Below are 69,873 nucleotides of genomic sequence, written 5' to 3' on the forward strand. Positions count from 1 at the left end.
ACATACACATGCAATGCACATCCGAGCATACGTGCCTGTGCTCAAGCATACACACACACACACACACACACACACACACACACACACACACACACACACCTGGGCTTCCAGTGTTCTGGCACAGGCAATCTTATGTGTGTCCCCTATTCCCTGAACCTCTAGCCATATTCTGTGCATCCGCCATATCCTGTCTGGTCCTCTTCTTGTGCTGGTAGGGTTCTTGGGGAGCCCAGAACAGTTCCCCTCACCTCTGGGTCTCCAGTGCTTGCCTTAGGGCAAAGTCAAGCTCAGACAGGTTAGCAAGCCAATAAATAACACAATGGGATTGAACTGGCCACATTTTTAGATGAAGGAGGGTTGGGAAAGACCCATCTGAAGTTGACCCCTAGGTCAAGCACTGCTGGTTCATCCTGTCATGCCAGCTACTCAGGAGGCAGAGGACCTGAGGATCAAGGTTCAAAGCAGACCCAAGCCAGAAAGTAGGTGAGATTTATCTCCAATCAATCACCAATCCCAGCACTCGTTCTCTCTCTCTCTCTCTCTCTCTCTCTCTCTCTCTCTCTCTCTCTCTCTCTCACACACACACACACACACACACACACACACACACACACACACACACACACACACAAAGCTCTGACACCTGGACAGGTTCTCTGTGTATCTATTTCCTCACCTGAGCAAGAGGGCCAGGGCCAGGAGGACAGGAAAGGGGTTGAGGACAGGGGAAGGGGTAGGCCAGGAAGGAATTAGTGTGTATGGGTGGGGTGGGGTGGTAAGCTCAGGACTGAATTCCCAGCAGATCCAGCCTCTCTGAAGCACTTAGCAAAAAGAACTTTCCTTATTGTTACTTCTTTGGTTAGCTTGTTACTTTTATGAGCCAATTGTTTCTCTCCTGGCTTTTCTTTGCACCTGCCTAGGGCTCCTTTGACCCCTCACCCACAGAGGAGGGAGGCGGGATCTTTTGTACAGTCCCTGAAACTCCTGGCACTGAGCAGGTGCCAGGCCACCTACCAGAGGGCTGGAAACTCACAGAGGCGATGCAGTTGGCCTGGGGCACAGAGGACAGGTGCGCAGGGTGGGAGGGGCGGGGGGGGGGCATGACCCAGCTGGGCAGGGCCTGGGGATAGGTTTCCACATGGTTAAGCAATCACTGTGCCTGAGTCCCAGATTTGCTGCCATGGCGGTCAGGTCAATGGCACAGGGCTGGTAGCTTCCTACTGTAATCCTCCCCAAACTGAACCCCACCCAGACCTCATTCTAGCTACAGAGGAAGCAGGGCGTATCAGAAGTGATATTCCTGTCCCCACCTTCCTAGAGCCAGCAGAGGAGAGGTGTGTGGTGGGGGGCAGAGGAGGGGATGTAGAAACAAGTTACTTGATCTGGAAGAACCAGGTGGGATTTCATTAGTACAAGTAGCGGAGAGAGGAGCTTCAGGTTCAGGGAACCAGGTGTATGAGGGGCCCAGGACGTAGATACTTGGAGCTATGGAAGGGGTGAAGGTAGGGATGGGAAAGTGGGGTCCTCATTTGCTCTGGGGGTCAGCATGCAGGAAGTCAGGTTCAGGGAAGCCATGCAGAAGGAGCTCAGCCTCTTCTGGACCTCAGGACTCCTGCAAGTGAAGAGGAGCAGAGGTAGAAGAAAGTGGGAGGCTGGGCCAGCTGACAGGCGGCCCCTCCCTGGGGGCCCCCCTCTGCTCCCCCTTTGCCCTGGCTGCCCTCAGTCCCTGGGAGCCTGGAGACCTGTTTGTTTTCCATGTACAGAGGGAGCCATCTCCTTTGTGGGATTTCTGCTGGATGGGGTTGGGGGTGTGTGTGGGGGGGAGATGTCTACTTCTGCTTGCCGCCTGGATTTCCAGCTATTGACACAGACTCTGACAATGAAAGCAAAGACCAGGAGAGGCCAGACAAGAAGGCTGATTAAAACATTGGAGGGGGGGGGGGGGTTGTTCTTGCCAGCCCCAAAGACTGGCTAGAAAACCTGGACCGGAGGGTGATTCTCCAGGGCTCAGGGCTTACTTACAAAAGAAGCCTCTGAGTGTTTATCTAGCTTTCTTCCCAGTCTGTTTATTGGTTGAGAGGGGTGGGGGTCATGCAATTTTGTTTTGTTTTGGTTTTTTTCCCAGGCTGCTTCAAACTGATCTTCCTGATCTCTGCATCCCAAGTAGCTGGGATTACAGGCATTAGTCACCATGCCAGGCTGTGTTTTCTTTATCCGCTGCTTCCTTCTGCTGCTGAATAATACTTCAATAAACTGTGGCTGTGTGGCCAAACTCTTCTGCGATTCTGCTTTCAGCTCCTTGGGGAAAAGGTGTTGCCAGGCCACGAATCACGTGGCAATTCTATTTTTAATACTTTTGAGGACCTGCCCTGTTCTCTCACATCTCCACAGAGGCCACGGGTTCCATTTTCTCAGCATCCTCACCTACTAACCTTCTCAGTCTTTTGCCTCCATCCACCTCCATCCATCCATCCTGGGGCTTGAACACAGAGCCCAGGGACTGTCTCTGAGCGTTTATGCTCGATGCTAGTACTCTACCGCTTGGAGCTACAGCTCCACTTCCAGTTTTCTGGTTTTGTTGGAGATAAAAAAAAGAAAGAAAGAAAAAAGAGAAGAGTCTCATGGGGTCTTTTCTGCCTTGGCTCATCCTCAGATCTCAGGCTCCTGAGTAGCTAGGATTGCAGGCATGAGCTACCAGTGCCTGGCTTTTTTGCCTATGTTTACATGGAGTCAAAGCCTGGTTTCTGCAGCCCCAAACTGGTGACTCAGGCCTATAATCCTTAGCTACTCAGAAGGCTGAGATTTGAGGATCACAGCTTTCAAAGTCAGCCCAGGCAGAAAACTTAGTGGAGATTCTAATTTCCAATGTAACCACCAAAAATTCAAAACGGAGATGTGACTCAAGTAGCAGAGTGTCAGCCTTGAGTGGAAAAGCTACATGGAACGTGAGGACCTGAGTTTAAGCCCCATTCCTGGCCCCCAAATAAAATCACACACACACACACACACACACACACACACACACACACACACACACACACACGTTTCGTTGTTCCACCTTGCTCCTGTCTCCATACATTTTGTGGGTAGATTCGCTGTCAGTCTGGCCTTCAGGCTTCCCATATGAGTCTTTTTATTTATTTATTTTTTGCAATTTGCTCCAGTATCAAAATCTGCCACCATTTATTGGTCTTATGTCTCATACTCTAACAAAGTGGAAGCCCTCCGATGTCTTTTCTTCCTCCATCTCCGTGTCTCCTCATCCTCAGGGTTTATTATAGAAGCGAACCTTTCAGAGTCCACATCACTCTCTGGCTGGGTCCTGCAGTAGGGAGCCCCAGTCTCCTAATCTGAATCAGGGGAACAAAAAAAGAGCTGCCTATCAGGCCCACCAACCCCGCCCCCACTCCTCACCCCTCCCACCCCACCTTCTTCAGTGTCAACTCCCATGTGAGATCAGAATGAGGCCCTCTGGGGCTCCCTTGGGTGAGCGGGACCCTTTGTGGGCCCAGGCCTGTTTTTCCCACTTGTAGGAGCTGTGAGAGGACACAAGTTGTCTAGAGCTTGCCCTCTGCAGAGATTTTACTACCAAGTTGCTAACTTAGAGTAAAATGGCTGGAACTCTGGGTGTAGAAAGACTCCCTCCCTCCCTCCCCTGCCCTTGTCAGTTTGAGCTCCTTTTTTGTAGAAAGGCCACTGCAAACAGGAAAGAATGGACTTTGGAAGCCAAGCACTCCGAGGCCAGCATTCTTCTCCTCTCTACCTAGACTGCTTTTTGTATTTCAGTGGACTCATTGGTAACAAGACCTGGAGAATTACCCAGCTATGTTTGTTGTGGTTGTGGGGGGGGGGGGGAGCAAGTGCATGTCAGTTCTGGGGGGCCTTGAATTCAGGGCGTGGGTGCTGTCCCTTAGCATTTTCTCTCAAGGCTAGGGCTCTACTACTTGAACCACACTTCCATTTCTAGTATTTTGGTAGTCGATAAGAGATAAGAGTCACATGTACTTTTCTGCCGGGGCTGGCTTTGAACATTGATCCTCAGATCTCAGACTCCTGAATAGTCAGGGTTACCGGTGTGAACCACCGGGCACTGCATTCTGAAGTTGTTAAGGTTTGATGAGGTGACCAGACAGCGTCACAGTTCCCCAGTGTCTCAGCATTGTTTTGGGGGGCAGATGCATCTGTTGGAGGGCTCTTCTGGGCCTTGTAGGATGTTTAGAGGCACCCCTGGCTATATAACCTGCTGCAAACACCCGTAGTACCCCATTTCTAAGTTGTAACAACTAGAAATATCTCCAAATATTGCCAAATGCCCCTCAGGGAGTAGAATCAGCTGCAGCCGACACGCACTGATATGTTGAACATAACTGAAAAACAATCAAACTCTGGCTGTGTGTGTGTGTGTGTGTGTGTGTGTGTGTGTGTGTGAGAGAGAGAGAGAGAGAGAGAGAGAGAGAGAGAGAGAGAGAGAGAGAGAGAGAGAGACAGACAGACAGAGACAGAGACACACACACACACACACACACACAGAGGGGGGGCAGAGATAGAGAACCCCATCTAGAAATGTATTTAATAAGAAGGTAGGAAGAGAGCAGATTTGGGAGTGAGAAGCCCAGGTTATCTGGCAAATCCCTTCCTCTTCTCTTTTCTATCCTGACAACAACATCAAATACCTAGATGGGTGAGGTCAGCCCTGCCTATCCCATCACCACCAACAGCCTGGCCTGGCTAATTCTGGCTAATTCTGATGTGAAGTTGGATGCATTAATACCAGCAAACTATTTCTTAATCTCCTTAGCCTCCGCTTTGAATCCTTACAAAGGAAAGAAAGAATTGGGGGCAAATCTCTTAATTAGGACGCCCAATCACTTCGATAAATATTTACCGGATTCCAGCAGGAGGCGTGGAAACCCCGGCTGTTGTCAATACAGTTCAGCAAGGGGCACCTTGGACTCCAGCCTGCTATTCAGCCTGGCTTTGGAGGAGCTTCAAGAGAAGGCCTTCTGTCCTCAGTCTACTATTGGCAGGTAAACAAACACCTGCCCCTGCCCCCCAAAAGCCCGGGGGGCGGGGGATAGTGCCTGGTCACAAACCATTACAGATATTCTGGCTGCCAGTGTTTACCCCTACCAGTTGGGTCACCAGGCAAACTGAATGTCCCCAATCCTCTGGGGTGTCCTGGCTGGGTCTCTGGCTGCTAGGTGAAGCTCTCCCCCTCTCTTCCTAGCCTCATCCAGGGTGGCACTCTGCAGGGAGCTTCCCAGACTCTCACTCCCCACCCCCAGGTCTCCTAAGGACCATGGGAAGGGATGGGCACTACAGAGAGGGGTAGAGAGGAACAATAGTGACCTCAGAGACTTTGTCAAGCTGGGCATCCCCACCTGGCCTTAGATTGAGATAGAGAATAAGGATGGTGTTCAGCTGGTTTGTGGCTAGAAGGAGGCCTTGTGCCTATCCAAACACTCAACTGGCTGAATGACAACACCATCCATAACCACCACTACCACCATCATCATCATCATCATCATCATCATCGTCATCATCATCGTCATCATCATCATCTTGGCTGCCATAGCTGTGATAGCTGTTTTGATCACTTTAAAGGGGCCACTTTGTACTAAGCACACACTAAGCACTGTCTCCAGGGCCCTCAGAACAATCCTCTGAGGTGGGCCTGTGGCTTTCTCTGCAGCACAGACAAGGCCAAGTCAGAAGAAAGGTGAAGTTCACATTGCTGGAGCCAGGCAGAGAGCTGGAAGGGGTTGCGAGACACAGGGTAGTCTTTCCACCTCCAAGAGTCTGGCTCCTTCCAGCCAGCTCCAACGGGGCTCCCTCTGACCTCTGAGGGCCCCTCAGATTCTGGAGGTCTATCCTGCTGTAGCCTTGTCCACATTCAGGAAAGCCAGGCTGGCAGAGACAGCAGGGAGTGTTTGTTATGGGGACTGGGAGGGGGGCGGGGGACACTGAAGCTCAGTGACCTCTGCTTAATTCATCCCAAGCTGCGTTGGCCTTGAACAAGTCACTGGATAATGTGGGTCCTCTTTGGTAAAATGATGCCCACTTTAGTGTTCGATTTGTCCACCAAGTGGTCTGAACACTTGGGAAGTTTGTTAAACGAATACTAATTCCCCCTCCGGGTGATCCACGCCAAGGAGCTTGTGAAGGAAGGCCTGGGATGTGTGATGGATGGAAGATGGGGCAAAATTACACCAGTGATAAAGACAAAAGCCCCCAAGAATCAGAGCAACCTGACAGAATCAACTACAGGAAGGTGGTGAGGGAACTTTCTTCTTCCTCTTCAGGGTTTGGGCAGTTCCAGAACGAAGCTTAAAAAACAAAAAACACAAAACAAAAATCAAAGCCAGGCAAGAAGGAGGTTTAAGGTTTTATACCCCACCCAAGGCACTGTGGTCAGTTCCTCAAATAGCCACAGCCTGGTGGCTGACCAGACCTAGAGAGACCCTTTAATTCTCAAGAAAAAGGAGGAAAACATACACTCCCTCCCTCATTTATTTATTTATTTAAGAAGAATCCAAAGGGTTAGCTCTTGGCAGAAGCTGCTCACTCATCATACTGAACCCCCAAATGAGGGGTTTGGGGGGGAAACCTCCATTCTGGAAATCCATTCCGGACTTTCTGTCTCACCCGGGTGACTTTTTTTTTTTAAATGTGCCAGGAATTCCTTTCCCACGTGGGGTGGACTCCGAGGTACTCAATTAAGCAGCCAATGAAAAGTCAGCTCTCCGGTAGCAAATGACCCTGACACTTCTTGTAACATAAACAGTTGAAACGTTTCCAATTAGAACTGGAGACAGAGACGTTTGAACTCTCTCTCCTCTCCTCCCCCTCCCCTCCTCCTTTTAAAATAATTGTCAAGCGCTTTGTGGACAGGGTGTTGTGTACCATGGGGTTTTTTGTTGTTGTTGTTGTTGTTGTTGTTTTCTTTCCCCCCTCCCCCAATTTTTCTTTTCCTCTTTCTGGGGCATAAAAACAATGCATTCTTTTTTTTTCCCCCTCCCTCTCCTTGTTTTTTTTTTCTTAATTCGCAGGCTGGCACAGGGGTGGGGGTTGGCGCAGGAGAGCTTTGAGTTAAGGGGTTCCTCAGTGCGCCCCCTCGAAGAGCTGGGGGTGGGCAGATCTCCCACCCTAAGAGGGAGGGCTGGGGACGACTGAATGAGTGAGTGACTGAATGAATGCCACGTCCCGTGCGTGGGCCGCGGAGCCGGTTGCTCTGGATTCCAGTCCGGACCTCACTGCCCAGCTCGGAGCCCCGCGGCTGAGCTTCCCCACCAGGCCCCGTCCTAGGGGCGGGCGCCGAGGCTGGCCCCGGGCCGGAGCTCCAGGGCGCTGGTGGTGGGGTTGCATCCGCGAGGGATCTGGAGGTGGGGGGGTCGTCCGGATCGTGGGTTCCCCGGAGCCATCGGAGGGGAGGACGGGGGACCGGGTCAGAGGCATCCCGGAGAGCTGGGGACCCCGGGAGGGAGGGAGGGGAGAGGGGAGAAGGGGCAGGAACGGGGAGCCCGGGGCCTCCCCAGCATCTTGAAGGCATTGTGTTTAACAAATCTGGGCGAGCGCACACCCGCTCTCTCCCCTCGGCTCCCAAATCGAGACCTGCTGTGGGACCCCCCGTTTAAGGGGTCTGAACTCCCCCCTCCACCCCGCACTTTGATTAGCAGCTTCAAAGAGATCCCGTCGGAGGCCGGTCCTCACCCCACCCGCCCCTGCCCCGCCGCCGCCGGGCTTCCCCCAGAACGGGGTCCGGAGCAAGAACCCAGTTCAGACTTGCGAAGGAAAGCCGTGGAGTTGGGGCTTTCGTCGTTTCCTTTCTTTCCTTTTTCTCTTTTCCTTCCTTTTTTGTTTAAGTTTTTGGTCTTTCTCTCTTTTTTTTTTTTCTTTTTCTTTTTTCTTTCTTGTGCTCCCAGGTTTGTGTGTGTATGTATGTGTGTGCGTGTGTTTTTACCTTTTATTATTTAAATTGATACGTTTCATTACTAGGGAGAAAAATAAAATATTCCTTTGATACACAAAATCAAATTGATATTTAGCCTCTGCTTACTTTTTTATGCACGGCTCCTTTCTACCACATGGTAGTGACAGATTGTTTGAGCTGGAAGGAAAAGCCATTCAAAGCTAATTAAGCAGCCATTCCAAGCACTATTTGCAAGCGGGAGGCTCTGAAGCCGCGGCATTTGTCAGCGCTCCCCCACCCCGCGTGGTTTTGACTGACAGCTCCGGCCCGGGACTGACAGCTCCCGGCCGCTTCGCCAATCAGGAGCGCGGAGCTCCCCTGCTTGCTTGTGATTGGTCTTTTGGACTCCCTCATGGGCGTGGCCCGCGTTTCCCACGTGGGGACCGCCGGGAGAAGAGGGCGGGGCGTCTGGGACGCGGGTGCGCCCGCCCGTGACGTCAGGGGAGGGCGGTGAAAGGGGCGGGGACGAGGAAGCTCCGGAGAGGAGCCATTTTGTGTCTAATGAATGCCGCGGCCAGATGCTCGCATCTGTCGAGCTGGGCTTTTCCCTCTCCACGCCCCCCCTCCACTCCTTCCCCTTTACCGTGTGCGCCTCACACGATTTATGTTTTTTATTTCGGTGGAATAAACGAGAGGAGGAACACGGCCGGGGCCGGCGGCCCGAGCGGGGCCTCCCGCACCGCTCCCCACCCCCCGCGTCCGAGCCTCGGAGCTCGGGCTCCTCATTAAGATGCAAACGCGAACCTAGGGCTCCTGATGCGGGGGGGGGGGGGGGGAATGCAGATCGCGGGGCGCGCGGCCGCTCGCGCGTGCTGGCCGCCGCCCCGGGGCGCGCGCCGCCCGGGGAGGGGGCGGGAGAGGGCCGGGGACCCCAGCGCCCCGCCGTCCGTGTCCTGATCTGACCCCAATCGCCGGGGAGCCGCGCTGTCCGCTGTGGGCAAACGGGCCCCGGGGTCTGGGGTCGGTGCGCCCGTGGGGAGGCCCGGAGCGTCTGCGTCCCCGGGGCGCGGAGGCGGGCGCCCCGCGTGGGGCTGGTGCAGCCTGGGGCCGGCCCAGTAAACCCAGTCGGAGCTCCGAGCTCCGAGGTCGCGGTCGGCTAGGCCCTGACCCCGTTCTGGTCTACAGTCCCTCGGGCCAGGAGCGTAGCCAGGAGCCCTTCCGGCTGGGCTGCGGCTGGGACGTCGCGGTCACCAACGGGGAAGGAACCCCGAGTGGGAGCCGGCCGCGTTCGGAGCCTGGGCGAGCGGGCAGCCGGGCCTCCATCTGTGCTGCCCGCCCAGCCAGACCTCAGCTTCCCCTCTCAGGCAGCCGCTGTTTACTTGGCTTTCGGTGAAGAAAGGCAAATGAACAAAGGAGTAAAGCTGAGGGGTAGAAGGGGGGGGCATGGAAGGGGCCAAGAAAGGGACCCCTCCACACCCCCAGTTCGGAGCAAGGCCGGAGGCAACTTTTGGGAACCACCATTTTTATCGGTCCTAAAATCTTCTGAAGTGAAAACAAAGTGACAAAGTGATTCTGTGTGTTTTATAGTAACCTAATTGGGCCGCTTTGCGGACCTAATGAGATTAGAGGGAGAACGGTTCGCCTCCACGGCAGAACAAACTGATACGTTACTACCAGCCACAGGTTTTGAGGATTGTACAGCTTGTCTTTTTTTTTCTTTCCTCTTTTGTTGTTATTCCTCTGTCTGCTCTTTCTCCCTCCCGCCAAATAATTATTTGCTAGCAGATCGTGGGAAAAGAAGTGGAGGGGAGGAAACGCAAAAAAAAAAAAAAAGAACCACCAGAAAACCTCTAGCAGTCCAGGCTTATAATATATATCTATTTATTATATGTCTTTCGGTTAATTCCTGATCTGAGGAGCGCTGTTTTTCACTCCCCTGCTAAAGTCACCAGCGGGTAGGGCCCTGATTGCTACTTTTCATGCATAGTTTTAGACACAAGAGGGCATTGTGACGTCGCGCCCGGCGGCAGCCAATCCGCGGCCGCGCTTCGCGGCCCCACGTGGGCGCCTCGCGCTCCCATTGGTCGGCTCCGGGAGAAGCTGCCACATTATTTTGTTACTTTTTAGTCCCTATTTGGAACTGCTCTCGCGGCAGTTCGGACCTCGTGCTCGTCCCCCGCGCCTGTCTGTGTGTGGTATCCGCAAGTCCCGGCCACTTTTTTTTTTTTTTTTTGGTGTGTGTGCTGGGGGCTCGTCGGGCCGCGTAAGAAGAACGCTAGGCTGAAGGGAAAGGAACAAGGAAGGAGAAGGAAGAAGCCACCGAGCTCCGGGTCTCGGCCGCGTCTCCTCCGTCCGCCGTCTCCAGCCCTGCTCGCTCCGAGGCAGCCGCGGCGGTGGCTCCGGGCGTCCCTCGTCGGAGACCCGAGCCGGGAGCAGCGAAGATCTCCGTTGGCCGAGGCCTCCCGTGCCCGCTTTGGAGTTAGGATGCCCGGGTGGTGGATTTGCACCCGCTGAGCCCGGAGTTGTTCCCCGGCCCTGGGAAGAAGGGCTGGCGGCGGCCAGAATCGCAGGCGCTCGTCTCCGAGGGGAGGCGGGTGTCGGGGCGTCCGCGTCGGGCTCCGGGCCTCACCCCCGCTCCCCTGCGGCTCCGCGCCGCCGCCTCGGAGTCCGCCCCCGGCCCCGCCGCCTCCGGGGTCGGACCCGCGCGCCCCGGATGCCCGGGGCGGTTTTGGAGATCTCCGCGTCCTGAGCGGCCTGGGACCCCGTGCCGGACTCGCCGGAGGGCCCACGATGTCCTCGCAGCTCCGGGCCCTGACGCCGTCGACGCAGCCGGGGGAGGGCGGCCGGCCGCAGCCCGCCGAGCCCTAGGCGCACAAAGCCCGCGTCCGCTGCCGGCCTCGGCGCCAGCCGGCGACTTTGCCGCCCGTTCCGCGGCTCTTTGTCTGCACTTGGGGCGGCCGCCCGGCTGTGGGACTTCCCAGCGAGAGCGGGCTGGGGGGGACCGGGGCCGAGCTCCCGGTTCCCCGGCCGGCCCCTGCTCGGGCTCGGCTCCCCGCTCCCCCGCGCCTCCCCGGCTCGGGCTCCCGGCGCCTCCCCGCCCTCGGAACCGCGACCCCTCCCTGCCATGTATCCGCAAGGCCGACATCCGGTGAGCACCGCACCGCGGGGTGAGCCCGGCCGGGCCGTGCGCCGCGGCCCCGCTCCTCCGGCTGCTCGGTGCCTGTACGGCGCCGCGCGTTTATGTGTGCGTGTAGTTGTTGGTGTGCGTGTGCTAGTGTGTGCGTGTCCTTGTGTGCATGCGTGTGCGCGCGCATGTGCGCGTGTGTGTACGTGTGCGTGTGTGTACGTGTGCGCAGTGCGCGCGCACACACAAAGGGGCGCCTCGGGGGGCGCCGTGGGGCTGGGGCGGCCTTGGTGGGGTGTGTGTGGGGTGCACCCCCTCCGGCTCCCTCTTCCCGAGCCTCCCCGCTCCCTCGGGCTTGGGAACTGGAGCCTGGGCCGCGGCGGGGAGGGGAGTGGGGGGGGGGTCGGACGTTCACCGTGAGGGTAGGAGAAACTTGCCGGGAAGGGTCGGGGCTTCGGGGTGGCATTTCCGGGGTGGGGGAGTCTGGACCGGGCAGCACGACTCATGTCCCCGCCTTCTCTCTGTCTTCTCCCCGGGCTCCAGGCTCCCCATCAACCCGGGCAGCCCGGATTTAAATTCACGGTGGCCGAGTCTTGTGACCGGATCAAAGACGAGTTCCAGTTCCTGCAAGCTCAGTATCACAGGTGAGGGGTGGGATGGGGGGGTCCCCCAGTGTGTGTGTGGAACCCCCCCCCCCCGACTCAGGGAAGTTTAGCATGGTTTAAGTCACCCCTGGTGTTGGGATAACGGGGTCCCCCTGGAGAGGGGACCAGGCCTCAGCGCCACCTCTGCCCTCACAGCCTCAAAGTGGAGTACGACAAGCTGGCCAACGAGAAGACAGAGATGCAGCGCCATTACGTGATGGTGAGAAGGCTGGAGGGCAAGGCGGGCAGGGCGGGCAGGGTGCAGGTCCCCGGAATCCAGCCCCTGGGCACTTGGGTCAGTGGGGACACCCACAGTTGGCTTCCCCTCCCTTCTGCTCCCCCTGCACCCATATCCAGGCCCAAGTCTCTGCCCTACTTCCTGAGCCTGTGATTTGTGTTTTGAAGTGTTTTTTTTTGGGGGGGGGGTGAGGAGGCAGGGGGCCCTACATAGGTGGGGTGGGGTAGGACCCATTGGCAAGGGGTTAGGATCTCCCAGACATGGTGGGGGGGGGTTGGTGGCAGTGTTTTCTTAGGCCTGGGAGCTTGCCTGTGGGGACCTAAGTGTCCTACTTCCCCCAGGGTGTGACCCTTGCTAGGGCTTTCTGAAAGCCCCTCCCCTCCTCAGGACTTCTGGGCAGTTGACACACCATCTTCCTATTTGGAAAGGGCCTGGAGGCACTTAGCCTCTCTCCACAGTGCTAGAGGACTGGGGTTTAGAGGGCTCTCTTGTGTCTACCACCTGGTTAAATCAGTGTGAACAGGGTCCCTGGCCCTAGAAGAAGCGTCACTCAGCTCCACACAGGCTGCTTTCAGGGATTGACCTAAAACTTTTGTGTTGTAAAAGTAATAATGTGTCCCAAAACCTCTCCAGAAAGGGGGTGGGGGCGGGAACCCAACAGATTTTTTTTAAAAACCAGGTGGATTTCCATGTTTGCTTATGGCATTTGTCTTTTGCTTTTAGTATTATGAAATGTCCTATGGCTTGAACATTGAAATGCACAAACAGGTAAGTGCTTTTTCTCTTGAAGGAATGTATTTCCCAGGGGATGCTCTCTGTTTCCCTCTGATTTTTCGGTTCCTCTGGTTTCTTGAGGCATCAAATGGTTCCAGCCCAGGTGTTGAGGGTTTTGCTGGTTGCTAGGATTCTGTTGAGGTTTTGAGCTTATGCAGCCAAGTCTGGGTTTTGGATCTTGGTAATGGATAAAAGATCAAAGAGAAAGTTGTACCTTGGGATCTGCTTTACAAACTAGAATCTAGAGTGGCAGGCTGCTTTCATCTGTGTTAATATAAAATTCTCAAGAGGAAATACTGGAGGGGTCTCTTTGACTTGGTGTCTCCATCTCTGCCTCTCTGTCTCAGTGTCTGCCTGTCTGTGTCCCTCAGTTTCTCCCCCCCTTCCCTTCTTTCTCTCTTTTACAAAAATGTGATGCCCTGCCTTGATAAGATTAAATTCAGGAGGAACTAAAAGCCAGGCTGAGCTGTTGAAATGCTAAGGGAATGAAGTCACTAGCAGCTTAATAGCATAAAAAGCCAGAGTGAAGTGTAGCTAGCCAGTGTCTTGTTGTACACACTTAGGAGACAGCTTCCTCATCACTTCCTAATTGAAGGTCGTGGTGTCCCCATTTCACAGAAGGAAGCTGAAGCTCCCTGGCCTGGCTTGGCCTTGAGGACAGCTTAGCCAAGGAAGCCTTGGAGACTGACTGAGCTGGCTGAGTGTTGAGCTCAGCTTTGAAATCTTGAAGTCAAACCAGTTTAGCTAGCTAGTGTAGTGCTCTCTGATGGATATGTAAGCTCCCTCCCGTTGTCACTCTTGTAATAACAGTCTACCTCAAACCGAGCAAATACAAACACTCTTTATCTGGGTGCCTATCAGTAACCAGTTCAGTGCGGGGGCTGGGCTGTGGGAGAGGCCTGTTTGTGTATTTGTGTTCTGAGGAGAGGCTGCCTATAATTTGGCTTGGCCATGATTAGCGGTGACTTGGCAGGGATAAATGGCACAGGCTGGCTGTTCTTTTTAACAATTGGTGTTCTTGAAATCTCAGAAGGCTGTTGACTCATTCTAGCCTTTGGTGACCGTGACTTGAATGGATTTTCTACTCTACATTAACAAGTCATTTACAAGGTTTAAATTTTGCTTTTTAAAAGGAGGAGGGCAGGACCCAGGGCAGGTGAGACAGGCAGGTGACCCTCCCTGGCCCCCTCCCTACCCTTTTCCCCCCGCCCCAGGGAAGGAGAAGAGATTCCTGTTTGCTCCAGTGACTTTGGACAGAGCCTTTTGAATCTGTAGTTTTGTGTCCCTCCGGAGTGGGGGTGGGGGGAGCCCCAGCCGTTGACTCTTGGGCGAAGGACAGCCAGAAAGGGGCCTGAGTTTATTGGGAAGCCAGCTTGTGACTTTCCGGCCGATTAGTTCCCTCGGAAGACACAGGAAGGCGGCCACAGTTCCACTGTTCTGTTCCCAGGAATAATAAATAGATACTGCTTTTGATGTAAAGTTTCTCCTGGGAGAATATTATTAGATGGTAGTAGTTTCTGCCTCACGCTGGGCAGAACTGACCAGATCTGACTAGCCACAGGGAGAAATATAGATGAAAACTGAAAGGGGGAGGGGGAGGTGTCCCACATGTTTCAAGGACCTTGGGGTGTTACGCAAGGTCCCACTTCCTCCCTCCCCTCTCTCCCTTTCCTCTCCCCCGCCCCTGCTTAGTATATTGGGTGTGTTTAGAGAAGGTAATTGCACCCAGGTTTAAAATTTATAGCAGCAGTTATTCTAAGAGCTTTGTAATGAAGGTGTAATATGTCTTTGCATGTTGAGGTCTGTGTGGGCCAGGTCTCTCAAGTCTGGGGGTGTGGATAGCTCTTAGTCTCAGAAAGCCACCTTGGCTGGCCTGTGCTCTGGGCCCTTTGAAGGGTTAAATGTCCTGACTGGGTTGGCAGGACTGTCTGTGTACCCAGAGATGGAGCAGCTGTGTGAGTCTGGGATTTGTGGCCATTGTCCAAAACATCCTCTTAGGAGGAGCATGCCTGGGTTTGGCCACTTAAGAGTGGTTGTTGGGCGGGGCGGGGCGGGGCAGGGGGGGGGGATTCCAGTCCTTTTTATGGACAGGGGAAACTGAGGCACCAGGGAGGCAGATCCTGGACTCAGATCCCAATCTGGGCCTCCTGAAGCAGCCTTGCCTTTTTCTTCCAGCTGCCTTGAGTGATCTGGGGTGGGCGGGAAGAGCCTGCTGAAGGGACTGGAGAGGAGAGGAGAGAGGGGGTGGAGGAAACCTGACCTAATGACTCTGGCCACTCCTTAGGTGTGTGAGGAGGTTCTGCCTAGAGAAAACCCCACCACTAATTGTAGTGTGGGCCCTGAGTGCATCTGGAGGAGGGTGGTTAGGCCTGAGCAAACAAGTTTTATCAGCTGACCTGTTTAGCGGTTGACTTGGTGTTTTATCTGCAGGCACAATCAAGTGACTGGAGTGCTTGAATTATTCATGCAGTGTCCTGCCCTCTAGACTTGACTGTTCGTGTGGTGTGATTAGATCTGCCTGGAACAAACAGGCTGGATGCTTCATCTCTGAGCACAGGGTGGGGGCAGGGCACAGGACAGCCTGTACTTTTTTTTCTTCTTCTTTTAAATACTAGAGAAGTGTGGTAGTCCTGAGTTTCTTGGGGTTATAAAGAAATGCTGATTAGCTGGGAGGGGGCCTTGCTTTTCTACCCAATGAGCCCCAAGTATTGACTGAGGTGCCTTAGGCACTGGAGGAGGATGGATACTCAATGGTCTGTGTCTCTGTCTCCCTCCATCCTTTTTCCAAGCTGTTAAGCCCCAGAGGAGTAATAAATGGTTTCTCCTCCTACTCTTCTGCCTCCCTCCTTAATTATGGCACAGCAGAGATTACAGAATCATAGGCCTGGCCTGGAACTTGCAGAGGTCACTGTCTCTTTCAGGCTTCTCCTTCCAGGCCAAAGTGATTCAGTTAAAGCCAGGGGGGCCAGGGTAGGGGATGAAGAGATGACCTGTTGCTGTCATTTTCTGCCCTGCTTCTACCATGGCTCCCCAGATGACAGAACCAGTTCAGAAAAACAACCAGAGCTACTTAGGCAGTGCTTTGGCACTAGTACTGGAAGAGGCTGACCTCTTACCTTCTGCTGCAAGCACTGACGTGTGCAAAGCATGCTGAGATATAGGGATCTAGGGGCGGTGCTATACTCACATTTGCCTGCTTACCACTCAGCCCCACTTTGCATCTGGGTCTTGCTTGAAGCTTGATGAGCCCTTTGGCTTTTATCCGCACTTCCACACCTAAGTTACAGTTGAGGAAACTGAGGCATGGGAAAGGAGGAGAGAAGTTGCCTAATGGATAGAAGGCCTTTCAGCCCCAGGGCTCTTTTTAGCAAGACTACAGATGCCCTGTCCTAACTTACACTGAAGATCTTGGTTTGTGCAGACTTCAATCCCTGCCACTTCTCTCCAGCTCTGTTATCTGCAGGATTTTGACAAAAGTCAGATTGTTTAACCCTATGGCTGAACCCTCTGTGTTCTCAGCCATATCCCAAAGGAAGAAGGGGGTGCAGGGCCTCATACTGGCAGGACTGGGCCTGTTTGTGAGTCTCTCTGCCACCCTGGTTTGCCCTGACCTGCCTGCCTGCCTGTTTGCTCTTCCTATGATCTTTTGCTGAGCACCTGCTTTGGCCATCTCAAGACTACTGAGCCCAGGACTGGCTCTTGCCATCTGTTCTGTCCTGTCCACCTGCAGGAAGGCCACCACCCCCTCAAGACCACCTACCGCCCCTTTCAGCCACCAGTGGACCCTTTAGCTGAGGGTGGCCTCCCGCGGTGTGGTTTCTTAGTTTCCTGGACATTTGCCCCTCTGGATGATGCTGACAGTGGGGCAGATGACTCCTTCCAATTGACAGAGTGGGGAAAGGCTGCTGAGCACTGGATGCTTTTTCTTTTCTGTACTGGAACTGAGACTTGAACTTGAGCCTGACTTGAACTTGTTATGTCCTTACTGAGGCTTGAACTTAGGACCTCATGCTCTTGCTTTTTGGCTGTAGGCTGGTATTCTTCTCAGTTCCCTGGAGTTCTGGAAGGGGGGGCAATTTCCTGGGGCCTTTATTTTATTTTGGCCAGTCCTGGGGCATGAACAGTGGCCCTGGGCCCTGTCCTTGAACATTGGCTTAACGCTAGTGTTCTACCACTTGAACCACAGCACCACTTCTGGCTTTTTGGTGGTTAAATGGAGACAGGAGCCCCTCGGACTAGCTTTGAATCTCAAGCCTCTGACTTTGGCCTCTTGAGTAGCTTGGATTACAGGCAGGAGCCACCAGTGCCCAAGGCGCTCTCCCTTCCCCCACCTTATTGTGGAAGGAAGAAGACATCCGTGGGATGAATTCCTCTTTTAGTATGCAAGAATGTTTTCCTGTCTCCTTATGTAAAATCCCGGGTCACTAGGAGCTGAAATGGTCTCTGTATTCTTCCTCCTCCAGTTGGGGGGGGCAGGGGTAGAAGCTGGTGCTGTGGCAAGGGGACAGGGAGGGACTCAATAGACATTGGGTTCCTCACTCAGAGGTAGTGGCTGGCTGAGCCCCAGTTCTGTGTAGGAAGTGGGGTTTCAAGCAAGTGCAAACTGCTGGTCTGCAGTATCCTCATCAGTGAAATGTTGTGTGTGGGGGGCTTGGATTCAGTCCCCAAAATGGTTATTGGGAGGACAGAGGTGAATCACCCAAATAGGTAGAATAAGTCTCCTGGGATTTGGGGGCATTGGTGATGGAGAGAGGTGACCTTTGACCTGCCTTCTCCCTACTTGGAAAAGGAGGGAAATCAGGCTAGAGAAAGGAGGGACCAGGCCAGAGAAGGGATCCCCCCCTGGTGACATCCCCCACCCCCTCCAAAGCTGAGGAAGCCACCATGTTCTCTGAAGTGGCCTGAGGCAGGGATGGAGTGAGGTGGTGACATTTTGAAGCCCCAGCTGTCTCTGAGGCCTCTGTCCTCACTTCCACCTCTCACCACGTCACCCTGCCAGGGCCCCTTGTCTCTTTGTGGCTTTCCAGGGCTGGCCTCAGTCCATCTGCTGCGTGCTGGGACGGGCGGGAGGGGGGGGTACCCTGGCGGGTGTCTGTGTCCCCCCCCCCCCTTTCTGTAGTAATATGCCGGCTTGAACTTTATCCCACCAGAGTGGCCTGGTCTCCTGGTCTCATCCTGGTAATTCCCTAATGACTGGGTCTGGCTGGCCCTTCCCCCAGGTTTAATTCCCATCCGCCCGGGCTCTCCACTTCACTATTAATGATAGCAGCCAGTAAAATAGCTTTCAACACGCCATTGACAGTCGGGCTTAAGAGCTCACTTGAAGCGGTGCTAGACGGCTGGAAGCACCCATAATTGTGTGCAGAGCGAAGGCCTGCTCAAGGGCCTTGTTTTTATATGCTTAAAGGCACAATATCTTGTTTTCAACAAATGTTCTCCCAGACACTTGCAAGGGGCTTTCTTCCTTTCTCCCTTTCCTCTTCCTGCTTGGCTGCTTTTTTTTTTTTTTTTTTTTTTTTTTTTGTCTCTTTCTCTTGCCTTTCAAAGGTGATATTCCATTCCCCAGCGGTTGGGGCTTGGGGCTGCCCCCTGCCTCCATCTGTCTGATTTGTGTGCGTGTATGTGTGTTCATGTGCCAGTCCTGGCTTTTGAACTCAGGGCCTGGATGTTGATCTTAAGGTTTTGGGGCTCCAGGCTGGTGCTGTATCATTGGAGCTACAGTAAATTCTACTTCCAGCTTTCTGATAGAGAGAAGCATCTCATAAACTTCTTTGCCCCTAATTCCTCCTGGGGTTGGCTTTGAAACATCGTGACCCCCAGATCTCAGCCTCCTGAGCAGCTGGGATTATAGGTGTGAGCCCCTGGCGTCCGGTTGTAAGGTAGATGATACTCTGCGGGGTACAGCCTTTCCTGGCTGAGTGTCTGTGCTCTGTGATGGAGGAGTCTGTGTTCTCAGCAGCCCTGACTTTGAGTTCTTTGTCTGCAGAAGATGTTACTCATTGAGCCCAGAGGGCAGGGGTCTGGGCTGTGGGAATTGGGGTTGTGGGGCTGTGTGGTTAGGCAGGGGTGGCCATGATGGGATGTGGGGAGCAGGTCAGTATGTGTTATCACATGGGTGCTATCCTGGTCAGCTTCCAGGAAGAAGTGGACGCTGGGCCCAGTCTCCTTAGCTGGAAACCATGAGGGTAGGTGGCGCAGGACCTCAGTGAGGTCCTGCCAGGCAGGGCTTTGTCAGTCGTGTCTCTGCCAGGTTTGGAGAAGTCAGGGATCCTCTTTGCTTTACCAAAGCTGGCACCCCATTGAGGGTTCCCCTTGGCCAGTGGGAGCAGGGCTAACCTGTGGGAAGGGTAGGATGAAGCCCTGGAATCCCAAAAGCCAGCTGCTCTGGCAGGAGGTATGGTCCCTCCCCACACTCTCCCCTGCCAGGTGTGAGGGATCCACTTTGCACTTTCTGTAATCCAAGGGGGATTACAGGAAGTGGCTGACAAATGCGACCTTGCAAACAGTTCATGGTGTCCTCGAGACCTGGGAGTGGAATTGGTCTTCTCAGTTTGGGTGTGCAAGACGGGTAGAGGGGCCCGGCTGGCCTCCGTAGGCCGCTGGGGGCCCAGGTGCTTTTGTGTTTAGTTGCTGGCCCTTCCTGACAGAGTTTATAGACCCTCTATGGAAGGATTATTTATGCTGTGGAAGTTTTCTGACTGTGAGATGGCCTGCCCCTGGGCTGTTAGTTTCAAGTTGTGGATGGAAGGCTATACCCAGTGGTTTTGGGGGGTCTGAACTCTGTATATCACTTAGCATTCAATGTCTTTCCCCTGCTTGCATCTCTAGGGGACCACAGCCTGTCAGTACTGAGGGTCTATGGCTATTACTATCCAATCCCTGTAACAGCAGACCTTAGTTGATGCTCGCTATCTCAAATACGCCTGTGCCAAGGGGATTTATCCTATGACATGGCCCAACTTCTCGAGGAAAGAGGCATGCTGACATCCCACAAATCTCAAGGTTTCCTCTTTTGCTACGTGACCCCCGGCTGCTCCTGACCCTCAAGTTTCATCCATAAAATGAGAGGTTGGATTGAAGGTGTTCTCTGAGAGGAGGTGGGCCAGAAGAAAAGATAGCAGGAGACAGGTTTCTAAATAACCTGCCTTGATCTACATGGCTTCCGAAACGCAGCAACTTCTGCAGTCCTTATTTAGGGAAAGCATTCTCTGGTTCTGCACGTGTGTGTGGTGTGTGTGTGTGTGTACTGGGGCTTGAACTCGGGCCCAGGCATTGTTCCCGTCAAGACTGGTGCTCTATTTTGAACCACAACTCTACTCTCAGATTTTTTTTTTTTGTGGTTCATTGGTAATGAGTTGCAGGGACTTTTCCTGTTCTTGCTTGCCTTGAACCTCAGTCCTCAGCTAGGATTTACACGGATGTCTGGCGGCAAGCTCCCTTTTCTAACTGGAGAGAGAGAGAGAGATGTGTTCTGTGGTTGTGAGTTGAGGGTGGCTGGGTGGGTCAGTGTTTTCTCTGCTGGATTTCACCTAGTGTTCCCAAAGCACCCTGTCCTTAGATGTCCCCTCCCTCCTTTCATTTGTAGCCCTGACCTGACCCCCAGAATTTAACGAGCAACCTTCAAGAACTGCACTGTGACTCTCACAGCCTTTAGCGTGCTGGGGAGATTTGCATAATGCTCCAAGGGGGATTAGGTTGGGAGGGGGGAGTTGCCATGGCAACCCCTCAGGGATGAATTGAGGATTTTTTTTTCCCCCTCTTGGCAGGAGTTGGCCAGTGGAGTCTAGGAAGGTGGGGGAGAGAGGGAAGGGGTTTCTCTGAGGGGGTAGGGTGGGAGGGTTGGGGAGAGGGGGCTCCTGGAATGAATGGCCAGTGGGAGGGGAAGGTGTCCTATGAAAAGCTTGCCCTGTTCCCTTCCTGCAAGCAAGCTCTATGAGAACCCCCCCCCCAATACACATAAATTGAGGCGGGCGGGGTGGGGGGGAGCCAAGCTGAGTGTAATGTGTTTGGGAACCGAGAAATTAAAGTGAACAAATATTTAAAGATTATTGGATCTTGTTAACAGGGAGCCCGGTGGATGGGAGACTGAGAATGTGAGAAAGTCTTAAGAGTCTGAGAGAAGTGGCAGCGGCGGTGGCTGTGGTGGTGGTGGTGTCGTGGTTGGCAGCGGAGTGGTGGGTGGGTAGGGGAGCAAATGTGGGTATCAGCCAGGCTTGGTCCCCCCGCTCCTTCCTGGAGAATGGGGTGTGCCTCTGCCATCTTGCAGGGGGCCCCCAGAGCAGAGGGCTCTGTGTCCTCACCCCCTGGCTCCTCGCTGGGGCATATCTTTCTCCATGGTTGAAGCAGACCCCACCAAAAGGTACAAAGGTTGGCACACAAGGTGCCATCCAGGGCATCCCGAGTCCCAGGAGGGCTAAGGCATGAAGAATTCAGCAAGCCTTCCTCTGCAGGCATGCAACTTTAATAATGATGTGGCAGTTGTCTGCAATCTGATCAATAGGTCAATGCTGGAGGATGACCCCTCATCCAGCCCTGAAACCCACCCCCTCCATAGCTGGAGTTTTGTCTGCCCTGCCATGGTGGATGGGGCCTGAGAATCCCTCACCCTCACCCTAGCTCATCATACTTGATCACTGACAGGCTGTTTAGAATTGCCCAGGAAAGAACACTGGAATCACTTTGAGTTAAAATGACCCCAGACAACATTTTTCTGGAATCTTCCAGGCATTTGGTGCCTGGTTGGCGGTAGTGTCTGGGAACATGGCAGGAAGGGAGCTCATTATAAAACCCCTGAACCCCAACCCCTCCCGCATCTCTGGTTTTAGTTCACAATGAAGCAGATTCTCTAGCTGCCAGTGGTCACACCTGTAATCCTAGCTACCCAGGAGGCTACCAAGATCTGGACGATTGCAGTTCAAAGCCAGCCATGGGCAAAAAACCTTGGTCATTCCACCTCCACAATATCCAGCAAAAAGCAGAGCTGGAGGCTTGGCTCAAGTAGTAGAGTGCCAATGGAGCAGGCCCTGAGTTTAAATCCCAGTGACCCCCCCCTGCCCCCCAAATGCAGCAGACATACTTCCTCTACACACACTGGAGTTGTCAGGGAACCAGGTAAAAATCCAAATTCTAAGACAACCACCCCAGACAACACAGGATTCCAGAGGTGTATCTTGAGTCACAGAGCCCCGAGCCTATTTTCCTGGCATGTTAGACCTAGCTGGGATGGGAACCATCTGTGCCCTGTGGCTTCTTCCTCTTTCATCCTTCCTTAGAGGCAGGAGCCCTTAGCAAGGGGCGTGGCTTGCCCCCAGCCTGACATGGAAGTGCTTCTAGCTAAGAGAAGATGGGCTTCCGTGAGTGTGGGGGTGACAAACATGGCATTACTACTCTTGCCTGGAGAGGTGGGAAGTTAGGTGCAACTTGGTTGCTGGACAGACAGGCATGATCTATGCTGAGAATGTAGGACCTTAGCCCTGGCTCAAGACTGGGGCTCTCCTGCTCAAGCTGTTACTTCCATTGCTAACTTTTTTGCTGGTACTTGAGTGACAATCACATGGACTTTTCTGCCCCAGACTGGCTTTGAACTGGGATCTTCAGATCTCAGCCTTCCTGTGTAGCTGTGATGTCAGGCATGAGTCACTGGTGTCTGTCCCTGTGGTTCTTTTCAATTCATGCCATGGCCTGTTTTATGGAGCTGAATGGAGGGAGTTGGTAGCGAAGTTGAAATGTTTCTCAGCACAAGTCAACAAGCAATCCAGGAATGGGGCAGTCTGTTCTAGAGCAGGGGTGTGAACTGAATACATTACTGGCCTCTTGCCTTTTGCATGCATTTTGAAGCCCACAGGAGGTAAGTGATTTGCCTATGGCTGTCCTTGCCACCCATCCAGATAGTGGCTGAGCTGGGAGCAGAAACCAGGTCTTGTGTGTGGCTTTAGACTATAAGGCTTTTTTTTTTTTTTTTTTGCCCTTCCTTCCTGTTTGGAGCTGATGCTCAGAGGCTGTTTGAGTTGGATCAAATGCTATTTGGACAACTGGTCTAATCAGAAGTGCTGTCAATCGTTAACCTCAGCGATCATTTGTCTTTCAAAAAATATTTCTCTGAGCTCTCCCTCAAAACCCTCAAGTTGGCTGGGAATCATCGGATGAAGTTGCTTAATGAGTTGCTGAGCCTCAGTTTCCCCACCTGAGACATGGAGATTGTAATGGGTGTTTTCTCTGAGTGGGGGAGTAGGAGTTTTTAGGCTGTTATGAGTCTTAAGGATTGGCGGTCCTCAGATCCCAGGCTTTGGATGGAGTAGCTGGGATTACAGGCATGCGTTACCAATCTTGTTCAAGAGTAGCTCTCTTTGGCCATCTTCTAGGTACACAAGTATGTTTTGTCTGCCACCTCCTTCCTTTTTGGGCTTTCAGAGTGATTAGAGCCCCACTTCTGGGGCTCAGTACCAATGGGTAAGGGTCAGTTCCTGTGTTTTGTGGGAGATCAAGAAAGAAATGTTGAACATCACAGAATTACAGGTGGAGTGAGCATGCTTTTGCTATATCCATCCCTCTCTCTGCTCAGGACCTCAGGCCAGGAAGCTCTGGTTATTATAAGGATGAAGTGTAACCCTGGTTCCCCTACCTGAGCCATCTTGAGCATCAGGCACCCCCACCTGTGTTCAGCCCAGGAGAGGTGGCGCTCAGGCCACCTCCCAGCTATCTGGTGGTTCCTGTCTGTGGTGTTCTTCTATAGGCCATTGGCAGGGTCTGAGTCAGGACCTGCTCTTGGCTGAGCAGGAATCTAAGAGCTTCTGAGCCATTGAGCTGTGGCCTGGGTACCCATCCTTGCACTGGGTGTGCCTGGGCAAATCCCCTTTCCTCCTTCTCACTGCCTTGCCAGACACCCCTGTAGGGCAGGGGGTAGTCAGCTCCCCCTTGTTTCCTTCTATGAGTTGATACCTTGACCTGTTGACTAAAGGAAACAGACACCCTGACCTTTGATCTTTCGCCTAGAGGAAGTAGACCTGAGCATGCCGGGATAGACCTAGAGCTTGCCTCCTCTCCCTTAGGCCCAGTAGCCCCCTGGAGAGGTGACTGCAGGTAGTCTGGCCCAGATGCACCCCCTCACTGTTAATGAGCACCCCCTCATCTCAGTTGTAGTCAGCTAGGTCCCCCCACCCGTCCCCATGGAAGTTGTCTACCTAGAGGATCTGATCACCTGTTTAAAAACAAATAAACAACAACAAAAAAAGACAGGCATTTCCTGAGCGGGCCCCTCCAGGTTGGAGAGCCTGGTCACCGTGGGCCACAGCCATGGGACACAGGGTGATGAGAAAAGCCCTTCAGGTTCTTCAGTTCAAGGCCTGCTCCCTCGCTGTCTGTCTCTTGTTTCTCTCCTTGTGCTGGTCCTGGGGCTTGAACTTAGTCAGGGTTTGGACACTATCCCTAAGCTATTATTATTTATTTATTTATTTTTGCCGGTCCTGGGCTTGAGCTCAGGGCCTGAGCACTGTCCTTGGTTGGACTTTCTCAAGGCTCTACCACTTGAGCTTCAGCATCACTTCCAGCTTTTTCCTATGTATGTGGTACCGAGGAATCGAACCCAGGTCTTCATGCATGCTAGGCAAGCTCTACCACTAGGCCAAACTCCCCGTCCCCTTGAGCTCTTTTTTGTACGAGGCTGGCACTCTACTACTTGAGCCACAGCACCACTTGTGGCTTTTTCTGAGTAGTTTATTGGAGATAAAAGTCTCTCTGGTTTTCCTACATGAGCTGGCTTCGAGCAGATCCTCAGATCTCATCCTCCTGAGTAGATAGGATTACAGGTGTAATTTACCAGTGCCCAGCCTGCTCTCATCCTCTCTCCTACCCTCCCTCTCTATCTCTCTCTTCCTATTTCCTTCTACCTTCCCTCCCTTCCTTCTTTTCTGCTCTCCAATGCAGAAGTGTCATCTTTCCTGGAGGGGGGAGAGGGGGAAGCTGGCCATGAGAATTTTCCCCAGAGGCCCAGGCCAATTTGATGACAGTGTCTCACGGCTGGATTTCCCATCCGGGATCATTTGGGTGTACACTCACCACAGATTGCTTCAGGACCTTCTGTCCATTGTCATGGTTTTGTCTGGGAAAGATAGCTGTGTGCTGAGGGCAGCTTTGATGTCAGCTCTGGGACACTGCCCGGGTGCTCAGGACTCCAGTGAGATTGGAAGACTGATTTCCAGAGAGCTCTGAGAAACAATGAAGTTTTCCCCCAAAGCAGTTTATTCTGGACATCTAGGAGGGCTCCCTATGTGTGCTGGGTGAGTGGGGGGGGGCTTCAAGACCCCATGTTGCCCCTTGCAGGCCAGATGGCACATGTATGGGAGGGATGAGTGAACACGAGAGGCTGAGAGGGAGGCCTGAATTACTCCAGTGAGGCTTGTTCCAGGCGACTCTGCTGTCTCTATCCAATGGAGCCCTGTCGCTTTACCAAACTGTCTTTCTGTCTTGCTTTTCTGGGGTACGGGGTAGCCCGGATTTAATGGGGTGCTGGGGGAAGGGGATCCCATCCATGGATGATCTGAATTGAAAGGGGAAGTGTTGGAGAGCCACACTGGAGAAGGGCGGGGCTTCTAGGCCCCTCAGCTTACCCTTGAACTTGTGACTGGGCGTGTTATCTATTAACTATACCAGCCTCACATGGTCTTTTTTTTTTCTGTTTTCTTTCCCCTCTGCAGACAGAGATTGCAAAGAGACTGAACACCATTTTAGCCCAGATCATGCCTTTCCTATCACAGGAGGTAAGGAGCCTTTTCTTCATGGTCTTTTCCCCCCTCCCCCCTGCCCCCGCCCTTGCCCCGCCCCGCCCCCACCCTGCCCTGTGGCTGTGTCTGACATGGCCCTGTTTCCCCCAGCATCAGCAGCAGGTGGCTCAGGCAGTGGAACGCGCCAAGCAGGTCACCATGACGGAGCTGAATGCCATCATTGGGGTACGTGGAATCCCCAGTCTGCCATTCACCGTGTGTATAGCCCTTGAATTCCTCTCACGGGCCCGAAGCAGAGATAGACCTTGACTTTGGCTGGCCTCAAAGAATGGCACCCCTCACTTGCCCATCGCCCTAAGCATCCTGGGGCCCTGTATCTATTTGGTGGGTCTCCCAGATGCCAGGCATGAGTGGAGTCCATCTCTTAACCCTCATTTATTGTCCCTGTCCTGGGCCATTGAAGTGTGGGGGTGCTGGGTCGCCCCAACCCAGGCTGGCTGGCCCTCCTCTGGCCTCCTGACCTCTCTGGGCCTCCTGTTCCCTCCCTCTAGTGGTCTGCCCTTCTTTGGCTGCCCAGATCAGAGCTGTCTCTGTTTCACCATGTGTGTGTGCTGTGCTGCGGAGTTGTGGGTTGCAGCTTTCTTACCTATTCCTATGAATTCAAGGGTGTGTTGGGGGGGGCCCTAGACATCACCCAGATTTCTGAAAGTCTCATCCCAGCCATGTACAGAACACACGGCGCCCTGCAGGGCCCATGGCTGCCTCACCAGCTGACTCATCCCTGCCCCTCTGTGTTTGTTTGGCTGTGACAGGGTCTCACTGTGTAGCTCAGGCTGTCCTTGAACTTGTGACTCACAGCCTTCCCAGTGCAGGGCTTATAGAAGTGCTACCGTACCTGGCCAACTTTGGGATTTAGGTAGGCCTGTTGTATTCCTGCGAAGCAAAGAGTATTGGTTGTTTATATAACATTTTTTTTTCTGTGATGTTGGCCTATATAGTCTGTCCATCTTTCATCCCTAAACTGAGTGAAGTAGGAAGGACCCATTTTACGACTGCCCAAAGGAGCCTGTGGACACACTCAGAGCTCTGTTCCATGGGCTGGGCATGGGGCTCCAGATCTTTTTCTGTGGGCTGGATAGTAAGGTCAAGGTCTGCTCCATGGAAGGAGGACCTGAAGTCTGCCTCCTGCTCATAAACCAGGGCTCAGATGTGAGTCCTAGCCATGGGACTTCATCTCCAGACCTCACTCTGCAGAAAGGGTCTAAGGACACTGGGATTCCTCCCTCTGTCCCACTGGGAGGACCCAGTGGTCACAGGTGTTTCCTGGGGGCGCTGTTGGGGCTGCCATGAGGGGCAGAACCAAGCCATCCTGAGTCCTGGTGGGGTGGGGATAGGGGACCTTGCCTACCCTGTGGGGTGGGAGCATAAGAAAGTTGAGTTCTTTTTTTTTTTGGCCAGTCCTGGGCCTTGAACTCAGGGCCTGGGCACTGTCCTTGGGCTTTCTCAAGGCTAGAGCTCTACCACTTGAGCCACAGCACCATTTCTCTGTATGTGGTACCGAGGAATCAAACCTGGGTCTTTGTGTATGCTAGGCAAGCACTCTACCACTAGGCCAAACTCCCAGTCCAAGAAAGTTGAGTTTTATTTGTTCATTTTTTGTGCTGGTCCTAAGGCTTGAACCCAGGGTTTCCGTGCTTGCCCCAAGCCTTTTTGTTTGCTCAAAGCTTGCACTCCACCTCTTGTACCACAGCTCCACTTCTGTAATGGTTGCTGACCTATTGTAACTAAGAGTCTCATGGGCTTTCCTGCCTGGGCCAGCTTTGAGTGGTGATCGTCAGATCTCACCTCCCGTAGAGCCTGAGCCACTGGTGCTGGGCTACGAGGAGAGGTTTGGTGCTGGAGAGGGGAGACCATTCTACTGTGATGCTGAGTATCTCCAGACCTCGTCTAGTCACGGTTCTTCACCTGTGACACTCTAGGTTTGGGGCCAGCTCTTTTCTGTCCTGTGCATTTCAGGATATAGTAGCATGCCTTGCCTGGCCCCACTAGCTGCCAGCACCCGCATGTAGACACATGGCACCCCCTTACTGCACCAGAAGAGCCTGATTAGGGTTTGGGATTATTGAGGTGGTGGAAGGCCATTGGATTGGTCTTTTTCTGTGGGGTGGGAAGAAAGAGAGGAAGAGGAGAATGATGACGTATCACTGAGTACAGATAGATGGTGCTGAGGTCTGGTTCTGGCACTGGTTCCGGCTCCCTTCTTCCAGCCCTGGGAACCCGTTCTCCATCTCTGCATGGAGATAACACGGGTGGTTGTGAGCTTCAAAAGCTATTATTAAGCCCGGAAAAAGTTTAGTTGTGTGTGGAGCCCTGGGGACCGCTGAGCTGTGTGAAAGAGAATAATTGGAGCCCTGGGCTGGCTCCATCCCTGAGGGAGGATATGTTTGTCCTGAATTCTGTGTCTTTGCTGCTGCTTTTGGGAGCTCGGGGCCAGGGGTTCGTGGTTATCCTGAATAAACCATCTGGAGCTTCAAGAACGAAGCGTACTCTCTGCCGCCTCTTGTGAGTGGATGCGTCATCTCTGGGGCCCTGGCGTGGAGGACAAAGGACCACGTGCACCCCAGGGGACCCATCGGGGATGTGTTTATGTTCTGACATGAAGAGCTCAGGAAGAAGCAGCCAAAGGGCACCCTGCATCCTCCCCGCCACCCCCACCAGTTTTGGGGGTGAGGGAGCCTGGTTGACATCTTTTGGGATATGGATGGAGAAGGGCCCGTCCTGGGAGAAATCCGGGGAAGCTGGAGACAGCTGGCTTCAGATTGTTTGATGGTGGTGCCACAGAAACCTGTCACCTTCCCATTGGGTTCAAGTCCCTCATGCCTTCAAAACAGCTGGATGTGTGGCGGGCAGAAAAACAGTGGGAACATGGCTGTACCGGGTCTGTCTGCCTGCCTCCCTCCCAGACCTGGAGCAGTGATGATCACCAGTCATTTCAGCGTGACCCGGCAGAGCAAGGCAGGAGAGAGACACTTCATTTGGTGATGGAAGATCCACATGTTTGCGATGCTAACGCAAAGGTCTTGGGAGCCATTGTTTGTTGAGCAGCTACTGTAGCTGCTTCTACCTGGATTCTACTGCTGGCTCGTGTCTGGGTGGGGGCAGAGCCAGGCTCCCTCCTTCACTGATGCGTCCTGTCTACCCTCCTCTGCTCCAGCCTCAGAGACCAGCAATCACCAGGCACCTTTGCACAGAGCTCTCTGGATTTATTTTCTATACTCTCCATTTATACCTTTTGCTTGTTCATCCAGAAAACAGATTCAGGAAACATGCCAGGATCGTGAGAGCCACTGGCACGGATAAGATCAGGGCCCCCATCTTTCTGGAATTCACAAGTTGTCAAGCCTGCCTGAATGGTTTTATGGAGCATTCGTGGCTCGCCATGTGACCCTGGGATGGCCGGATGACAGGAGCGCCAGTCTCCTGGAGAGGTCCGCTGACCTCTCGGGGACTCATGGTGGATAAAGGCTAGAGCTGGAAGACCCACCTCCAGCTATCTTGCTCCTCCAGCATCTGAGCTGTTAGCACTCTTAGAAATTACAGGCCCACCGTCTAACCAGGGAGTTGGCAGTGGAGGGTACACTGTCTCCTCTAGAATGGTCTCCCTTGGGTACCATTGGGCCATGAACTCGGTATGGAGACCCTGAATTATTTATGGGAGGTGTTCACCTCATCTGGTGCCAGCAGAGCTACGTCTTGGGTGCCATCTTGCTCTCCTCCTTCTATGTCTTCCTCACCATCTTTCCGGCTCTCCATTGTGACACTGGACTGTATACTTTCGTCTCTGGGGATTTTACTAAACTGTTGCCAGCCGCAGCATTCAGGAACTCTTCCCAGCAATGGCTTTAGAAGTAGAATGGGACCCGTGGGAGACTGAGAGAGACTGTGACTGCTCCCGGAATCTGGAAGAGTCATACGGTCCAACCACAACAAGAAATACTCAACAGGTCCCGACTCCAAAGGACAGCTGGATTTCTCCTGAACATTTCACTTAAAATCAAGTTGACCAGCAGCTTGGCTAACGAGCCCGTCTGTATGGATATGGCATTTGAAACATGTCCCTTCTCATATAGGAAAACCCAGGCAGAGGCATTGGAATCTTGTAGGGTGAGGCTGGAGGGTTATGGTGCTTGTGGTTTACCCCTAGCTACTCAGGAGGCTGGGATCTGATGATCGTAGTTAAAGTCAGCCAGGGCAGGAAAGTCCATGAGAGTCTTATCTCGAATAAACCAGCAAAGCCAGAAGTAAGCTATGGTTCAAGTGGTAGAGTGTTAGCCTTGAATGAAGAGAGGAGAAATTGCAAATAAGCCCCCACTGGGCTCCTTGGCCAGAAAGCTGCAGGGTACCTTGGGCTCTTACAATGCCAGCTCCTAGAGCTGCTGTGGCTTAGTAGACTTGGAAGTGGAGCCAGTTTAGTAGTTTACACAGTTCAGTGGAGAGGAACTTGACCCTTGACCAAACACCACAGTTCTCCTCAAGTCCTGTTGTCAGAATTGACAGACATGTCATGGTTGACTTGCTAGGGGGAGGGGGGTCCCTCATCATGCTGGGGTCTTTGCTGTCACCCTGCCAGCTCCTCTTGCCTGGATTGCTTCTTAGGAATACCTCCACTTCAGGTGGGAGTTGTCACATTTGAATCCGGACCCCATCGCTTCTTTGGCTGAGTCATTCATCTGTACCCAAAGCAGGCAGGCATCTGTTGAGTCTTAGATGCCTTCTCTTGAACTGGCTAGGAACAGGCACAGGCCTTGCCATCACTGGGGCATTCTGGGACATCCTGATCCTGGTGGTTTGGGGGAAGAGATGTCAGATTGTTAGAACAGCTGGGAACCTGTGGTTGCCACCCTCCTGTGAGAGTAAGTGGCCATTTCCCTTTCCCTTCCAGCACTCGTTTGTCTTACTCTACTATCAGCGACTGAGACTCAGAGGGTACTGAGATGCACCAGCCCAAGGCCACCTGGCCTGTAAGGTCTAAAGCTGGGGCTCAGGCCCTGCCCTATCCAGTCCTGATGGGTCTGTTTTTCCTGATGGCCCTGTTTTCTGTTGACTGGCTCATCTTGCTTCTGGCATTTTCCTACTCATAGCTCTCTCGATCCCAGCTCTTTTAAGCCAGTCCTGGGGTTGGGGTAATGTAACCCCTCCCCCCAAGGTTACAAGGTTACTTTTGTGGGGGGGAGTGGAAGGCCTGTATGCCTGGCCTAGAAGTTAAAGAGGGGCCCCCAGCTGCTGTGATGGTGGGTGTCTAAGGGCATGCACTGTGGATAGCGCAGTTCTGGACTGGCTGGAGGTGGGTAGGGTGGGATCCTGTGTCTGAAGTTCAGTCTGCTCCTGCCTGGCCTTTGAGTAAGTCATGCCTGTGGACTGAGCTGAGGGTAAGGTTTGGGGGTGTGTTTTCCCCGCTGCCTCCTCCCTGGAGGGGAGGGAAGGGGAGGGGAGGGAGGGGATAGGGCATTGATGGCCCTGTCTGTCGCCACCTCTGTTCTCACCATCACCTTCACCACAGCAGCAGCAGCTCCAGGCCCAGCACCTGTCCCATGCCACGCATGGCCCACCGGTTCAGCTGCCACCCCATCCGTCAGGTCTCCAGCCTCCTGGGATCCCCCCTGTGACAGGAGGCAGTGCCGGGTTGCTGGCCCTCGGTGCTCTGGGCAGCCAGGCCCACCTGGCTGTGAAGGATGAGAAGAGCCATCATGACCTGGAGCACAGAGGTGTGGCTCGGCTCGGGTTGGGTGGGCTGGCCTGGGGCTGGGGGAGCAGGTGTGGGGCAGGTACTACCTGTGTACCATGGGAACAGAGTGCATCCTCCTGCCAGAGGTTAACTAGAGATTGGGAGCCATCCATTGATCTTGAGGATCATAGTTCAAAGCCAGCCCAGGCAGGGAAGTCTGGAGCATTTGAATGAATCACCAAAAAGCTGAAAGTAGAGCTGTGGCTCAAGTGGTAGAGCACCAGCCTTGAGCAAAAGAAGCTTAGGGACAAGGGCCCAGGTCCTGAGTTCAAGCCCTAGGACCTGTACACATGCATGTGCATACACACACACACACGCACACACACACAGTGGGGAGAGTCAAGACAGTGCTTATGCCCTGCCCCCTACAAAGTGCCCCTACTCATCCCAGAAGACCTGGTTTTTCTAAATGTGTCATTCTCACCAGCACAGGCAGGGCACACAGACCGTCATCAGGCGAGTTGGCAGTGACTGTCTATAGTTTGCGGTGCCTCCTGCGTGCTGGCTGGGAGTGATGGTGAAGATGAGTCACTCCGTCACCCAGCCAGCCTTCCCATGGGGCCCAGGACACTGCAGGCTGAGGGGCGGGAAGAAGGGTCTGTATCTAGAAGAGAGGACTTGGCTCACTGGTGGACTCTGAGCAAGCATCTGCCTGTCCTGGAAGGAGCTGGAGGTCAAGCTTTGTGTCCCATGGTCGGTTGGTCTGTATTCAGCAGATCCATAGGGTGTGGGCTCCTGTGTCGCTAAACAGAGGTTTTGGCTTCTGGGCAATGAAATAGAATGGTGGTAATTAAAACACACACACACACACACTCACACACACACACACACACACACACAATCTACCCCACAATGTTCTTTTTTTGGTTATGGCTTGAATCCTGGGTATTGTTCCTGAGCTCTTCAGTTCAAGACTAACACCCTACCCTTGAGCCACAGCGCCACTTCTGATTTTCTGGTGATTAATTGGAGATAAGAGTCTCATGGACTTTTTAGTGCCCAGGCTGGCTTTGAACCGAGATCCTCAGATCTCAGTCTCCTGAGTAGCTAGGATTACAAGCGTGAGCTACTGTGCCTGGCCCAAATAATGTTCTTCTTAACTCCTAGTTTCCACTCTGGGCACTGGCATGGGGGCTGTGCTGGAGCTGGAGTATTTAATATCCCACACAGAGCCATTGTCACCTAATGGTGGCACAGACATTGTGAGCCAGGCCTTCTGACCCGTTGACATTGTGACGAATCACAAAACCAGCTGCGCTGAACTGACCGCTGTTGTTGTTCTTCTTTTTCTCTGGGGAATCACACGGACCTTGCTGCTGTCTATACTTCTTTCCCCAAAGAGAGAGACTCGAGTGCGGTGAGTGTGTGATTCTGGGTTCTGTGGGGTGGGCTTGGGAGTGGGGCCTGGTCTTGCTCTGAGCTGTGGGCCGGCACCAGTCTATGGGTTGTATAGTTGACCTTAGTCCAGGTCAGGGGGTGGGGGGGTGCGCTCTGTTCTGTCCTGTGGGTTGAAGCTGAGCATTGTGTTATTTGCTGGGCCTTCTCAGACCCAGTTTCTCTGTTGGGTCTGGTGGGAGGGGGTTGATTACGGTCATAAAACTGGGCCTACCATCACCTGTTGGTTGAGCTTGGCACTCCATTGTGGAAGTGCTTTTTCCCTCCAGGCTTGGCTAAATCGTCCCAGATTTCATGTCATAGGAAATGAGCAGCTAATCAGACCTGCCTCTTCCAAAGGGCTTTGTGGCATCACAGGACTGAGCCAGAGTTAAAGGACCCCAGGTGCCCCCACCCCTGGCAAAGCTTTTCTCCACCCTGTGTGGTAGATGCCTGCTTTCTGATCCCAGTGCCTTTTCCTTCAAAGGCCCGGGGCTTCTTCCTGTTGTGAGCTTTTTACTTGGCTTAAGAAAGTGCTAGCAAGCAGGCATGAAAGAGCCAGGCTGCGAATGTGTCGGCCAAGCTCTGAGATTTGTTGTAAATCTTTCTGATCGCACTGTGGCTCCAAGGTGGTTCTGCACCAGCGCGGCAGAGCCTGGATGAGAAAATCCTCCAGCGATTAGCAGAGCTGTTATTCCTCATTGCCGTCCTTGTGTCTGGGGCCATCTAATCTGTTAGGATGGCTTTGCTTATTACCTCCGTGTTATGTGGGACTTGGAAGGCCAGTTAACTAACCATCCCAGACAGCAGCCTTCATCCTATCTGCCCTCCCTTCTCCCAGGCTGAGGTTTCAAACCTCCCCATTAGCAGCAGGATTGCTGTGACTCCTCACCCAGCCTATGTGTTCAGAAATCCCGGTCTCCATTTGGACCCAGGCATGGCTCGGTAGTAAAGAACAGTCATTAGAGAGGAAGTTTGTCTGGATAGCAGTGTGTCTGTCTTGGACCTTCAGGCTTAGTTTTGGCCCCAGCTTTACGAGAAGGCTCCCACTCTTGGCCTCTCTGTTTCTTGTATGCATACTGTGGGAATTAGCCCTGCCCAGTTAGCTTTGTTTAAAAGCCACCCCCCAAAAAAAGAGAAAAATAGGGCCGGGAGTTTGGCCTAGTGGTTAAAGTGCTTGCCTAGCATGCATGAAGACCCGGGTTCGATTCCTCGGTACCACATATATAGAAAAAAGCTAGAAGTGGTGCTGAGGCTCAAGTGGTAGAGCTCTAGCCTTGAGAAAGTCCAAGGACAGTGATCAGGCCCTGAGCTCAAGCCCAGGACTGGCAAAAAAAAAAAAAAAAGAGAAAAATAAAAACAAGACTCCACAAGTGAGTGGGCATTTGAACCCCTATAAGTCTCTGGGTCTTTTACAGCATCCTCATTTCAGTTTGTTTTTGGCTCTGAGCCCCCTCCCCCCCCCCCCCCCCCCCCCCCCGCCGCCACCACTGGTGAAAGCTTAGAAGCCCAAGGGCTTCTCAAGAGCTAAGCCACCGACTTCCGTGCAGGGCACGGCAGAGGGGCACAAGGGGGTTGCTGCTCAAGGATGAATTAGGAATGAATCTGACCAGTCTGGGGGCAGGGCTGGGGCACTTGGGACAGGAGCTGAAGGCTGGGAGGGGGGAAGGGAGGGGGAGGGGGGTGTGGCGATGGTGATGTTGGCTGGTGTAGACTAGAATAATCGGCCTTTGGAAATCAGGTTGTCAACAGATGAGTGGAGAAGCAGGAAGGACAGAGCGGGAGGGAGACGGGTGGATGGGCTGGAAGCCGTCCCAGAGGGGTGAGTCTGGAGTCCAATTAGAGGTGGCTTCATTCATATTTCCTTGTGTAGCCCAAGCAATAAAAAATACTTAGTTTTTTGGCCGCCTGCCAGCCAGAGGCGGGCTGGATCGATGCCGCTAAATGCCTGACACGGCTCTCTGGTAGCAGGGAGGGTTTTCAGCCTGACTGCATGAGAAGAAAGAGCTTACTGTGCTCCCACCGCAGAGCTGCTGCACGCGGCCCCCCCCCCCCACTTTTCCCTCCCCTCCCTTCTCCCCATCCTCCCCTCCTTGCCTGTGAGGGGCAGGCAGCCCGGGGGCTGGAAGCATTTCTGCTTAGCACGAGGTGGCCACCCCCCATCGGAGGAAATGAAATGAAATGATGGTGATTTTTCTGCGGGTGCTTGCAACAGCTAATTGAATTGCGGCTGTGCACCACCCTTCCCTCCCCACCCCCCTTCTTTCTCTCTCTCTCTCTCTCTCTCTATCTCTCATATGCCCGGCTGTGGGCAAGATTGAGCTGCAGTCCCATTACCTCCATCTTTTCTTCAAGGCTTGATAACTCTGCCATTTTAATTTTGCTGCAAGGCAGAAACTTGACAGGGAAGGGCTGCCCAGAAACGGGCTTAAGAAAGGAAATTCAGTTTTGTGGCTGGCTCCTGCACCATCACCAGCTCCCCCTAAACACCACCCATCTGCTGTACAACACATTCCTTCTCCAATCTACCTGCCCCTGGGCCAGTGCTGGCCTGTGATAAAATGGAGGAGAGGGAGCAGTGACTTTGCCTTTGGCTCTGTCCTCTTCTGAATGGTTATTTCTGTCCCCTGTGACACCCTCCCCCCACCCCCCGCCATGTATCTCTGCTCTGCTAGTGCTGGGGACCCGCTAGCCTTTTCCATCCCTGTAGCTAGACTCAAAGCTCACATGGTGGATAAGGACCATTGCTCAGTCCATTCCGCCTCTTGTGGGGCGCCAGGCCCATTCCCAAGGCAGGTGGTCCCAGGAATGGAGAGTGCTGGGGTGCTGAAGGGCCTCTAGAGAGGAGGATCCAATCAGAGCCTAAGGGCCACTGGTGGAGCTCACAGCCCTCTGCTTGGTGATAGTCAAAATCCACCCAGTTCCCCTGCATACACTCTGGCCTCTGCCATTGGGTCAATGTCCCCTGTCTCCTCCTCCTTCCTACCTCTCCCCCCCCAGCCAGGCCTGTGGGGCTCTGAATCCTCATGGCCGCTGGGCCTATGGGGCTTGTCCTGCCCTAGGCAGCCCCCCAGAGGCCCTGGTTTGCATCAGCTGGCTTCCCTTCCTTCACCCTCAGTCTTCCCCGGGAGGCAGAGGTTCTGATGGCATCGTGGGGAAGCAGGATGGGCACTTAGGGCCTTGTTGGAAGCAGCTGGTGCCCATTATTGGTCTCTTTATTTTTGCACCGCTTGAGACCCTGGGCTCAGACTCATCTTTCATTTAAGAGATTTGAACTCCCACATCCCTACTTAGAGCATAGACAAACTCCTCCCTCAGGTCATAGCTGCCCGCAGTGCCCTCAGGGGCCGTGAAACAACCAGTCCTTCATGGTTATTCCATGGCAGTGTTCTTGCTACAGAAGGAGAGTGCTCGCTGGCAAAACCTGCGCCCCATCTCCTGAACCTCCCCTCCCATCAGGACCCAGGCTGGGTTCCCCAGCCAGGCTGCAAGTCCCAGAAGAGAGAACTCATCTCCTTGCTCTGTGTTTTCATGCTACCTGCATGAGTTCGCCATGTCAACTCTTGAGGTTTTGACCCCCCACATCCTCTTGTTTGCTTGCAGAATAACTCAGTGTCGCCCTCAGAAAGTCTCCGGGCAAGCGAGAAACACCGGGGCTCTGCGGACTACAGTATGGAAGCCAAGAAGAGGAAAGCCGAGGAGAAGGATAGCCTGAGCCGATACGTATGTCTGGCCTGGGCCACCTGGGTGGGCTGGGTGGGGTGGGGGCCCAAAGTGTGGCTGAGCTGTGGCCTGAGCTCCCTGGGACGGGGAGAGGGGGCAGCCACTGAAATACCAATGGGCTGGGCCCCTGGGAGTTCACACCCGCTGTGGAGTTGGGGACCGGGGTGTTCTGGCCTGTCAAGTCTGGGGATCTTCTTTAAGGCTCCCACAATCCCAGCCAGCTCTAAATCAGGCACTCCCATAGGCTGTCCCAGATGTCAGCATCTTAGCCGTGGTATTGGTCCTGGGGCTTGAACTTAGGACCTGAGTACTATTCCTGAGGGTTTTTTTTTTTTTTGTTTTCTTTTTTGCCAATGGCTAAGGCGCTACCACTTGATCAAGCCACAGCTCCACTTCTAGTTTTGGGGTGGTTTGTTGGATATAAGAGTCTCACTGACTTTCCCACCTTGAACGGCTTTAATCCTTGATCCTCAGATCGTCGCCTCCCCAGTAGCTAGGATGAGAGGTGTGAGCTGAATGTGCTCGTGGTGCATGTGAAATACTTAGGTGTGAATGCTCACACACACTTGGGGCTTGAACTCAGGAAGGGCCTGGGTGCTGTCCCGTCACTTTCTCTCTCGTGGCTGACATTTGACTACACGAGACCCCCTACTCCACTCAGCCACAGCCAGGTTTCTAGTATGGGGAGGGGGACCCTAGCAAGACATGGTCAAGCTGAGCTAGGGTGACAGCTGCACCCAGGGGCCTTGTCCCAGTAGACCATAGAGACACAACGGGTGAGATGTTGGGGTGTAATGGTAGGGCGGGTGTCTGTGGGACTGCCCAGTGAGCATGGAGACAGAGAAAGTTCTAGACCCCAGGAGACTGGTCTGGAAGCAGCTGGGAGGGAAAGGTCAGGATCTCACTGGCCCACTGGCCACTCTCTTGGTTGCAGGACAGCGATGGGGACAAGAGTGACGATCTGGTGGTGGATGTCTCGAATGAGGTAGGGCAGCCTGGGTGCTCGCTGCTGTAGGTTGGGTTGGCCTGGGTGGTGCTCTCCCTGCTGCCTCCTGGGGTATCTGGTGGGTCAGGAGGAACCGAGCACGTGGTGGCCAAGTGCTTGTGCCTGGAGAAGCTCCGTACAGGTGTCTCCCAGTCTTAGAATCCACTGCCCTCCTGTGCTCTGGGGTCCACTCAGTGGGGCAGGAGTTGCCTAAGTGAGGCCCGGCCTGTTAGTCTTTCATTGTGTTTGAGCTTGGATGGGTCACTGTCCCCAACCCTTGCTCCCCCCACCCCCAGACTGTCATTCAAGCTCTACTCCGCTATCCATCCCCTCTCCCTCCCTGTTTCTGGGACAGAGGGGATTCCAACCTGCCCTGGGCTTTCCTGAATTACTCTGCACGACTGTGTTTTCAGGACCCAGCCACGCCCCGGGTCAGCCCTGCACACTCCCCTCCCGAGAACGGTCTGGACAAGGCTCGGGGCCTGAAGAAGGATGCCCCTGCCAGCCCTGCCTCAGTGGCCTCTTCCAGCAGCACGCCATCCTCCAAGACCAAAGAACTTGGTCATGTAGGTGGGGGAGGGAGAGGGGAGGTGTGGAGGGAGGGAGGGAGGGAGAGGTGGGGGAGAGGGAAGGGGAGGAAGAAAGAATGAGGCTGTGGGTACCTTGGAAGAAATGATCCCTATTGCTCCCCTCTGCAGAACGACAAGTCCTCCACTCCCGGGCTCAAGTCCAATACTCCAACACCAAGGAACGATGCCCCCACGCCAGGCACCAGCACGACCCCTGGGCTCCGGGCTATGCCCGGTAAACCCCCAGGCATGGACCCCATAGGTATAATGGGTAGGCACGGCATGGCTGGGATTGCCCCCACTCTGCTCCTTGTCCTGGGCTCCATAAGCGGGGACCCCCATTTGGGAGGGGTGGGGGTCGGTGGCAGCCTTAGGGTACAAGATGCAGAGGCAGCCCTCCCACTGATGCCTCCCTCCCCCTCCAGCCTCTGCCCTCCGCGCCCCCATCTCCATCACCGGGTCCTACGCCGCCCCCTTCGCCATGATGAGCCACCACGAGATGAACGGCTCCCTCACCAGCCCCAGTGCTTACGCCAGCCTTCACAGCATCCCGCCCCAGATGAGTGCGGCCGCCGCAGCTGCCGCCGCCTACGGCCGGTCACCAATGGTGAGCTTTGGAGCTGTACGTAGACCTTTTGGCTCCTTTTTTTGGAGGGGGTGGGGGTTGGGGGAGGCTGGCTGGGGAGTTCTGAGCTTGGCGGGGTTAGATGGGGTCCTTGGGGTAAGGACCACACTGATAGCCTTCTGGGAGATTTATCAGAGGCCAGAATTGGCCAAAAAGGCCCAGATTTTAGTGTGGGCAGGGCGTGCCCCTCATCCTCCTGTATCTACTTGCTGGTTTCTCGGCCACACGTGCAAGGCAGCCTCTCTGCGCCCCTCCCGCCTGGCCCAGGGGGACTGCCATGCTGTAGGCAGATGGGTCAGTAACTGGATGGACAAAAGTCAGAGGTGAGGGTTGACGGGAGGCCCTTTGAGGGCCTCTCTGAACTTTCTATGTGGAGGCGAGTCCCCACTCCTCGCCAGTGGACTCTAGGGGAAGCAGGGCTAGGCTAGCTCTGCCTTATGGATCTGGGCGGATACTAAGTCAGAGCTGGGGGTCTGGACTGGCCCCACCTATTCCCTGTGCTGTTTAGAGCAGGGCGCTTGGCCTATTCCAGCTCTGCTGTGGAGAAGCTGAGCTGTGCAGTAGGCCCAGGAGACAGTGACATCAGGGGATGGTGACTACTTGGGGACAGGATAAGCTATGTGGGGGCTTACTGCGGGCCCCTTCCCTTTCTTTACAGGTTGGTTTTGACCCTCATCCCCCCATGCGGGCCACAGGCCTGCCTTCCAGCCTCGCCACTATTCCCGGAGGGAAACCGTAAGCCTACTTTGTTGTTTGTGGGGCAGCAGAGGGGAGGTCTCCCCCCTTTCTCTCCACCATGGGCTCCATCCCTTGGGATAATGCCTGGCTCTTGAGGGGGGTGATCAGTTCCTGGGGATGGGGGGGTGTTGAGTCCCCATTCATTGGCTGTGGGAAGAAGGGGTACCCAGTGACTGTGCTGGTCATAGCCCTTCCTTGCCCCCAGGGCCCAGAGCTTGCAGAGGGAAAAGGTTGAGCACACAGGGGGTACTCAGATGGTTGTGGAGAATCTTGACTTCATGTGTTCAAGCCCCACCCCCACCCCACATTACACTGTCCCCCACCTTGACTGCTGTCTGCTCTGCCTCACCCACTGGCAAGCCATGCAAGGGCTGGCACTTAGCTGGGGCTTTTCCTGGGCTAGCATGTATAGGGACTACAGATGACAGGAAATTGGCATTCCAACCTGCCTGTGGGGCTTATTGGCTGGTTTGAAACAAGGTTTTATATATGTATATGCATGTAACGTTTCTCTCTATATGTTTATTATATATAACTTCTCTATATTTATTACACATTATAAGTATATATACTTCTATGTGTTATTTGTGTATAGTATAACACACATATGGTTTATATGTATAAAACGGAGTGGAATTCAAGGCGGGGATGTCACGTTTCTTGGAGCCCTGGGCCTCCAGGATCTGCCGGAGTTCCATGGGGAGGGCTGGGGGCCAGGGCAGCTGTTCCGGCTGGTGTGTACTGGTGCTGGATGGCAGGGGTGACCTTCCTCCCCTTTTCAGGGCCTACTCTTTCCACGTGAGCGCCGACGGGCAGATCCAGCCCGTGCCCTTCCCCCACGACGCCCTGGCAGGCCCTGGCATCCCCAGACACGCCCGGCAGATCAACACGCTGAGCCACGGGGAGGTGGTGTGTGCAGTGACCATTAGCAACCCCACCCGGCACGTCTACACGGGGGGCAAGGGCTGTGTGAAGATCTGGGATATCAGCCAGCCAGGCAGCAAGAGCCCCATCTCCCAGCTCGACTGCCTGGTAAGCCTCCCCCCCACACACACACCATCCCCTGCCCCATCTCCAGCTACAAGCAGAGTAGAGCAGGCCTCCTAGACCCTTGGGGCCTGGCACAACCCTGAGTTGGCTGTGTTTGATTCTGCTCATCTCCCTCTAGAACAGGGACAACTACATCCGCTCGTGCAAGCTGCTGCCGGACGGGCGCACGCTCATTGTGGGCGGAGAGGCCAGCACGCTCACCATCTGGGACCTGGCATCGCCCACGCCCCGCATCAAGGCCGAGCTGACCTCCTCCGCTCCCGCCTGCTATGCCCTGGCCATCAGCCCTGACGCCAAAGTCTGCTTCTCCTGCTGTAGCGACGGCAACATTGCTGTCTGGGACCTGCACAACCAGACGCTGGTCAGGTGAGGGGCGGGGAAAAGGAGGTCCTGCCTTGTCCTGGCAGCCTGGCACTTTCCCAGGACCCTGGCCCTGCCTGGCCAGGCCCAGGGCTCAGATCGGCCCAAGATGGCTTTGTGGAGGCAGAGATTGGGGGATGTCTCCAGGAGGCTAGGAGGAAGGAGGCTAGAACAGGAGAGGTATGGGGCCTCCAGAGCACAGATGCTGGCCTGGCAGTGGAGGGGGTGACACGGTTCCCTGGCTGGGGCTCAATGCTTCCTCCCTCATGGCCCTGTAGGCAGTTCCAGGGCCACACAGATGGGGCCAGCTGTATAGACATCTCCCACGATGGTACCAAGCTGTGGACTGGAGGCCTGGACAACACCGTGCGCTCCTGGGATCTGCGAGAGGGTCGGCAGCTGCAGCAGCACGACTTCACCTCCCAGGTACGCGCCCTAGGAGACCCACGCACGCCCCGCCCCGCCCCACACCGCCCTTCTGGAAAGGCCTCCTGGTAGAAGCTCCAATGCCTGGAAGTGGGGCATTCCATCTGTTTGGGGCTTCCTCATGGTGGGATGGCCTGGGGTTCTCTGAACCACAGGGCAGCTGGATGATGGGCCCTGAGCCTGGCCAGCTGAGCTCCGGGCCCCAACTGAGCCAGGAAACTGAGCCATCTGTGTGCCCACAGATCTTCTCTCTGGGGTACTGCCCCACCGGAGAGTGGCTGGCCGTGGGGATGGAGAGCAGTAATGTGGAGGTGCTGCACCACACCAAGCCAGACAAGTACCAGCTGCACCTGCACGAGAGCTGTGTGCTGTCCCTAAAGTTTGCCTGCTGTGGTGAGCCTGGCCGCGGGGACCTGGCTGGGGGGGGTTGGGTAGGGCTCCTGATAGCAGGGTAGGAAGGGATCAGGAGTGATTGGCAGCCATCCATCCTTCCACCCACAGCTGGGGACCCTCAAAGCCCCGTGGAGACCTTGCCAGGCGCATGAGCACAACACCCACTCTCCTGCTAGGATTGTTAACTGTAGATATTATCTTTTCCCATCCCGAGTCTGGGGCCCGTCCTGCTGTAGAAGGCCAGGGTCTCAGGCCTAAGCTTGCTCTGCTCTACCTGCAGGCAAATGGTTTGTGAGCACTGGGAAAGACAACCTCCTCAACGCCTGGCGGACGCCGTACGGGGCCAGCATCTTCCAGGTGGGTCCACACCCCATCCACCTGCCACCCTGTATCCTACCCACTCCCTGCTCTTCAGGATGCAGCCCCTGGGCTGCCCCGACCCTTTCCCAGACTACATTATGGAGACCCAAAATGGGTCATCCTGAGAGGTCTGGGGTTGGGGGGGCGGCGCGGAGGAGAGGGATTATAGCCTGATATGTATTTTGCTGATGGCCTCTGACCCCTGAGAGCCTCACCTGGACCAAGGGAGCAAGGTCACACAATGGCACTGGGCCCTGTGGAAGGTGGTTGTGGCAGCTGAGTGCTCAGAGAGGCTTCACTGCCAGAGTGCCTGTTCTGATTGGTGGTTCAGGGTGAGGAGGAGTGGGAGGGGGCGTGGCTTCGGACATGGGTAAATGGGGGCGTACAGGATTGCCCCTTCTCAGACATGGGCACACATATGCACACTCACACATGTCTGCCATGTCTGGTGTCCTGTGTGTCACACATGTCCCTTTCTGAGCCCAGGGCCCTGGCCCTGGGTTTCCAGGCTGACATGGGGCACGTGATGCTTCTATAGCTCAGAATTGCACCAACTTATTTGTAAACTGGGCCTGGCATGGGCTGCAGAGAATGAATTCCTCCTCTTAATCTGCCTCCCTCCAACAGTCGAAAGAATCCTCCTCTGTGTTGAGCTGTGACATTTCGGCGGATGACAAATACATTGTAACAGGCTCTGGTGACAAGAAGGCCACGGTTTATGAGGTCATCTACTGAACGAGGACTCTGACTCTGGGAGATACTACCGTGGCTCTGGCAGGGACTGAGGATGCCGTGAGCAGCACGTTTGGGGTGCGCCAGCAGGCAGAGGGCATGTACACCCCGCATGGGCCTGGGGCCTGGCTGCAGGATTTTTCTCCTCTCCCCCTTCACAGTGCTGGCTGATGCTACAAATAGATTTATTTTGGAGACCTTGGCTCCAGTTTCCCACAGATACCCTCATGCATCTCTGTCTCTTCCTCCCCTTTCTACTGACCTGTCCCCTCCAGCCTTGAGTCCAGGACACTGGAGCTGACCATAGTGCTGTGTGGGGAAGGGAGGGAGGGGAGAGTCTTGTTCCCCATTGTACAGAGCACAGGTTTGTGAAAATGTAAATAACAGACTCTTTAGTGCCGGTGGCCAAGGAAGGGGGGGGGCCTCACCGGAACCTTGTGCCTCCGTTGCCTGCTGTATTTGTAGCCCACTCTCATGGTGGCTTTTCTTCTCTTCCCTTCTCTCTCCCTACTCTCCCCCGCCCCCCTCCCTCTCTCTCTTATAAACAGAATTTCCTATATTGGAAAGGTAGTTGGGGCCAGAGAGCAATAGGCCGAGGAAGAAAAGTCCTGGGCTGCAGAGCCTGCCATGATGTCACTGACATCTAAGCATGCCTGATGACTGAGACTGGCTGTGTTGAGAAGGGCAGGTCTGACCTACACATACAGGCACAACTGGACTTTTTGTTTGCATCTGTGTGCTGTGTGCACTTTGAGCTTTCCCAGGCCTCTATCTTGCTCTGTCTGTCTCTCTGTCCTCTCCCCCCCCCCTTTTTTCTGTCCCCCTCCTCTCTGTCCTGGGTCCATATTTCTCTTTGGTGCACATCCAGTCATTGTGGTAAGAAAGACAGTTCTAGCAGGGCAGCCTGAAAAAGGACCACAGGAGAGAGAGAGAGAGAGAGAAACTTCTAGTAACTCAGCTCAGGGAGCTGCCAGAGAAAACTGCAACTGGTGCGGGTGCTTTCTTGTTTCGTTGTTTTGTTTTTAGTTTTTGTTTTTTTTTTTTCTTTCTTTTTTTGAATAATAATAAAAAAAAAGAATTAGAAGTGATGTCCTTTTACAAAATGTCTTCTCTCCTTGCCTGCCTTCCTGTCCCTCAAGGAGGAGAAAGAAACCCTCCAGAGTTGTGGATCTTCAAGATAAGCCCCTCCTTCCTCTCCCTCACCCCTCAACTCCTGGGGTGATTCATGGGACTAGGATTTAGGGGAACACAGCCTGGACTCCTGTATCCTTCATCTCATGGTCCCTGGCAGGTGACAGCAGATGCCACTACCACTTTGTGACACCAAATGTGAGGTGTTGGGGATTTCGTTGGTTTGTGTTTGGGTCTGGTTTTGTTGTTTTGTTTTCTTCTTTTAAGAGAGAAGCTAAAGTTAGCTGTGTGCATCCCGTTGGAGGGGGTCTCTACAGATGTAGCATATGGAAGAGAATTTTTATACCGCATTTTTATGGATTGTTTTATAATGGGGGTTTGGTCTGGCTAGAAAGAAGAAAGGGCTTCTGGGAAACCTGCCTGTGGTGCTCTCAGGCAGAGCCGCTATGCCAGGCAGGCAGAGACCAAGACTTGGTGGAGACTGGAGCTGGCCCTGCACCCGTGCCTTTCAAAGGAAGGCATGGGGCATTGTGATCACCGGGCTCTGGCCCTGGATGTCTTATGAAGGCTGTAATCCAGAAGGAAGGGCGAGGGTAGAAGAACATGATTCCTGAAAAGACAAAAAAAAAAAAAAAAAAGTCGTTGTAATGAGCTGTTTTTATATTTTTAAAAGTTGCTATTTAAAAGGTTGGTTTGGTTGTTGTGTTTTGATTGCCTTCCTCTCTCTGCCTCCCCCATGTGTCTTATCCCCCACCCCCACCCCCATGTTGTCCTCACAGCCCTGCCCGGGCTTCCTGGTACAGGGCTGCAGAGGGGAGAGCAGGGCAGGGAAGGCTTCAAGAAGGCTTCCCCGGCACCGTAAAGCTGGGGGGTGCACTTGGGGTCCTCGTACACAGATGGGTCATACCAGTGCCAGAGGGGAAACGGCATATGCAAGACTCTGAAAAAGTGCTAATGGAGTTTTCAGTGCATCCTTCTGGAGCTTGCAAACCTGCATGCACTGCTCTTCTCCGACATTCAGGGGTGAGGGCAGGGGAAATGGAGGGTCACAGAAATGTGGGGCTGGCTCCCAGACTGATGCTTTTTGCCCGTTGTGATTCCCCCCACCCCCCATTCATTATCTTTACCAGTCATCACAAGCAGCTGCCTGCCGTTGCCCTGGCAGGAAACATGAGAATTGAGCAAGGCCTTCGTGCTGGTTTTGAGCAGCAGCTGGCTTGGAGAGTCCTCTAAGCTGGTAAGGGGACCAATCTTGGCTGGCTGTGGGGGAAGCGGTGGCTGCCTGAAGCCATAGCCTCTCTGACCTTCCCATTCTCTGCCCGGGACTAGGGTGTTTGTTCCAGGGCTGGAGTAGCCCATTAGGGCAGTGATTGTTGAAACTGGGGGCTCTCAATGGGCAGGAGGGGCGTGTTGAGAGGAGGGATGAATGCACATATGGGGTTGTGTCCCCCATGTCCACAGCAGGTGGAGGGGATATGTGTCTGTGTTCCTAAGGCTGCAGCCTCTCCCATTTCAGAGAGGTTGAGAGGCCAGGATTCCTGCACACAGGTGGGGTTGAGGGGCACCACACAGGAAGTATAGGGTCTCACTGGCTCATCTAAACTCGCCAGCTCCCTGGCACAAGTGCTTTCCCCTGACCACTGCTAGCCATGGTCCTTCCCCGGGCCCCCCTGCTCCCCTTCTTCCCCTCTGACTGGGAGCATCAAAAGGTTCGAAATGCTGACCACCCTGTGTGGGGGTGGGGGAGTGCTTTTTTCTCCTCTTTTGCCCATCCTCAGGCTTCAACTCTGTACCTGGGTGCTATCCCTGGGCTCCTTTTGCTCAAGGCTAGCACAGCCCTACTTCTAGCTCGTTCATGAGACTTATCTCCAATTAACCACCAGAAAACCAGAAGTGGTGCTGTGGCTCCAGAGGTAGGGCGGTAGCCTTGAGCTGAAGAGCTCAGCGACAATGCCCAGGACCAGAGTTCAAGCTCCACAACCCACAAAAAAAAAAAAAAAAAAAAAGAAAGTTTCATGGTTACTTTTCTGTCTCAGGTAGCTTTAAACCACAGTCCAGTCCTCAGATCTCAAGCTCCTGAGTAGCTAGGATTACAGGTATGAGCTGCCGACACCCACCCCCACTTTCTCTCTCCCTCCCTCAAACCCCCTCTTTGTACTAGTCCTGGGACTTGAACTCAAAGCTTGGGCACTGTCCCTGAGCTTTTTCACTCAAGGCTAGCATTCTACCACAGCTCTACTTCTGGCATTTTGGGGGGGGGTTAGGAAAGAGGGGTGCTGTTATTATAAATAAGAATTTTATGGATTCCTGCCCAGGCTGGCTTTGACCCATGATCTTAAGATCTCAGCGTGTGTGAGCCATCAGCGCTGGCCTGGGAAATCTGTCCCCTGATCAGGAGTCACTACTCTATTGGGATTTTTCATGACAAAAAGGAGTTGGGAAGTGACAAGCCAGTGTCAGAGAACAAAGCTCCATCAACCACAGCATCACCCAGCCCACAGTGTCACCTGGGTCATGCCACATCCCAGGACCTCCCCCCTTCCCCCCCCAGGTCCAGTCCTGGATCTCCCAACCCCTGCAAATGGGATGCAGTTGCTCAGGAAATGAGAGCAAATGGCAAATGGGATGGCACAGAATCAAACAGCCTTCTGTGCATCCAAGGAAAGACACACCCCACAGAATGGGAGCAAAACCTTTGCCAGCTATTCATCATGCAGAGGATTAATATGCAAAATACACAAAGAGCTCCAAAAGGAAAACACACACACACACACACACACACAAGAACCAAGAACCTAATGAAGAAATGGGCCAATGAGCCCAACGAGTTCTTTGGAGAACTATAAAAGGCCAATAACTGGAGGAGAAAATATTCCTCCATCTTTAGCCAATCAGACCTGGACCGGGCTGGGGAATGGGCATCAACAGAACAGCAGATGCCGCCGGCAGGACAGGTCGGGAAGGCCCTCAGGCTGCTGGTGGGAATGTGGATGAGGTATCCATGGTGGATTCCTGTGTAGAGCTGGGCAGGTCACGCTTGGACGCACATCCAAAAGAATGGGAGTCAATGCAGGATGGAGACCCACGTGGAATCAGCCTCAACACCCTCAAACCAATGGCTGGATTACGAAGAATGCAATGCATTCACGCAATAGAATATTTAGGAATAAAGAACGAAATGTCATTCAGAAGAAAATAAATGGAACTGAAGATGGTTCTATTAAATGACATAGTGACACATGTTTGGGCTCAAATGCAGAATCTAGACCAAAAAAGAAATGATAGTGAGACATGGGCCAAACGCTCATGATTCAGTCTGTGATTTCAGCTTCTCAGGGGGGCTGAGATCTAAAGATTCTGGTTCAAATTTAGTCCAGGCAGGAAAGTCTATGAAACTCTTAACTTCAATTAAGAGGTAGAGTGCTAGCCTTGAACAAAAAGAGCTTAGGGAGGGGCCAGGAGTTTGGCCTAGTGGTAGAGTGCTTGCCTAGCATGCACGAAGGCCCCGGTTCGATTCCTCGGTACCACACATAGGAAAAAAAAAAAAAAGCCAGAAGTGGTGCTGAGGCTCAAGTGGTAGAGCTCTAGCCTTGAGAAATTCCAAGGACAGTGCTCAAGCCCTGAGCTCAAGCCTAGGGCTGGCAAAAAAAAAAGAGCTTAGGGACAACATCCAGACAGAGACTAAGTCATAGAGACAGGGAAGGAAGGGAGGAGGGAAATAGGGAAGGAGGAGAAGGAGGCAGGCAGGCAGGAGGGTAAGAAGGGAAGGAAGGAAGGAAGGAGCAGAGGGAAGGGAAGGTTGAATTTGGTCAAAATTGTGTGTGTGTGTGTGTGTGTGTGTGTGTGTGTGTAGAAAATGACAGGAAACTCTGTACATTTAATTGTCCCTAATAACAACCAAATGAGAAGCTGGAAGGCTGAGTGACCCATCCCGTGTGCTGTGAGGTTGAGGTTGGGCTGCAAGAGACTGAGGCCCCACTGAAATAAAATGGTTTAAGTGTGTTTAGCTTTTCATTGTGAAAATTGCTAAGCAGAAGGCAAACAGGTTTGTGCCTGGCAGCCACCTTCACTCCTTGTCAGTCCAGGGAGAGGGTATTGTACTATCTCCTCTTGCCCAGCTCTTTTCAGCTATCATGATGCATGCTGGCTGGAAAATTTTAGATGTTTCACCATAGGATTAGTTAAAACTTCAGGATGACCGAAAAGGTAAAGTAGCTGGGCACGGTAGCTCACACCATGTCACCCTTGTCTCAGGAGGCTGAGATCCGAGGATCGCGGTTCAAAGCCAGCCTAGCACTAAAGTCCGTGAGACTCTTCTCTCCAATTAACCACTAGAGAACTGGAAGTGGCGCTGTGGCTCAAGGGATAGGGCAGTAGCCTTGAGCTGAAGAGCTCAGGGACGACACCCAGGCCCAGAGTTCAAATCCCATGACTGACAAAGAAAAAAAAAAAGGTAAACTCTTATCTCGAAAATACAACCCTAACACTGTGAAAGCACCAAACACTAATTTCTAATATCCTCAAATATCCAATCTATAGTCTTAAGTTTTCTAACTTTCCCTATTATCCCCATAATTTAAAGTATTTGAATTCGAATCCAATAAGATGTATAGAGCAATAAAGCTGATACATTGGACCGGGAGCAGCATGCTCGCCTAGCATGCACAAAGCCTTGGGTTAGTTCCCTGGTACCACATATATAGAAAAAGCCAGAAGTGGCACTATGGCTCAAGTGGCAGAGCACTAGCCTTGAGCAAAAAATGTCCAAGAACAGTGCCCAGGCCCTGAATTCAAGACCCAAGACTGACAAAAAAAGAAAAAAGAAAAAAGCTGATATATTCTCATAGTCTTTTCTTTCTCTTTTCTTTTGTCTGTCTGTCTGTCTTGCTCTCTCTCTCTCTCTCTCTCTCTCTCTCTCTCTCTCTCACACACACACACACACACACACACACACACACACCACATTTATTTATTGAAGAAACCAAATTATACATCTTTAGAGCTCCACATAGCACATAGCCTGAATTCAACTGATTGCTAAATTGTAGTTAGATCCTGGAGCTTGATTAGATCCAGGCTTGGTCTGCCGGGCTGGCAAGAATCCACCCTTGATTCATTGGGAAGCACACGATATTAAATGTTTCTCCTTTTGTCTATTAGAGGTCACCCATCATCATTATGCAGATTTCTTAAATCATTAGCCCAACTCAATGGCTGTGGGGTTGGGGAGAAACAGTCCTCAAACTAGGTCTGGCCAATTGGTCCCAAAATAAAATGAAGGCAGGAAAGGACTTTTTATGAAGTACTGGGCTTCATGCTTGCTTGAGCCAGGCCTCTAGCCCTGGTGTCTTGCTGGTTGTTTTTAGCTTAGGGTCTCAAATCCCACCCAGGCGTACGCCTGAGCCCAGTTTAGCCCTCCTGTAGCATTGCTGGGGTTACAGGTATGCAGGACTGCACTGGTCTTTCCTGGGGTAATGTGGTTTCTTGGACTTTTCTGTTTGTGCTGGCCACATACAATCCTCAGATGCAGGAGAGGCTTTTAATCATTACTAAATGATTAATGCCATACTGGAAAGATCATCAAGCACCTCAGCCCATTTCCCTGCTTTTTGACACAAAACTTCCTATTGCAAAGCAAAAGAAAACGATTCCAACGACCGATTTGGGGGCCACTCTCCTTGTAGGCTATGCTGAATTATCACACCATGTTATGTGTTTTTCCTCATCACACGTGTGTTAGCTATGAATTAGATCCGTCATCTAGAACCTTCACCACAGGACTTCCTAATATAATTACACATTCCGCATCTCCCGTTGTTAGACGCATTCTAATGGACCATTCCCAGACACCCTGACTTTCACCATACCTCGCATGTTTTACTATTTGGTGCCCTGGTTCCTGCATAATTTCAAAATTCCCCCTCTAAAGCACAGAAGAACCTGGAAGATATCAAACAGCCAAGAAATAATAAGTTCCAATGTATGGTATTGGAGACAAACCTGCAGGGGGCTCAATCTAAAAGACTATATATTCTCAATTTTCTCTCTCTCTCTCTCTCTCTCTCTCTCTCTCTCTCTCTCTCTCTCTCTCTCTCTCTCTCTCTCTCTCTCTCTCGTTGGTCATGGGACATGACCTCAGAGCAGACCTAGTAGCTGTCCCTGAGTGCTTTTGCTCAGGGCTACGATTCTGGATTCTACCACCTTGAGCCACCGCATCACTTCCAGTTTTCTGGTAGTTGATTCAAGCTAAGAGTCTCATAGACTTTCCTGCCTGGACTGGCTTTGAACCATGATCCTTAGATCTCAGCTTCCTGAGTAGCTAGGATTGTAGGCATGAGCCACCTGGGCCCAGCTGCTTCTTTTTTTGCCACACTAAATATTGGTAAATAGTAGCCGATGATGGCCCAAATCTAAGAAAACTCCCCTGGAATTAAAGTCATTCCAGATTGTTCAGCCTTTAGATCTGGAGTCTCACTCACTTGCTGCTAGTGATTTTCCCTCAGAAAGTGTGCTTTCTCCTAGCTGGCCTGCTAGTGTTTATTACCAAGGGCTTTATTGCAAAGCCCCAGATATCAGGGGTCAGAGTGGATAGGGTGAGGCCACCCAATCCAAAATACTAATCAGTCTGCTTCCCAGGATGCACTCTGGTTCCCGGAGGGATTTGTTGTGTCATAAAGATGTTTATCTGTCACTCTGGCCATTTCTGGAATTCAGGGTAACTGCAGAAGAGAGTGACTCAGGAGGGAATAAAGACTAAAAAGGCAAATTAGAGCCAGAGACAGACAACACTGGAGTTTGGCCAGTGGCTGAACTCATTAGGACAACAAAACAAGAGGCTGATTGATGTCTGTGCTTTTTCTTTTCCATCAACCTGCCTGGAGGAGATGCTCTGCCCTCAGCCCTGGTGGCCTTGAAGTGGCCTGGGTGTGGAGGGCACAATATCTGCTTGAATTATTTATTATATGCTATATTCACTAGCATTCAAAACAATGAGTTCCCTTTGCAATGGACCAGCAAGACTTCCTTTAAGACATAATTATGAACGTGCAGATTTAAACAGGTCCCACCTGGGTCAGTTGAGAGTTTTTTCTCATCGCTGATGGAGGACCCTCAAATCTTTGGAAATGCCCCCAGGTAACTTTGCTAGCATCATTGCTTTCTGTTGAAAGATCACCCTGGAGCTCTCTGTCAGGACCTCCGTCAGCCATTTTGCCTATGAATTCTAGATCCTTTTAATCTGGGAAAGGACTTAGAGACTCTAATCTGGGTGCTAGGGGCTAATGGAATTGTCCTTGCTAGCAGTACAACTAAGGTGTATGTGTGTGTGTACCATTGGGTTGCATTTATATTCATATCCTAAGGACTGCTGAGACTTCAAATTTGGAATGCACGTTCTGCCTATTTAATCTCACTGATCTAATCTTCATCAAAGCAGATTTTATTGAGTGGGTTCCATTTAGACGAAGGTGAATTTCAAGTCCTCTACCTGCTGTCTGTTGGTTGCCTGGCTCCCCTTAACTGGGACCTTCCTGAGGGCAGAGACTCAGCCCTGACTTCACTGCCCACCTCTTTTACGGCTTCCTGACGGAACACCTGCCACACCACACGTGACTGAGTCTCAAAAGATGATGCTTTCAATGAAGTTTCCGTTCCTTAAATAGCAAGGTAAAATGAAAAGAATCTGAAAAACAGAACATTAAGCCAAGCCTGTCCACCTGTCAGGAAATCTCTTTTCTATCCAAGTGTGTTGCTTAAAACTTCCTGCTTTGGTCTGGTGGCTTGGCTCTTGCTAAGGGAAAGAGCTGCTTTGGGGATAAGGAAGAGTTTTAGAAATGTACAGTGTTGTCTTAAACTGGTTTCAAGCCCTTATTCAAATGAGCCAATCTTGAGCAGGTCGTGAACCTGAACTCAGCCAATCCGGGCAGAGGGGCAGGGCCTCCTGCATTAGAGATAGCCTATGTCAATACGTTTTACCCTATTGAAACAGGCCAGTCGTGCGCAGAGTGTGAGCCTGAACTCAGCCAATCGGGCTAGATGGGTGGGGCTTGCTGCAGTAAGGATAAATGGGGGAAGCAGACTGCCTGCTCTGTGTGCTGGTGTGCCAGCATTTTAGACTATGGCACAACCTTCCTGAAGAAGGCAATTTTGCCTTGCCGAGTTCCTTTCAAGTTGGTGTCCTTATTCCCACGTGACACTCCAACATCCAGAGCTATTTCTCACAACCTACTCACTCATGCATTAATTTGCTAATTCTGACAGCAGTTGGGGGACAGGGCAGGAGATAAATGCTTCGAACCCCCATAGGATGCACTTGTTTCAATAACCACACGGCAGTGCACTTTGCAGTAAGTGGCAGTGGCACTCTCAGGAGGAGAAGCAGGTGATCAGGTGAGGAGGAGCAGAAGAGTGAGAAGGAGAAGCTCCAGGATGGCTCTGCCAGCCCCCAGCCAAGCTGGGTGTTGGAAGATGACTAGAGTTGAGCACTGAGAAGCACACCTACTTTCCTGAGCTCATGACCCCCCTGCAGCCCTGACTACTGTCCTCCCAGACAGGCCCACGCCTTTGGAGATCCTCAGTGCTGAGCTGCTCTTGGTGACCAGGGGATATAGGTCAACAGACAGGCAGAGGACAGGGGAGGAGAACCCACTGCCCACCCCACACAGAGAAACCTGTGTCCTTATTGCCTAGGGCCTACTCCTGCCACTTCTTCAGGCACAGGTATTGGGGCCTCAGAGCCCTGAGCTGCCCCCCCCCCCCAACACCACAGAAGTCAGGGATTGCAGTCACTTGCAAATCAACCTCTAATGGCATCGGTTCTGGTCTAGAACCCACCATCCATCCGTCAATGGTTTTGCTTAGTGGTTTTCTTTTTTTTTTTAAATAACTCTCCTGTAGACAGAAAATATAAATATTTAAAAGGAAACTTTCTATCTGCTCCTAAATGAAAAGCTGGTAGCACTTAGCTTAACTGAGATGCCCTCTGGTCAAACCCACGGAAGCAGTTGCCGCCAGCTGAGCCTCAAGTTCTTCTTTTGCTGACAGAGAGAGAGAGATGGGGGACTCAGGGGAAGGTCTGATGAGAACCACAGAAAACACTGCTCTGGCTCTGTGGATCCCTGGGGTTTGGAACACATCTCAAGGAACCTGATAGTCTGAGGTTAACTCCCTGTGTCTCCCTAGCACTTAGCACACTGAGAGCACTTAGCACCCAGCACCCAGGCTAGGATCAAACTTAACACTGACCCCAGGGCTTTGGGCTCTTCATACCCACTGGACCTCACCCCTGCTTAGCCTCTGCTCTGCACTGGGCCTGTCCCCTGCACGACCTCACCCCTGTACAGCTTCCTCTTTCAGTTGTTCATGGGGAATTCCAGAGTGCATGCCTGTGGCAGGGTGGACTGCTCCAGCCTGGGTCTCCTGATTTCTGCTCCACCTCCCTGTGTCCCCCAACTGGTTCATTCCATGCTCAGGTGGGCTAAGCTATAAAGTGGAGGTGAGAAGGCCATGCCTTCCTCCTCTGATCTCAGATCCCTGCCTCCCTCCCCCACCTCCCCGACCTCAGCAGCTCTGGGACCCAGCATGGGCCAGCAGCCTTGCCTGACCAGGAGCCAGAGCCAGGCTCACACACCTCAGGACATGACTGGATCCTCCTGTCCACCCCGTCCTCACAAGCAGCCTTTCTGTCTCCACCTGTCCACCCTTCTTTTGCAACTCTACAATCCACAGATATTTCTTAAGTCTCCCTCAGCTCAGGCCCCACTTTCCTCCTCTGTGCCTTCCCTCAGTCCCATTCCAGATGTGGGGAATCCCATCCACCAGCTCCGAGCGCTCCCCTTTCCTGCCACCAAGCACAGGGGTTCAAATCTTGGCCTGGCCCATTAGCTGTCACTTAGGCCACCATTTGTGCGGCAGGGGGGCCCTGGGCAGCCTCGGAAGCAGATGGCAGGGGAGGCGGCGCCTGTCAGCTGTTATCTCCCGCTGGTGACACGGAGTATAAATTTTTTGGCAACATCCCCTTCAGCCTCTGCATGCCACCAGCTTTAATCACTGTAATTGAGTTATAATGAATGATTGTGTGTCCGCTTTGTCTGAGCGGCGGCACAGCCGGAGCAAGCCAGCCTGCTGGGCTGCCCAGCCGGCTCCTCCTCGCAGTGTTGGGGGTGGGGGGGTCCCCATCCTCTTGTTGTCCGCATACTGCAAGCTCTCTGCCTGCCTGCCCTCTCCCTCCCCCCAGCTGGAATCCAGTCTTCAACCTCCTTCCACCCCCCACCGTGGGCAATGACCTTGTTTTTCACTAAATTACCATCTTCAAAATGACACAATGAATTCAAGAACATGTGGAATACTGGGGAAATTCAGACACGCAGGAAGAAAAGGAAGGAGAGCTACTGAAATCTGCCCTATATATCTTCAGAATATTCTTTCAGACTCGTGTGTGTGTGTGTGTACATGCATGCGTGCACGCAGGCATTGGTTCTGGGACTAGAACTCAGGGCCTGGGTGCTGAGCTATTTTACTCAAGGCTAGTGCTCTACCATTTGAGTCACAGATCGCCTGCAGGCTTTTTACTGGTTAATTGGAGATAAGTGTCTTGCTGACTTTCTGCCCAGACTGGCTTTGATCCACACTCCTCTGATCTCAGCCTCCTGAGTTGCTAGGATTTCAGGCATGAGTCATCATCTCCTGGCCTCCTTTTCTCTTCTTTTGTGACTCTTCTGTCCCTGACATTTGTAAAGCAATGCACAGCACTGGGTTCTAAACCAGGCTTTGCAGGCAGGGCCCAGTCAGCCTGTGCCTCTCCCTCTCTGTGTCTGAATGAGCAGAGGTTTGAGTCCCCTGTCTAAGAACTCCCCCAGAGCGGGTGCCAGAGGCTTCTCCTCTGGGAGTGGAGCCTTTCTCTACGAGCCAGCTCAAGTGCTCTCAGAGCCGCTTGTCGGGAAAACAATGATTATTTTCTGGAGTGTTCTCAGACATCCCCCAGATGCAGGCTCTCCAGCGCCTTCAGCCTTCACTTTGAATGAGTGTTCCCTTTTCTAAGATCGAAGTCCATTTTCCGGGTGGCTGGGGGAGAGTGGAGGAGTGTACCCCAACCTTTTCCCGGCTCACATGTCCCCAGAATCACCACCCCTAGTCTGGCGGTGTCACAGGGGAGAAATCTGAGGTTGGTGCTGATGTGAGATTTGACCCAACCCTGTCTGTGCCCATTCTGATCTTCAGTTCTAGGCCTTCTCAGATATCTGGGGACCAGAAGGCAGCAAGTGGCTCAGCTCAAGAGCATTCTGTGTGTGTGTGTGTGTGTGTGTGTGTGTGTGTGTGTGTGTGTGTGTGTGTGTGTGTGTGTTGCTGGTTCTGGGGCTTCAACTCAGAGCCTAGCAGTCTTGCTTTGGCTTTTTCACTCGAGGCTGGTGCCCTACCACCAGAGCCATGACACTGGTTCTGGCTTTTTTTGTCTCCTCATTCATTGGATTTGTCTACCTAAGCTGGCCTCAGATTTCAGCCTCCTGAGTAGCCTCCTGTAATACAGGCAGGCACCCCCGCTCCCAGCTCTCTTTTGCTTGTTTTGAAAAACAAGCACACAGGTTGCCGGCTGTGACTTCCCTTTGGCTGAGGGTAGGATACATTCTGAGAGCCCCCCTCCCACCAAGAAGCCAGAGCTGGTCTCCCCCTCCTTCGGGGTGATTTCCAGGGAGAGGAGCACTGGGGAAGGAAGAGTCGTCCTGGAGACGGCTGGCGGGTGGCCAACTCGCCTTGTAAAAGGTCCCTGGTGCCTTTGGAGCAGAGATGAAATAATTCTTTGGAATTAACCGAGCTAATTTTGACGAGCAAACATTTTGCTACAATGAAAGTTTTTATTGTAGCACATAAAAGTCAAAACAACACCCAGTCCCTGTGGTGGTGGTGATGGTGAGGAGGGGAGAGACAGGGGGGAGGGAAGACTCGAGATTGCACCGTGGGTCTCTAAATTACCAGGGAAATCAAAAGTGCCAAATTAAACGCGACTGAAGATGCTGGCGGTGGGGGGGGGGGTAAGCTGGGGAGGGAGAGCAACCCACACCCCAATCCCTTTAACCACAGGCCATTATGTTCCAGGGAAGATAAGAGACAGCTTCTAGTACATTCTTGGTCTCCCTCCAGCTTTTCTTACAAACCCTTGACTCTGACTGCCCAGAGAGGTGGCAAACTTGAGCCAAACTCCTGCTACATTTTGTGCACGGAGCCAGGTGGCCAGATTCTGCGGAAGGGGGCTTTGCAGACCCCCTTGGAGGAGGGAGCCCTCACCAGGCCTCGCCAAAGCTGCCCAGATTCCAAAGCTGTTCCCATGGGGGCCCAGCCTGGGATTCAGAAGACCAGGGCCTGTGGTCCAGCTCTCAACCTTGGCCAGCACAGCTAGGTCACCAGAGTGGCCCAGGACTCTTGCCCTGACCAGAAGTCTCAGGTATTGGGGCAAAGCCACCCCTCTTCCCCCTGCATGAACCAAAGGTGGGGTGTATAGCAGGGGTTGGTGAGCTTGCTGTGGGTGTTCCCTCAGTTCTGTGGGGTCTGAGCCTCCCCTGGGAGTGAGCTTAGACAATGGAGAACGAGTTTTGGTTGTTGGGTGTGGGGCTTGAACTCAGGGCCTGGGTGCTGCCTCTGAACTTTTGTGCTCCTGGCTGGTGCTCTACCACTTGAGCCCATAGCTCCACTTCCTGTTTTCTGGTGATTCATTGGAGATGAGTTTCTCGGGGACTTTCCTGCCCAGTCTGGCTTGGAACCATGATCCTTAGGTCTCAGCATCCTGAGTAGCTGGGATTACAGGCATAAGCCCTGGGTACCTGGCAAAAGTGGGGTGCTTTGAGGACTTTCTACTAAGTTACTCTCCACCTGTTTTGAATGTATTATTGCATCTGGATGTCATGAGATGGAAAGGGGGAGGTGAGGTCAAGCGAGTCTTCTTCTTGCCCCCAGGGAGTGGTGGGGCAGCGGCTGGCCTGGGAATTGCCCCATAGCCTCTAGCCCCACCCATCCCATGGAGAGCCATGAGCAGATTCTTGCTTGGCTGGCAGACAGCAGGAGCTGCTGGCTCTCCCTGGAGTTCAGGCTTCTGATCTTTGGGGTAACAGCCAGGCTCTGGGCCAGGATCCCCAGCCCTGGGAGTTCAGAACATCTGAAGGCAGTGGGCTTTTAACAACTCAGGTTCAAAGGAAGATAAAGATCAAAGACATGGAGGTTAAAGGAGCCCAGTCAGGCCACCCCCAGATTAAAGCAGAGCCCAGTGCCCCAGGCTGAGCCCCCAGGAGCTCTGTCTGGCTTCACCAAAGCCCTACAAGCCAGGAGTTGAAGCCTCTGTCTGCTGCTACTGGAACCTGGGGGAGGTTAGGGGGGTCACAGAGAGACAAGGTCACACACAGAGCAGCCCCCACTCCAGAAGTGGGGACACAGAAGAGAAAGAGGAAGGGACAGAGACTTAGAGAGGCTCTAAAGGAGGGCAAACTGGCCACAGAGGGGCACTACCCAGGACCCATCCACTCTCCTTCCTTTTCCTCCACACACAGGCCAAGGCAAAGCCTGTAAACCAGCCACAAAGTGACTTCCTGGGGGTCTGGGAGCTCCCCACCAGGCCTGGGTCACCTCTGTGGGCTCAGCTGTGAATTCATAACCCCTCCCACAGGTTCTGCATCCCTCTGTCTCCCTCCCACCCCCTCATCTACTTGCCCACATCAGTCTCTTCCTCCAAGAAGCCAGCCCATCATGACCAGGTCCAAGGAACCTTCTAGATCTCTCCTGTATGATGATATAGTGTTTAGGTACTAAGTTTGCCATCCCCTCTGTCCATCCTGTCCCCCCCCCAACACACACACACACACACACACACACACACACACACACACACACACACACACACCTCTGCAATCAGGAAGGCTCTATGCGGGCTCTCTCCCTTCTCCTTCCAGTGCTCTGCACCTACTGGCCTCTATGCCCATCCTGCCTCAGGCCAGGCACGCCCTCTTCGCTTTTCCAAGGCCTCTTGCTCTGTCCTCCTCTGGGCCAAAGCAAAACTCTTCCAATGGGGAGGAGGGAGTGAAGCAACTGCTTGTCCAGGATGAGCAAGAGAGGGTCTGTCAGCGGATTCAGGGTTCCCCCACATTCATGGTGTAGCCCCCTCCAGCGTCTTCAGGACTGGCCCCCCCGCAAGCCAGCACAAGGATGGGGCAAGTCGTGGTGGTTGGTGGGGTGAGGGCTGGACTCTGGCAGCTCCCTCTGTACTGCCTGTGTCTCTGAAACGGAGGTGACCACAAGGGTGATGGAGACAGGAAGTCAGGACGGCTCTGAGCAGAACTCTGAGCCACACTGATGCTCTCAGGGATCCCAGACAAGGCTCAGGGTTCTGCCCAGGTTTACACAGTCCTGTGGGAGGTGACACAAGGTGTGGGCTATGCTTGCACTGACGGCCTGATCTCTGCACTAAGGGACAGAGCTCTGTGAGGTGCAATTCAAGGATACTGGCATTCCTCTAGTGTCCATGAGGACTTGAATTCTGCCCTGCCACCCCTCTTTACGTGCTGGTCCTGGGGATTGAACTAAAGGCCTGGGCACTGTCCCTAAAAGTTTCTTTTTGCTCAAGGCTGGGTCCTCCACTGCTCAAGTCACAGCTCCACGTCCAGCTTTTTGGCCCACTAATTGGAAATAAGAGGATTGGCCTTGAACCTTGATCCTCAGATCTCAGCCTCCTGAGTAGCTGGGGTTATAGGCGTGAGCCACCAGCCTGATCATCTCTGTTTTCTTTGTCCATTCATCGTAATCTTAGGGAAACGACCTTCTTCCTGTCCTGAAGAGGAAAATCAGGCTGCAGCTGAAGGCAGGGCTCTACCCTTGGGGGTAGGAAACGATCCTGGTGGGGTACCAGCTAGGGGACCTGTAGGAGGAGCTGTGTGGTGGCTGAGGGGTGCCCCCTAAGAGTGGGCTAGGAGCTCACTGTGGGCCTGGCACCCCTGAGAACGCTGGCCAGCAAGAGTGGCAAAAGCAAGGACTTTCTAGCAATTTCCCTTTCTCAGCGTCGGCCTTAATTTATGAAGGGATAGATTTTAAATCATCTTCCCTTCCTCTCCTACTCAGATTTCCCCTGACCATAAATTTTTTCTTTTAACGACAGTTTAGAAAATGAGCAAATCTTTAGTGACACCTTTATCATCTTCCGAATACTTTTAATAAGAGGTTGCAGGAGATTGCATTCTGCAAAAGGGGGAGAGGGAGAGGCAAGACGGGGCGGGGGCAAGCTCTGGAGAGACCCCGTGCCCTGACACGCTCCCCTCTCGTCCTCCCCCAGCTCCCCATGCCAGCTCAGCCTGAAGACTCACTCATCAGCAGGCATCCTTGGGCTAGCCCTACCCCCCACCCCCCACTTCTATCTCTCATCTGTAAAACCTTGCCTCTGTGCAAGAGATAATTAGTGCAGGCCTATTAATAATGGTTAGGAGTAATTAGCTGCTGACATTCTGTGCCACACCTAGTTACTCAGACTGGAACATCAGGCCCTGGAACATTTCTCAGGCTGAGAACAGAGCCAGCATCACTGGATTCCCCGGACTCTACAGCACAGGACCACATGGAATGCCCTGGGGTATGGGGGGGGCCCTCGGGGGAGGAAGCATGGAGCAGTGTCACACTGCTGCCCCCCCTTTACTCATGTAGATGATGGGACACTGGGAGAGCCATTCAGGGCCCAAAGCGAGGTTCTCTGTGGAGTTGGGGAGTCTGGGGAGAAAGCCCCCAGTGAAGCAGTGCAGGAAGACACCCTCAGAGAGGGGGAACTGGGTGCTGCAGGCTGAAGGGCCAGGGAAGGTGCGGGGTGGGGGGGAGGCTTGATTCCTAGGAAGGAAGAGCTATTGGGAGGGACTGATTGAGAAGGGGAGGGAGGAGGCGTCACCATGCAAGGGTGAGGAGAGAGACAGGAAGTGAGATCACAGTCCCCCTACCCAGCAAGGGGTACATGAGGGGAAACCCCAGGAGTGGTGGGGGGGGGGAGAAATGCAAGGGCGGCAGGGGAAGTGAGAGAGTACTACCCCAGGAGATGCGAGTCGACCATTGGGCAAGCTGTCCATTTGAAAAGCTACAGAAGGAAAAGCCAGTTTTATTTTCTCTGGGAGACATATTGGCATTGTTGAGAGCATTCAATTTGCTTCTAATGAAATTGTGGATTAACACACACACACACACACACACACACACACACACACACACACACACACCAGCCTGGCATGGTGGCTCAAGCCTGTAATCCTAGCTACTTAGCCTGGGCATAAAGGCTCCGAGGGTTCCATCTCAATCAGTGGCTGGTTACAGTGGCACACACCTGTCATCCCAGTGACAGAAGGAAACCCACACAACTAGGAAGACTGCTGTCCAGGCTGGTCCCAGCATAAAGTAAAAACAAAAAGGGACTGGCTGAAGTGGGAGAGCTCTTGCTCAGAAAGGACCAGGCTCTTAATTCAGCCGGGAGAGAGAAAGACAGACAGATGGATAAACAGACAGACAGAGACAGAAGCAGACTGGAAGTTAAGGGATGGTAATTTGGAAACTTGGGTGTTCAGGATCTGGGCACTTATTGAGCCCCTGCTGTATGCCCTCCCCACACTGGGTACTTTCAGGGCTGAAACATTTCTAAGGGCCAATTGCCACTGAGGCCTGTGCCCACAGGGGCTTTCCCTCTTCTTTTCTGTATTACTAGCACTTGCCCAGTGCTTTCATTTGCTTAGACCACAAGAAAAACTCTGGGGCAGGTGCTGTTATTGCCAGCCTCATTTTACAGATGGTGATGCAGAAGCACAGGGACGTTGAGGCGGTGTCTCAAGGACACACAGCCAGTGCAATGTAGGGTTTGAACCTGATTGCCTGGCTTCAGCCACTGCATACATTTCAGCTAGTTTTTTAGAGGGAGGAGCCTCGAAGGGGCGGAGTCTCAAGAGGGTGGAGCCAAGAGGGGGTGGAGCCTGCAGAGGGAGGTCTTTAAGGTGGGTGGGGCCTTGAGAGGGCGGAGCCATTGTGGGGTGGAGTTTCTAGGGGCGGAGTCTTGTTTCCCTGCAGATTCCAGGGCCAGGAAGGCTGGATCCCACTTCGGTATAAGGATCCTCTGATCCTGGAACTCCCAGGGATGCCTCCGTTCCTTTTGCTCTGTGATTGTGCAAAGGCCTAGACTTCAGGAGTCCTCACGAGTGTGGGTCACAGGGTCCCTGTGGCTTACAGGACACAGGCCTCAGCACTGAGCCCTCACCCAGATTCCTCCTTCCCATGCTGTAATGGGTAAGCCATTATTATTATGGTGGCCGCAACTATAGATCATTAATTTACAGTTTGAAACTGCCTCACCTATTTCATCGTGCCCTGCCATTTTATTGGAGAATTAAATTTTTATGGGAAATTGTCCTAATTGGCTGTATTCAATGTCATCCTGGCTCTCTCTCGGTGCGCAGCCCAGAGCCAACAGTGGGCCTGACTCTGCACCCACCTGAGTAGCACCACCCTGGGTGTGTTGGAGACAATCTCTTCTGTCCTGTAGATGACCCTGCCCACATTTCATTCATCATAATGGATATTAGGAAGTGGTGGTCCAGGGAGGTCCATCAGATGGCTAGCCTGAGGTCACACAGTTTGGAAAAGAGCGGGATTTCAGAGCCTGGCTTGCCTTGTCTTAATGGCAGGGACATGGGGTCTGTGCCGTGATATTTGGTAGCGTCTGTGCAATAATTCAGGCAAGCTTGGAAATACTAAGAACATATTTCCTCAGGGGTTGGGGCCAGGCCTTAGCAAATTGAAGAACCTTCACGATCACGTTTCCTAGGCCTGCAGCCAGCCCGGTCTCTGGGACCTGGGCCCATCTCTGCCCAGGTCTTCTGGGGTTCTGTTCTCAGTGCTGGCCAGTGTGTCTAGCACTGATGATGGACAGGAGCCACCCAGCCACACAGCAACTTCCAGCACAGAAGAGATTTTTTTTTTTTAATGGCAAGGGTTGGAAACTGTCGTAATATTTTTCTTAATGGATTCTTCTAATTGCAAATCGATAGCAGCTAATTTGCACTGCAGTTGTCCCGCTGTGAGGTATTTGGGAGGCCCTGAAGGACTGGCTCTGTGGGAGGAGGAATTCAGGTGAGGAGAAATCAAGCCATCACCTAGGCAGCTAGGTAGCTGGTCCCCCTCTTCCCATAATCTCAGCCGTGGGTACGTGGAAATGCCATCTCCAAAAAAGTAGGGACATGCTGGGCAGACAGCCCCCGAATTACCCAGCAGAGGAAGGGGTAGGGGGAGTTCCTGGAGTTGATGGCCTTTGAACTGAGTCCCAAGGAGGAGTAGAAGTTTGCCATGCTCCTGGATTCCAGAATAAAACATGGAATCGACAAAGATTTTTTTTTTCCCTGTAGATGTCCTACAGTCAAAGAGTGGATCAAGAACACGTGGCCACGAGACCAAGGTGCCATGCCTGCTGCCCCCACAGAGGCTGCCTGGCATGGATGGAGAGGAAGGCCAGTCCCAGCTACCTCCAGAGTCCCTGGGATGGCATGGGTATTTGGATGTAGGGTGTTCTGCTGTGTGCCACCTGCTGCCTTGAGTCAGCTTGGCTCCGACCCACGCGGGTGAGTGCCACAGAACCCATGGGCTTCCAGAGCTGGGTTGCAGGGGGGCATGCAAGCTGGTGAGGAAGCCCCCTCCCAGGCCTTCCCAGCCCTGCACAGCTGGCCCAATGGCGACAGGGCCTGGGCGGCCACTGTAGTCCTCAAATGTTTAGGAATCAGCCATTTAATGAGAACAAAAGGAATTAATTGGCGTTTTAGGCCTAATGAGACCGCTGTGCAAATTAACAGTCCTCATCAGCAGAAACAAACAGAGCCCTTAAATGAATTGCCGAAAAGCATTAAACCGAATAAGCTTGTGCCGGGATGATAAATAGCAGGTCAGGGGAGACCATCTGGCCCCTTCCCCAGCTCCCTTCCAAGAGAGGCAGGAAGGAGGGAGGGAGGGAGGGAGGGAAGGAGGGAAGGGGGAAGGGAAGGGAGGGAGAGAGCAGGGAAAAGGAGGGGAAAAGAAGGAGGGGGAGGGCCGGGAGTTTGGCCTAGTGGTAGAGTGCTTGCCTAGTATGCATGAAGACCCAGGTTCAATTCCTCGGTACCACACACATAGAAAAAGCTGGGAGTGGCTTGTGTTTATCTCTGAGAGAGCTGAGTGTGTATCTTGTCTCTTCTGCCCCATCCCCTGGGGCTGTAAACCAGGGGCATTATTTCATGTTTTTCCTACTCCCAGAGGGCTGTGGGACACTGAGACACTGACAGAGCCTCTTGCCTGATGAAGGAATCACAGGCTTGAATTTTCTTTCCTGGGACCTTCCAGCCTTCAGTTTGACTTTCTATGACATTTTTCTTCTATTAAATCCTATTGGCCCCCTCCAGACCTGTGTTCCCCAGTTAGAATGCCCTCCTCTTCCAGGAAGCCCTCTAGGAATTGTACTTCTTATCATTATTTCTTCCCTCCATTGTCTTCCCCCTGGCCCATTTTGGGGTTCCTTTTGGAGCCCCAGGGGAACCCTTGAAGGACAAAGGTCAAATTTGATTGCTTACAAGCCTAGCATGGTGCCTGGCACATACCGAAAGTGTATGTGGAGGAAACTGAGTGTTCACAAGGGACCCACCTGGCTCCAGCTACACAATCTGGGGGCACGAGGCTCTGTTCTAACTCAGAACCTCTGCTGAGAGGCAGATCCAGCCAAGTCTTGACCTTGACTTCCCTGCCCATCAGCCTGAAAGAAACTCAGGACATGGGTTTGGCAAATGGAGGGTCCAGGAATCCATAAATATTGATTGGTTGTTTGCAGAGTAATTTAAATGTCAGTTCAAAGCCCAGGGCAGATAGAGATCTGCATCAACAATGAGACTGGATAGCACACTGAGCCCTGGGGAGGCAGCTCTGGGTGAAGATGGAAATGGAGGCCTCGGCTCTGGGTGGGGGAGCAAGGGGGAGGCCTGGGCTCTGGGAGGGAGGGTAATGGGAGGGCGGCAGATCAATGGCTCTGTGAGACACCCGCTACCAGACCCGCCATGGATGGATGTAAGTTCTCATTACCATGTCTGCTGTTTGCAGATACAGGCAGTTCCCATCCATCTATCATCATCAACCCCCACCCACCCGCTGCACTCCGTGTACTCAGAGAGTGAGCGACAGGTACATGCACACACAGAGACACCAGGATGTCTACACACTGGGAGACATAGGTACACACACACACACACACACACAAACACGGAGACACATGTGCACGTGGCAACATGCATGAAGATCTGGGTTGGATTCCTTGGTACCACATACACAGAAAAAGCCAGAAGTGGTGCTGTGGCTCAAATGGTAGAGCGCTAACCTCGAGAAAGCCCAGGGACAGAGCTCAGGCCCTGAGTTCAAGCCCCAGAACTGGCCAAAAAAAAAAAAAAAGTTGAGGTGATACACACGGCAGGGAGGGAAACTGAGGCACCCAGATTGGGTGCAAGCCAAAATGGTCTTGGTAGCTGACAGGATTAGATGACATTTGGAGATGCTCTGTTATATAGCCAGGGCTATATAATAACAGATGCATAAAATTGAATAATTATTGAATGCATACCTGGGTGGTGGGAGTGAGTACAAAAACCATTTCAGAACCACGGACAGAGACACAGGCTGGGACTGGTTGACTAGGCCAATGTCTGGCCTGCAGCCGCAGCGTAAGGCACAGGTGAGGCCCTGGCTTGGCTTTGTTAAGTACCCATGCAGACAGGAAGCCTTCAGCCCCAACAAGACTGAAAGAGTGGCCATCTTGGGATGATGGTATGAAACGTGACTTTGTGGGGTTGGGTCAGGTGTAGCTCTGGGCTTGGGGGTCCTGGCAAGGGGTGAATTTCTAAGTCTGGTGCACCCTCTGTAGCAACGCTGTTCTCATGGGACCATCCTGGGAAAAGTGCCAGGGCACGGGGGCATCTGACTGAACTCTCTGCCTCTGGTCTATCTGGTTTCGTTATTAGTATTTTTGGGGGGATGAGTACTTTAAGACTTTAGATGTTGAATAACTTACCATAAATTGTAGAGCTTTTGCCATTTCTCCTTCCCTTCTCCCTCCCTCTCTCTCCTTCTCCCCATCTCTCATTCCCCATCCCTTCCTCTCCCTCCCTCTTTCTCCTCTCCACCTCCCTTCTTCTCCTTCTTTCTTTCTCCCTCTCCCTCCCTCCTTTTCATGGTGGTTCTGGGGTTTGAACTTAGGGACTCATACCTCTGATGCTCTTTTTGGCACCTATCTCTCAGCTTGACTGAGCATGTACCTGGACCTTGATCCTCCTGCTTACAGCCTTCCCATTGTAGCTGGGATGTAGGCTTCTGAACTTTTTCTGTCCTGCTGGCTTGGAACCTTAATCCTGCCTATCTCAACTTTCCTCATCTCTTTCCCCATCTCTTCTGTGGATTGCTGTACTTAGCCATTCATTGAGAAAAGGTCTCTGGGACACTGTGTTTCAATCCCAGCCTGGTCTTGAACCATTAATCTCCTTTGTCTCATCCTCCCAAGTTGCTATGATTGCAAACCACCATGCTGCTTCCTCCCACTCTTATTCCCCTCAGATTCCTTAACTCTCCTCTTATTCTTCTTTTCCATGAGTCGTGTGTGTGTGTGTGTGTGTGTGTGTGTGTGTGTGTGTGTGTGTGTTTCCCTGCCAGGAAAACCCAGCTTGGAAAGAGCCACAGGAAGAAATGACCACTGAAAAGGAAAAGACTGCCCTCACACGTACCCAGGAGTGCTGGCCAGGCAGGTACTTTTGGCCAGCTCCTACTCATCAAGTCATTGGTGATGGACCCGACGTGACAAATTGTGTGTGTATGTGTGGGGGCCTCTCCAGGCTTTGCTTTAGTAAAGAGTGACTCATCTGGGTGCTGGTGACTCACTCCTGTCATCCTGGTTATTTAGGAAGCTGAGATCTGAGGGTCGCAGTTCAAAGCCATCTATGTCAGGAAAGTCTGAGAGACTCATCTTCAGTTAACCATCAGGAAACAGCAAGTGGAGCAGTGGCTTAAAGTGGTAGAGAGCTAGCCATGAATCAAAAGAACTTGGGGATAGCACCCAGGTCCTAAGTTCGAGCCCCATAACTGACAAAGGAAAAAAAAAAGTGGCTCAGCAAGACCAGCACTTAGCACAGACAGGGAAACCCCAAGAGGAATCAGAAATCTACTCCTCACTGAATCATTTTTTAGCTCTAGGCTCTCATGACCTCTGACCCCACCAGTGATCTCTGACCTTGTCTATGAGGATGATATAAGCCTAGACCAACCAGATGTAGGGTGGATAGAAGCTCATGAATGGTCCACCTCAGACCCAGGAATTGCTGCTTGAGATGCTCAAGAGGTAGAGGAAGGAAAAAAAGAAACTGAGGCGGGCCAGACTCAAGTCCTTGGCCTGTTCACAGCCTGTTGGTAGCTGCCCACATGGCCTGGGACTCTTTGAAAATAAGGTGGAGTGCTATTTGCTGGGCTACTTTTTTTTTTTTTCAGGTGAGTTCTAATTGTTCTAATTAACTCTAAGGTAGATTTTAGCACTCCAGCCTCCTTCGCTGCTTTTCAAATGCCAAAACAAATCTTGCCATAATTACCAGCAATCCTTTTCATTACCGGCTGTCTAATTATCCTATTAATAGCACATCCTAAGAGACAGTATTTGCGTGGCAGGCAAATATTTGTTTTTAAATGAGCAAACAGAAAGACAAACCGCTCCATGTGCAGAAGGGTTCCAAAATGCAAAATGGGAGGGAAAAAAAATCCAAAACCAAATGCTTAATCCATTTGAAGCATTTAAGACATACAAATGTTATTGCTGATTTCCTTATTCTGGTGCAGTGTCCCCCTTTCTATAGCAAGAGATGGGGTGCAGGTGCTGGAATAAGGAAGTATTGACTTCTGGGTGAAGGAAAAGGAGAAAAAAATAATGTTAGAAGTAGCAGGATCCAGGCACTGGTGAATCACGCCTGTAATCCTAGCTACTCAGGAGGAATGAGGTTTGAGGCCAGCCCGGTGAACAAATCTGTGAGACTCTAATCTCCCAATTAACCAGCAAGAAAGATGGAAGTGGCTCAAGTGGTAGAGTACTGACTTCGGGTAAAAAAGCTAAGGGATGATGTCGAAGACCTGAGCTCAAGCTCTAGGACTAGCACAGAAAAAAGAACGAGGAGGAGAGGGAAGAAGAGGAGGAGGAGGAAGAAGAAGAGGAGGAGGAAGAGGAGGAAGGGGGAGGTAGCTCCAGGAATGCAAGGCCAGAAGGTCCAGCTCTATAGTGGGTCTGCCAAGAATCACCTATGAAGGGATGGCCACATCTGGACTCAAAGGCCTTCTGGACCCTCCCTCCCTCCTTCCCTTCCTTTCCCCCTCCCTTCCTTTTTCTCTCCCTCCTTCTCTTCTTCCCTCCATCCATCCCTTGTTCTCTCCCTCCCTGTCCCCCTCATGGACGTGTATTGTTATAGTAGACATAAACTTAACTCTCTAGTTCTAGCCCAGTTCCAGCCACAGAGAACACATCAGGAAAGGGACTGCAGTATCCATTGGAAGAGACCATTTGAAATTGCTGCCACATGACGGCTCTGTGGCCTATCATCTAGAGGTCACTTCAAATAGTCCATCCCAGGTGCCGTTCTGCATGGTGGCCTTGTTTTTATTTTATTTTATTTTATTTATTTATTTTTTTTTGCCAGTCCTGGGCTTGAGCTTAGGGCCTGAGCACTGTCCTTGGATTTTCTCAAGGCTAGAGCTCTACCACTTGAGCCTCAGCACCACTTCTGGCTTTTTTCTATGTATGTGGTACCGAGGAATCGAACCCGGGTCTTCATGCATGCTAGGCAAGCACTTTAACCACTAGGCCAAACTCCCAGCCCTTGTTTTTATTTTTAAAGCATCTGCATAGTAGTCTGTGAAGACGGTCAGGACCCTAAGACAGCTGCAGATGGTCCGTGCGTTCCTTCCACCTTTGCTGACTGCAAGCCTGGCAAGGCTCAGCTTCAACACAGACTCTGCTCCCAGGCTTCGCCTCTACCAGCTGGCTCGCCCTTCCAGGCTGAGCCTCAGGCTCTGCTTGTGCCAGTCCATATTGCTGTCCCCTCCCACCACGCCCCACCCACTGGCCCTTGGACTAGAGATTTTGATGCACTGCCAGTTCGGCTTATTATCCCACCTCGCCTGCAATCAGCAAGAACACATTCATGGCTTCTCCCACCACGGGGGCTCTCTAAACGCTCCTGGGCATTAGACTTCTCCCCAGATGGTCTCTCTGACCTCCCTCCTGTGGCTTCTGTTGCCACCCTTCTCTTGTTCCTGCTGACTGTCACCATCAAAGGCCACTTGAAAATTGCTACATCCTCACTCATCCTTGTCTCTTTAAAAAGATTTGGAGACATTCCCACATCCCTCCCACATCAGTTTTCTAAACTTCGTAGTGTTGCTGGAGGTTTTAGTGTCTTGAACTCTCCCTTGGCTTTCATTTACTTAAGGCTAGGGCTCTACTACTTGAGCCGTGCCTCCAGCCCTACGTTTTGCTGGTTAATTAGAGATAGATTCTAGATTCTTTTGTGTGTGTGTGTGTGTGTGTGTGTGTAGTCATGGGGCTTGACCTGTCCCTGAGCTCTTCGGCTACCATCCTACTCCTGGGCCTGGGCGTTGTCCCTGAGTTCTGCAGCTCAAGGCTACTGCCCTACCTCCACTTCCCATTTTTAGAGGTTAATTGGAGATAAGAGTCTCGGGTTCTTTTGTGCCCGAGCTGGCTTTGAACCTTGATCCTCAGATCTCAGCCTCCTGAATAGCTAGGATTACAGGCATGAGCCACTGTGCCTGGCTGGAGATAGATTCTTACGGACTTTTCTGCCCTGGGCTGGTTTGGAACCATGATCTTCTGGGTCTAAGTCTCCTGAATAGCTGGGATTACAGGCACTGGCTGGAGCTGCTTCTTCCTTCTTTATTCTTTGATATTTCAGAACGGATTGATTTTAATGTCTGAGCCCAATTCTTTGGCTCTGTTTCATTTCCCATCTTGAATCCTTGGTTTTGATTCCTCCCTCAGATGCCTGAGGTATGTCCTGACACTCTAGGCAGGCCACGTGGGAGACTCCCACATCAGGAACCATCCTTGCCATGACCTCTGGGATGAGTCAGATCAGGTGGGGAGGGAACTGGCAACTTCATCTTCTTCCTCTTGCAATCCACATTGTTCTGGTGATGGCGCAGCTGAGAAGTTACAGGCCAGCCTGTGCTTTAGAAGGTGAGCGCCCACAAGACAAATTTCGGCTCTTGAAACTTCAGAGGTGGTGACATTAGACCAAGACTCAGCCTGTGCAGAGGGAGTTCTGACCCAGCCTCACCCAGGCCACTACTGGTGATGTCATCATCCCATCCCCCAGGCCACTGCTGATGATGTCATCACCTAATCCTCTCCTAGGCCACTACTGATGATGTCATCATTCCCCCATTCTCCCAGGCCACTGCTGATGATGTCACCATCCCCTCCTCTCCCAGGCCTAAATTCTTTCTGTCCACCTGTGAAAATGGACCACCCAAGCTGCCTGGGATGGTTGGAGGAGGGAAGAGGGCGGGGACAGAGGGTAATTCTGAGCAGCTACGTCGTGCACATGTGTGGCTATGCCAAAATGAAATAAAATAAACCAAGACACGCTGAGGTCGCCGTGTGTGTGAACAGGACGGCACACTGGGGCACACAGAGGCTGGTGGTCAGTCGTAGGCAGCAAATTGTGCCACTCTGCCGTCGGGAAGAACCCTCCTCATCCGGGCATTACAAGCTAAGGCTGCCCCGCTCCCAGCACCACTGGCCAGCAGCAAGGAGAGGGAGGGAAGGACTGGAAACCAATGAGCTTCCCTGTCCTCGGAGCACACTGGGGTCTCAGTCCCAGAGAGGGAGATAAATCACCGTATAGAGAGATGGAGACAGAGCAGAGAGGGATAGAGAGGGAAGGAGAGGGAGGGAGGGAGGGAGGGAGGGAGGGAGGGGGGGGAGGGAGGGAGGATGAATTTAGGGGCACAGTCCCTTTTACTTGAAGCAGCATCTCAACCCATAGTCCAGGCTGGCCTCAGACTCCGTTTCCTGAGGGCTGAGTCTTTTAGTAACTCATCAGAGCAGAGTCTCCATGTCCAGGGAGCCTGGGTCATGGCCTCGGCCCACAGAGATGAGTGGGGTTGTTGAGCCGG

At 52.9% G+C, this 69,873-nt stretch overlaps 1 protein-coding gene across 9 annotated transcripts; it reads left to right on the forward strand.

Annotated features, from left to right (window-relative positions):
• Nucleotides 1-10,006: 10,006 nt before the first annotated feature.
• Tle3 (TLE family member 3, transcriptional corepressor) lies at nt 10,007-42,850 on the forward strand. 9 transcript variants are annotated; one of them, XM_090321392.1, is made up of 20 exons: nt 10,007-11,057; nt 11,577-11,677; nt 11,834-11,897; nt 12,639-12,683; nt 25,382-25,444; nt 25,559-25,633; nt 30,969-31,173; nt 32,534-32,550; nt 36,171-36,290; nt 37,225-37,275; nt 37,689-37,841; nt 37,974-38,115; nt 38,270-38,466; nt 39,128-39,204; nt 39,990-40,239; nt 40,376-40,623; nt 40,896-41,043; nt 41,286-41,436; nt 41,717-41,793; nt 42,424-42,850. In XM_090321392.1, exons 1-20 carry the CDS (start codon nt 11,034-11,036, stop codon nt 42,529-42,531), a joined length of 2,316 nt encoding a protein of 771 aa, XP_090177518.1. In that variant the 5' UTR covers nt 10,007-11,033; the 3' UTR covers nt 42,532-42,850. The 9 variants fall into 9 exon arrangements, with proteins under 9 accessions (XP_090177518.1, XP_090177522.1, XP_090177519.1 ...); XM_090321396.1 differs by having other exon boundaries at nt 38,270-38,451; XM_090321393.1 differs by having other exon boundaries at nt 30,972-31,173.
• The last annotated feature ends 27,023 nt before the right edge of the window (nt 42,851-69,873 follow it).

Source organism: Megascapheus bottae, chromosome 30 (assembly GCF_031878675.1).
Source record: "Megascapheus bottae isolate mThoBot1 chromosome 30, mThoBot2.hap1, whole genome shotgun sequence".
NCBI lineage: Eukaryota > Metazoa > Chordata > Mammalia > Rodentia > Geomyidae > Megascapheus > Megascapheus bottae.

Coding starts and splice junctions, on each gene's coding strand:
- Tle3 (XM_090321392.1), top strand. CDS start 11,034: ATGTATCCGCAAGGCCGACATCCG. Junction 38,467..39,127: donor CAATGGTGAGCTTTGGAGCT/GTACGTAGACCT, acceptor CTTTCTTTACAG/GTTGGTTTTGACCCTCATCC. Junction 40,240..40,375: donor TCTCCCAGCTCGACTGCCTG/GTAAGCCTCCCC, acceptor ATCTCCCTCTAG/AACAGGGACAACTACATCCG.